The sequence below is a fragment of the Hipposideros armiger genome, unplaced genomic scaffold, assembly GCF_001890085.2.
Source record: "Hipposideros armiger isolate ML-2016 unplaced genomic scaffold, ASM189008v1 scaffold_162, whole genome shotgun sequence".
Classification (NCBI taxonomy): Eukaryota; Metazoa; Chordata; class Mammalia; order Chiroptera; family Hipposideridae; genus Hipposideros; species Hipposideros armiger.
Window position 1 is genome coordinate 1,704,560 of NW_017731512.1, and position 72,089 is coordinate 1,776,648.

The 72,089-nt window shown below is 39.4% G+C and overlaps 1 pseudogene; it reads left to right on the forward strand.

Moving 5' to 3' along the window:
• The first annotated feature begins 19,521 nt into the window (after window positions 1-19,521).
• LOC109387544 (dymeclin pseudogene) lies at window positions 19,522-21,552 on the forward strand (annotated as a pseudogene).
• Window positions 21,553-72,089: the final 50,537 nt, after the last annotated feature.

Here is a 72,089-nt window from a genome sequence, read left to right on the forward strand (position 1 = left end):
TCACACTTGCAGGTGATAAATAAACATTGGAAGGAATATCTTGGCTGTGGAGGTCCCCACACCTGAGGAGCAAGGGGTCCCAGTCATATACCATGCTCCTCAGCCCAGGGTTGCAGTGCTGGGGAGAGAGGCCCCCATAACTCTGAGCTGTGAAAACCAGAGGTAATTGTGGCTGAGTGAGACAAGGGCAGCTGTGGTACCTGGCTCTCCTCTTAAAGAGCCCACACATGGATTTATTCACTGGTGAACTCACTTGCTCCAGAGCTCCAGCACTGGGGCAGCAGATCAAGAGACACCAGGGACATAAGGGGAGGAACTGAAGTGTCTGGCTTCAGAGTAAAGACTGGAGGGGCAACTCTCTCCCAGAGAGAAGTTCTGTCAGAATCCATTGCTTCTTTGACGAGCCCTCCCTGCTCCCTACATGCAGACTCAGTGGCCACAATATCTGAGTATCCATCAACCTGCCTGACACCATTCACCTGCCCCTCCCTGGTGATTCCTGAGACATCACCTCACACAATTTGAAAGGTCACCCAAACTGCTGACGGTGGCTGAATACATGCTCCAGGGGTCCCCCGTGTCAGGGGTGCCCTCCCGGGCTAGCAGCCCGGCAGGGTCGGTGTGGCATGCCCGCCTCATAGTATGACAGAGAGTTGAGGTTGAAGAGCCCCTGGCCCCTGGGGACGGAGCTGCCGGGCCATGGCAAGCTGCCCAGCATGTCTTGAACACCGCGTATTCAGCCATGGAGTGGTGGGAGCTTGCCAAGCAATGCAAACAGTGTTTGGGTGACTTAGTCCCCACCTAGCTTTTGTGCATATGAGGTTACAGGGCTGACAACACAGGATTGAGCCCCACCAAGATGGCACAGCACGCCAGTGTCACCATAGTGCCTTCCTTATGACAACACTTGCAAAATGTGTTCCAGTCTAAGCCTGATGCCGGTAACCAGACTCATATTAACTGGCTCATGGTGGCTGCCCAGACTGTCTAGGTGAATGCAGGGGACTTGCCAGAACACGTGAGTAAATGGACTACTTATTTGGACTTAGTACAGGTCATCTGGGAAATGGGCATGCAGCAAATGATGTTTGCCTTATGCTACACTAGTCCTGATGAAGAAGTGTTTACGGCCCATATGAAGGACCTTATCCTCACCAATGGTCCACCAGGCACCTTTGGTACCATGGCCACCTTGTTAACCTCTTATATGGACCACCCAGTACATGAGGTTACAGGGACTTTGGCTCGACTAGGAGATGTCAAAGTCTGCTGGCAAGGCTGGCCCGCACAGGCACAGGCTATAGCCAGCAGAAAGGGTGTGACTTGTCCCTGCCCCCCAAAATGGGCTACAAAAACCATGCCCAAGAGCCAGGGTAAGGGTGGTCCCATGAAGCTAAGCCACCGGCAAATGTGGTTTGATTTGGTGGCCGCCGGGCTGGCAGAGGAGAAATTGGACGGCCAGCCCCTTGATGTCCTGCTGGCCCTCTGGTGGAAGCTACGGCCTAAAAAAAAGTTCACCACCCTACCCCAAAAGGAACAGAATGGGGTCACCTGGGAGCTGTGCATAAATGACTCTCCCAGACTAGGGGGTGGGCCAGGGCACCCAGTTAATGGGGGAGCCGGATGACCTGAGGCTGCACATTGAGCTCACCATATATAGGTCCTCCCAGAACATCCAGCAAGTGCTGGCCCTGTGGACACTGGGACAGATAGCACCCTCATATATGACAATCCAGACCATTTCCAGGGCTCAAAAGCCACCATCGGGGGATATGGAAGCTGGCACATCACGGTGCGCAGGGTCTCCATTACTCTGGACATCGATCGTCTTCCCCCTAAGGCCTGTGAGGTCTACGTCTCTCCTATTGCTGAATACATCCTGGGGTAGACATGCTCCTGAAGCTGACTATCATGACAACCATGGGGAAATTCCACTTATGGGCATGCGTGGTAAAGACAGTGGTAAAAGGATACCCCCAGCACGCACCCCTCCACCTGCCACAGGCCACCCAAGTGGTGAACATCAGAGAGTATCGCATGCGCGGGGGCATGCGGAGATCGGGCATACCATCCTAAAGCTAGAAGAGGCAGCCATTATGCAGTCTACCCATAGCTCCTTCAACTCCCCTGTCTGGCCAGTGAGGAAACCAGATGGTACTTGGAGGATGACAGTGGATTACCGGGAACTGAACAAAGTAACCCCCCATTGCATGCCACTGTACCAAACATCACGGAGTTGATGGATCGCCTCTCTCAAGAGTTAGGATGGTTCCACTACGTAGTGGAGTTGGCCAACAACTTCTTCTCCATCAATATCGACACGGCCAGCCAAGAACAGTTCGCATTCACCTGGAAAGGCAGACAATGGACCTTCCAGGTGTTGCCACAAGGCTACCTGCGCAGCCCAACCCTGTGCCATGGGCTGGTAGCACAGGACTTAGCCACCTGGACCAAGCCTCTGACCGTGCACTTGTTTCACTATGTAGATGATATTATGTTAACTTCTGATTCTCTTACAGATTTGGAAACTGCCACACGCAGTCATCGAGATGTCCTAAAGGGTTGGGGGTGGGCTGTCAACAAGGACAAGGTCCAGGGCCCTGGCTACTCTGTCAAGTTCTTGGGAGTTATTTGGTTGGGTAAGACAAAAGTAATCCCCGAGGCGGTTATAGATAAGATTCAAGCATACCCCCAACCAAAGACGGTAAGGCAGTTACAAACCTATCTGGGGCTCCTAAGGTTCTGGCGAAACTTCATACCACATTTGGCCATGCTCATGCAGCCCTTACACCGGTTGGTCCACAAAACAGAGCCCTGGGATTGGTCCCCAGAAGCCAAGCAGATGTTTGGGGCAACAAAACGCGCGGTAGCACAGGCCCAGACCCTGAGAGTCATTGACCCGGCCCTGCTGCTTCTCCTAACAGTCCAGGTAGAGGACTCAGGGTTCGGTTGGGGCCTGTGGCAGAAACAGGGTGCACAGAAAGCCCTCATTGGGTTTTGGTCCCAGCTCTGGAAGGGGGCCAAAGAACAGTGCTCCCTGGTGGAGAAACAATTATCTGCAGTGTATGCCACCCTGTTGGCCTGTGAAAGCATCACAGGTCCTCACCCTATCACAGTGCAAATGACATACCTAGTGGAAGGCTGGCTCCAGTCTTGGGCAACATGACCGTGGACCGACGTGGCACAAACACCAATGTTAACCAAGTGGGGAGCCTATCTAGAGCAACGGACCCAGTTCTCTAGTAGCCCGTTGACCCAGGAACTACCTGCTCTTTTGGGGCCCATCACTTTTTTTTCCAAACAAACAGAGGACCCGTGCAAATGGGTGCGATTCCCATCCTTTTGAGGAAGACAAGCCCCCAGTGCCAGCAGATGCTTGGTACAGATGGGTCTTGCCGAGGGCAGCCCCTCACCTGGGTGGCGGTAGCCCTACAACCCCTCACTGACACCTTTTGGTATGACACAGGCACTGGGCGCTCCAGCCAGTGAGCTGAGTTGCAGGCAGTCTGAATGGTCCTCACAAAGAAGCCTGGCCCAGTACATGTTTGCACTGATAGCTGGGCCATGTATCAAGGCCTAACACTATGGTTGCACTGGTGGGCAGCCCAAGACTGGTTAATTGGCCACCACCCACTATGGGAAAAAGACCTTTGGGAGGATGTTTGGAGGCAGGGCCTAGACACCGGTGCCACCGTGTATCATGCCTCAGGTCACCGGCCATTACAGGCACCCAGCAATGACACAGCTGACGCCCTCGTGTGGGTACACCCACTTGTGATACCCCCGGAGCTCGTTGCAGTGGCCGCTTGGCTCCATAAGAAGCTGTGCTATGTGGGTGCTCAAACCATGGGGCTGGTGGCAACCCGCTGGGGATTACCACTAATAAGGGCAGAGGCACAACAAATCATCTGCCAATGTCCTTGGTGTGCAGAGTACCGCCCCCAAAGACAGTGCTTGACTTCCTCCATGGGTCTGTGCCCTGAGGGGCACGGCCCCTGCAAGACTAACATGTGGACTGTATTGGGCCACTCCCTGTAGAACAGGTAGCCTGCTATGTCCTAATGGCGGTGGACATTGCCACTGGACTGGGCTTTGCTTACCCTGTAGCTCAAGCAGACCAACAACATATGTTCCTGGCCTTGGAGCACCTGTTGGCAGACTATGGCCGGCCCTTGCTCATCACTAATGACTGAGACACCCATTTCACAGGTTTATAGGTTCAGAACTGGGCGAAAGAAAAATGACACCCAGAGACAACTACACATTCCATATTGACCTCAAGCTGCCGGTATGGTCAAATGCTTTAATGAGTTGTTGAAGGACAAGTTAAGGGTTTTGGCCCCCCGCTGAAAACACTGGAAGAACCAGGTACCAGTAGCTGTTCATCTTCTAAATGAGCAGCCACAAAAAACTGGTAAGGCCCCCTTGGACAAGGTAACTGAGGGGCTCCCACGACTCTTACAGGTCATGGGAACTGGGAAAACTGAGGTGCAGCCCAAGCTGAAAGGGGGGACAATAATCTTACCTGCTCCACCCCTGGTCGGACACAGGAGTGGACGTAACCTTGGCAGGCTCACATCACCCAGGAGCCTTGGCTCGCCCTGCTCGAGCCCTGGGAACAAGGTTTGGAGAAGCGCCTAGAGGTGGCACTCTGGCTCGGATGCTGGTCCTTCATGGTACAAGTGACCTTACCAGCCAAGGCAAATGGGTCCCTCTTATGGGGGGCCCCCACACTGCACTATTGGCCCATACCTCTGTACACGCTGGACCTAACCCTTGTTCCTTCATCAACGACCCACAGAGCACAGGTGTGTTATCACTGACCAGGAGCCGCTCCCGTACCAGCTACGGTGCTGTCGCAGGACAAGCATGTAGCTTGTATTATGCCAGATGGCTGTGACTTGCCTATGATAGTTTCTCTATCTGCTCTGTCATTTCGCCCAGGTTAGCCATGGGAAAAAGCATGCTATCCTGGGCGCACACCTTTGTCCGGGTATATAACGTCAGACCTCCAGCACTGGGACCGAAACAGTCCAGAGGAAAACGCTCGCCATCGTGGGGAAGCCCTCTTATGGAAACAACACCACAACTCCCCTCCTCTCTTCTGCAAGGCTGTGGACAATGGCTGGGGATGGTTGGTAGGGATTCATGTATAATTGTCTCACCGCACCCCTTTGTGTGTTGAGCAATGACACCCTGTGGTTCTAAACCGCAATGTGGGTTGGTTCCTCCTCATATGGGCTCCTCATGCCTTTTTTACATTGGGCATCTCACTGCCGAAACCTCCCCTGCAACACCCCATCCCCACCCCACCCCCAGTGACAAGAGTACACAAAGCCCAAACAGGCAGCACCTGACTTTAATGTGTCCCATACCTCTGAATAAGCAGCCGTAAGCCAGGCACTAGTGGCAACCAGGCTTGGTTCACACTTGGCCTCTTAAGGCACCTCCAAACCCAGCACAAGTGATAGTTATCTGCAGATTTCTTTGTGGCTCATGCCAGGGTACAGGCTGAAACTGAACTTGGCCTGGGGTAGGACCTTTCCCAGAATGTCCTAGGGCTGGTACACCACATGACCAGCTTTGGAACAAGTTGGAGCATCAACAACCCATCTCCAAGAATGACACACTCAAGAGGAAGACTGGGCAGGCACTAGAGACCAGCTAATGTGAATCAGCTCTGTAGTGTTAGCCCCAGCACAACAGCTCCTCCACTGTAGTCATGGCAAGTCCTTACAACCTATTATCCCAAGGGTGAATTCCTTCCATTGACATGAAAACAACAACTAAGGCTCAACTACAACAGGAGGGCACACACAACCCACACAAGGGACATACCTGGAGCACTTGGCTCAGGTGACCAGGAAGACTGCACCACTGGGCCCCACAGCACACCTACTATGTAATACCACTCTACTAAGACTGGGAGATACAGCAGCTCTACTTAATACATAGAAACAAACACAGGGAGGCAGCCAAAATAAGGAGGCAAAGAAACATGTCCCAAGTAAAAGAACAGAATGAAGTTCCAGGGGAAAAAAAAAACCTAAACAAAATGGAGACAAGCAAACAATGGGTATAAGGATGCTCAGTGATCTCAGGGAGAACTTCAACAAAGACATAAGAAATATAAAAATGGAGACAGTAAACATAAACAAGAACCAGTCAGAAATAAAGAATACAGTAACTGAAGTGAAGAATACGTTAAAGGGAATCAACAGTAGATCAGATAAGCAGATGATCAAATCAGCAATTTAGAAGATAGGGCAGCAGAAAACAGCCAAGCAGAATGGCAAAAAGAAAAAAGAATTTAAAAAACTGAGGATAGTTTGAGGGATCCCTAGGACAACATCAAGTGTACCAACATTCGCACCACAGGAGTACCAGAAGGAGAAGAGAGAGAGCAAGGAATTGAAAACCTATTTGAAGAAATAATCATGGAATACTTCCCTAACCTAGAGAAGGAAATAAACATACAAGCCCAGCAAGTACAGCGAGTCCCAAACAAGATGAACCTAAAGAGGCACACATCAAGACACATCAGAGTTAAAATGCCAAAGATTAAAGATAAAGAGAGTTTCTTAAAAGCAGCAAGAGAAAAGCAGTTAGTTACCTACAAGGGAGTTCCCATAAGAATGTCAGCTGATTTCTCAATAGAAACTTTGCAAGCCAGGAGGGATTGACACAAAATATTCAAAGTAATAAAAAACAAGAACCTACAACTAGAATGACTCTACCCAGCAAAGCTACCATTTACAATTAAAAAACAGATAAAAAGCTTCACGAAAAGCTAAAGGAGTTCATCACCACTAAATCAGTATTACAAGAAACGTTAGAGAAACTTCTATAAGACAAAAAAAAAAAGAAGAAGAAGAAGAATATAATGGCAATAATTACATATCTATCAACAATTACTTCGAATATAAATGGATTAAATGTTCCAATCAAAACATAGGGTGGCTGAATGGATAAGAAAACAAGACCCTTATATATGCTGCCTATAACAAACACACTTCAGATCAAAACACACACAGGCTGAAAGTAAAGGGATCAGAGAAAGATATTTCAAGAAAATGGAAACAAATAAACAAAAAGTTGGGGTAGCAATATTTATACGAGACAAAATAGACTTTAAAACAAAGGCTATAACAATTGACAAAGAAGGACCCAGTAATCCCATTACTGGGTATTCATTTGAAGAAACCCAAAATGCTACTTCGAGAGGACATGTGCATCCAGATGTTCATTGCAGCCTTGTTTACAATAGTCAAGATATGGAGGCAGTCTTGGTGCCCGTTGGTGAATGAATGGATACATATATATATACAATGGAATATTCTTTGGCCATGAAGGGAATGGGCTCTTGCCATCCTGTGGTGGCATGTACGTACCTGTAGGGTATTGTGCTGAGTGGAGTATGTCAGACAGAGAGAGACAGATACAGTGTGATTTATATGTGGAACCTAAAGAACAAAATAAGCAAACAAAACAGAAACAAACTCATTGATACAGAGAACATTTTGATGGTTGCCACATGGGAGGGGGGTTGAGGGTGGCTGCAAAAAAGGAAGGGATTAAGTAGTACAAGTTGGTTGTTACAAGATACTTATGGGGATGTAGTGTATAGCATAAGGAATATAGTCAGTATTGTAATAACTATATACAGTGTCAGATGGGTACTAGGTCTATTGGGGTGGTAAATGGGAGGAGGTTCAGGGGCAGGGTGAAAAAGGTAAAGGCATTAGGAAGTACAAATTGGTAGTTACAAAATAATCACAGTCATATAAAGTAAAGCATAGGGAATACAATCAATAATATGGTAATAACTATGTATAGTGCCAGGTGGGTACTAAACTAGTCAGGGGGATCACTTCTTAAATTATACAAATGTCTAACCACTATGCTCACACCTGAAATTAATATAAAATAATATTGAATGTCAACTGTAATTTAAAAATTAAAAAGTGGGCGTAAAAGGTGAAAGGGAATAAGAGGTCCAAATTTCCTAGTATAAAACAAATAAGTTGCAGAGATGTAATGTACATCATACAGAATCTAGTCCATAATATTGTGATAGCGTGGTACAGTGTCAGATGGTTGCTGGACTTATGCTAGTGATCACTTCTTTAGGCATATAAATGTTGAATAACTATGGTGTACACCTGAAACTAATGTAGTATGGTATGTTAACTATATTCTAATAAAAATCTTTTTAAATATGTAAGTAAGTAAGTAAAGTATCTTCCCAATCTGTTCAGATCCTCTTCTTACATCATTTGTCATTATGATCCCAAAGGATAGGTCATTGGAAACACATTTGCCAAAAGAAAATAAGCCAAATGTCAAAAACTGAAACAGGAGCCAAGGAAATTGCAAGCTAGAAGAACTAATCCAAGACAAGAAAAATAGCAACAGGAAGTGAGGTGCGAGGGGATACAAAAGTCAGGTCAAGATTGGAGATGAAGACCAGTTGGTAGCAACTCTGGTAATACCAATCATGTGATCGGCATGTGTGGCTCAACATGTGGCACTGGAATAAAGTTTGACCCATTAAAGAGCTGAATGTGCCCATACACCATCTTTGCCCTCAGGCTTCCTATCACCATCCAAACAGCCATACGGACAACAGGAAAAGGCTGATGTTTTCCGAACTTCATCTTTGAAAGAGCCATCGTGGATGTCCAGGGCTCACCAAAGTTCAGCCAGAGGCTCCCAGGTATGCTTCGCCAGTCTGCACCTCTGAAGACAGCTCATCCCCTCTATCCCTGTGGAATCCTATGGCCAAGAGACTCCTGCTGGCAGTTTCTATTCTGGTGTCTCCACCCTGATGACTGGGAGTGGATGGGAGATTAGGCAGGAACCTGTTATCATTCATTTTCAGTAATCATTCAGTGAAGGAAAAGCAGGCATAAAACAGTTTGCTGGAGTGAAATATTTGAGAATGAAATCTTCTTATCTTCAGCAGAACTTTTATCTTTGATTCTCTCTCCCATTTTCTTGGAGATGGGTTTCAGTAGGAACCAGAAAATGCTCACTGCTAAAGTTCCATAATGCTTTCCTTTAGAAAGGGAAGTCAAGGACCATGAAACTGCTTTCACCTCAGTGCCATCCAGTGCTGAGGAAGAAAATGTAGTTTTCAAATAGGAAATTTATTTTTAAGTAAAAAACTATCTTATTTTTCTTTCATTTTAATAAATGACATCACAAAGATGAGAATAAATAAATAATAAATTTATGTGCATTAAATTAGTTAACAATTACATTACTCAAGTTTTGTTAAGCCAGTCATAAAAAGTGATCAAATTGTAAGAAGAAAATAGGGTTTAAAAATTAATTCACCTACCCACCTAGCACATTGTTTGGGTTGGTTTATTATATTGCTCATTGATTGACAGGAGTGGAAAAGACAAAGTCTCTAAATGCCAGTAGGCTACTTTCCCCTTTATAGCACAGGCATGCATAAAAATTGCAGATAAGAACACACACTGCCTAAGTTAGGAGTAATGTAGGAGATACAGACAAGGGAGAGATTGATAAGGTCTAATAAGCAAGGCAAAACTTCACAAAGGGCACAGGAACCAAATTATATCTTGAAGGAGAGGCTTAGGATAGTTTGGGAACAGCCAAAACACTACAGAGAAAGATTTCAATATCAAAGATGTCATCTCCCTGATTTAACTTTATCTAGTGGGGCAATTTCGTGAAAACTAACAAATAGTATTAAACATATTTGACATTGTAGCACCTACCACAGTTCTACAGATGTTAAAAATAAAAGGAAAAAGGCAAAGAAAGGGGAGAAAGCAGGGTAGCTGTATATAAAGCAGAAAAGCTCTAATATTAAGAGAATTTGTAGAAGAGAGTTTATTCAATTTAAAGTCCTAGAATATGAAAATTCTTAAAATAGGAACCAAATCAGAATATTACTCATGTATGTCTATTCTTAAATTTTCTATATCTATCTATCTATCTATCTATCTATCTATCTATCTATCTATCTATCTATATATATATATATATATATATAGGGGTTAAGTATATCTATAATGGGAAAAGGAGAAAATTTTCCTAAATGAAGCCTCTTACCCTGTGTATCATACCCCAGAGGAATATTACAAATGTTAGCGCTTGAAACTTTTTAAATGAACCAAAATTATCATTGGCAAATGAATTGTGGGGACAGCTCTGGTACTAGGTGGAAGAATGAAACCAGATGATATAGTGGTGGGTCTTTTCCTTGTCCAAAAATGATGAATCCGTAAAGTAAGTGAGTTGTTTTTAAGTGAACTTTAAAAAAAAAAAATGGAAGGCGAGAAGAATGCAAGTAATTGTTATGCTATTAGAATGCAGCTGAATTTGAAATGTACACAAGGGAGAATTATACTCCAATGAAGGGCAAGAAGCCATAATTTTTTTTTCTTTTTGTCTGGGAAAGAAAAGTGGAAATATCCAAAAGCAGTTCTGGTTTACATTCTGTCTACAAACGTTTCAGCTGGTATGGACACTGGAGGGATACAGATTTGGGGAAGATTCATAAAGAATGTAGGAAACAAAAGAAACTTTCAGGGATGTTTCTATTGTCAATAACTGCTGAGATAAGTGGATTTAACAGATAGTAAAAGTTCTAAAGCTTGTGCAAATGAATAAAGCACAGGAAATGTAAGTTAGCCTTTTTTGTATTTGAACGTGGTCTTTATGAGCATTTCTGGTTGAACTACATATTCTAAAGATAACATTCTAGCAACAGAAGCAGTCCTGAGACTGAATGGGACAAGTCTCAGTGGATATTGTAGCATTTAACCATCTTGAAAATGACCGTATGATCAAAGGTTTTTGTTGGGTTTGGTTGGTTTTCCACTACTTGCCTCTTTCTCAGAAAGATAGTATGAAGTATATGCAGCATGGTGACTTTTGAAATATAATTCATTGGGAAGCTGTATTCTACCACCTATGATAGTCAATTATTTTATTACACGACCCTGAGTCAGCTTCAGCTCTTACCACTTCGCTACTTGAGTATTTAACATCTAAGCTGGGACTCTGTTCTTGCTAGTGGAAGCAGCTTGCCCTCCCAGGTCCAAGGAGGCTGGCCATCTCTTTCTTAAAGCTCACATAATGCCTCACCTAGGACAGGTGTCCTAAGGGGGTGTCCATTTTCATCAAGACCCACCCCCACTACCCCTTGTTGCCATGAGACCCATAAGTAGGGTCATATCTCATGTCCAGAAAGGGAAGGACAAGGTTTGACCTAGGAGGAAACTGTTTATATACCACAAGATTACAAAATTTTACATATAAAATTTTCGTAAAATTTTATATGAAACCAAAGAAAACAGACAATAACCTTGGATCTGGCTAAATTTATTCATAAGGGCATACCAACCTGAGATTTTGGGTTTAAAGCTATAGCTTATGCAGCTTGAAGTGGTTCCGACAGTTTGCTTGGTTGTTGGCTAAGGCCGTCGTCTCCAGCAATCACAGTCACAAGGTCCATCAAGTCACAATCAAAGCTTGAGTCTCAGGCTTCTTCATGGACAAAGTCTAATGATTCTCCTGAATCGCTTCTGAACCATCACAGTTGTGCATAGCACCATGGGTGACCTCTGCTCTTTATTACCCAAGATGACAATTTTGACATTGTAGCAGCACCTGACAATAGAATCTCAAAGCATATTGAAGATCTTGACTCCATTTCTTGTTTACTTTTTCCTTAATTGACTTTCATATCAAGTAAAGTTAAATGACACTTCCTGAAAGCCAGACAAGTTTTTGACAGAGAAGTGTTACCTACCTATGCAATAAGCCCACATAATACATTAAAAAAAAAAAGGTATAGCAACCTCTTGTAGCTTTGAAAATTCTATGATCTGTTCTGAGATACTTGGCAATTTCTACTATTCTCATTGCATTGTATTTAGAATGACATTCACTCTTTCACAGAAACAACCTTTTGTTTTACTGCTACATTATGATATAATCTCTTTTTGAAGATGTTTTGTGTGACAATTAAGGATCCAGATTTAACACTCAACCATGTGTGGAGGCAACAATGGCATAATTGTACTGACATGATAACCATAAAAAATGATGACAGCTATGAATAGCATGGCTCTTGCCTGTACAATAACTAAGTCATAAGTTTTTCCTATGTCTGGCAGACAACACTGCACTCCAGCTGCAGATATATATTTAGAAGAGAAAAAATATTTAGAGAAAAAATATTAACATATATACGTATTAAACCAGGTAAAATCATATTATACCACCATTTTGTAACTACCTTTCTATCTTAATAGTCATCTTTATTTCAATATACATAGAGCTATATATTCTTTCTAAAAGAGCATTTTATAAAATAGATACATCATACTTACTTAACTTAAATTTATGCACTTATGAGGGATTTTTTACATTGTTTGTTTCAATTACAAATAATGTTAACATGAACATCCTTGTACAAGTACTGTAGAATAACTTTCTAGAATTGAAATTACTGGTTGCAAGGGCATACACAGTTTTAATATAAATTAGTACTGCCCATTTTCCCACCAAAGATGCTGTATTAATTTACTCACCATCCTACAGTCTGTGAGACTGTATGTTTCTCATATGCTTACCCACACCAGTACTGTTAATTTTTAAAATGTTTGCCAATTTTATGGGCAAAAAATACCACTTCATTTTTTTTAATTTACATATTTTAAAAGTCTTTTTGACCATTTGTATTTCACCTGAATTGCCTATTCATATCTTTCACCCATTTTTCTATTACATTGACAACCTCTTTCTTTATTAAGAATGGCATCTTTATATTCCTTTACATATTAAACCTTAGTTTTATATGTTGCTAATATGCAAATTTGAATCTCTGTCAATTGTTTTCCAACATTGATTTTGGTATCATTTGCCATATTAAAGTTTTCAAATTTTATGTAATTAAGTCTGTCAATGTTTTTTTCTAAGGTTTCAGCTTTCTGGCTTTCATAAGTTTTCCTTATTCCAAAATTACAAAAATATTTATTTCCTAATAAATTCTATAAGACTAAAATATTTAGTGCTTTTTAGGTAGTGTCTTACAGGTTTTTTGTGGTATTACATGGTCTAATTTTCATTTATTTCTAATAGATATTTATTTTAATTTTTATTTAACTCTTTAGTATAAAAGGCTTTAAGAGATTATTTTTAAATTCCCAAATGGAAAGGTTGTTTCATTTATCTTTTTTATTAGTTTTATTTTCCTTCATGGGTCCAGAAATGCAGTATGTATTATTTTCACTTTATGGATATCACTGAGACTTTTGTGTGACTAACACACGGTCAAATCTGTTCTCTGATAATCTTACATTCTGCTTGTCCTGAAGGCGTGATTTTTCCAAATACTTTTAAAATTTGTATTAAAAGATTTACAAAGGATCACATATTCTTCCTATGTTCCCATTTTAATAATTAACAGCTGAAAGTCACATCAGCTATTTAAAGTCACATATTATAAGAAATCAGGTGAATGTGACAAAAATATTTTATCACTTTTTATAAAATCATGTATATTATCAAATTTTATCAAATCATGTATAACCCCTCTTTTCCTCTGCCTCAGCAGTTTTCATAAAATCATGTGATCTCATGCAACAAAGTCAGTTCAGTCAGAAGACTAGGATTTGAGCCCTGGTTGGCCAGAAACAATTGCAGGGTTCTTGGCAAGTTATTTAATCCCTTTGAGCCTTGGTTTTATCACCTGAAAATGGGGAAAATACCTACCTAGAATGTCTGTGGTGATAATCAATGAGAAATTACATCACTATATTACTGAATGTATGCCATATTAAATAATAATCAGTGACTGGTTAATAGTAACTGGTTAATGATCAAGAGAGCCCACTGGACCAGTAATCAAAATTCTTTCTNTCCCTTAATACATTATTTTACCAATTAATGCACAAAATGAGGAAAAAATCATGGGTGGCATATTATACCATTCTTTAAGAATAATTTTTACGTGGGCAAGGAGTCATCAAAATTATCAATCTTTACCTGGATATTGCTTTGTATGTGGTATTTGATTCCTTGATGTGTCACTAGGTCTGTTCTGAGGGACCAACACAACTTAAATTATGAATTTCTTAAAACTATTTCCATGCAAAATAAACTAGTTCCTTGTACAACTGTCTAATCTTGAATTCTTTTTCAGTAGTCTGCGTAAACTCTACTGGCTCCAAACAAGCCCATTAAATTCAGGAACCATGTCTCACAAATTTTCTATTTTTTAACTAAGCAGAATACTTACTTAGTATGTAGTAGAAGTCAATGGAATTGAGCAGCAATATAGCAGCATTTAACTTACATGAGTTTCAAGCATATGGTCTCTGGATAAAGAGAAGGAATGAAAAGGACAATGATGAGGATAGAATTAGCAATTATATAGGGTAGGGAATTCTTCCACCCATTCTATTACATATCTCTACTGAGAGAGAGACAGGTGGGGAGAGAGAGAGAGAGAGAGAGAGAGAGAGAGAGAGAGAGAGAGAGAGAGAGAGAGATTTCTAAGTGAGTGTGAAATAGAAGGTGTGAAACGCTTTTACCGCAGTTCTTAATTTCTGGCAACCTCTCAAAGTATGAGCATGTCACTGAGCTGAGTAATTTCGGCCTTGAAGTATTCATATTTTTCATACAAGATGACCCCAGAGAAAAACTAAATATGTCATCTGCTCAATCAAGAAAACAATTTTCTATTTCAACACCAGAGGTAAAATTGGCTGAACGAAACTTCATAGGGATGTGAGCTTGTCTCCAAAGTGGCATTTTCCTAAGGGCTTTTGACTCTTCACAACCTAGCTTTTCCAGTTAGCTTTGGAATCTAGGCCAGAGGGCTGCTTTTTTGCTGATGTGTCCATCTTAACCCATCTCCTGCTGTGTTCCATATTTCAGGGAACTACAGTTCCCAAGGTCTCTTGCTCTCTGCCTTCCAGGGACGTTTGGCCGATGGGAGGAAATGGCAGAAGACTGGCGAGCTGGAGCAGAGAAGGCCCGGTATTTCTCCCTTTCTCTCTGCTTTTGGTGGTGTTAATGACAAAAGCCATGTCTCCTCTGTGGTCTCAGCTCCTACTAGACAGTCCCTGTGAGGGTTCTAGATCCACAGAGCCCCAAATTTTAGGATCTGAAAACACTACTTCTGCCACTGTCCCTCTGATACGACAGAGGGAGCAGAGTGCTGCTGTCACTGTTCTCTGGATCTCCTCTCCTTCCGTTTGGCTGCTGAGATCTTTCTTCACCTGTGTAACCAATTCCTTTCATGAATTCCCTCTGCTGAAAATCCTAGTGATTATATTGTTTCCTAGCTGCATTCTGACTGATCCAGAAGCTCAGCAACACACAAAACGAGACTAGCTCATTATGATTATTTTTAAGTAAGAAAAAGAAGATGCTGAACAGAGGAGTGAAGGGAAAAAATATGTACAATTACATAGCAGAGGCAGTAACTCTATCTTTTCATTTCTGAATATCTTATAAACAATTATTAAGACCCTCATCTGGGACTAAAAAGCCCCATATGGAACCCAGGTTCTCTTCCACGTCTGAATGCCCAAATATGGAGAAATGTTATTTTTTAAAACTGTTCATTTAATGCTACATGATTAATTTGAGTTGGATTTAAAGAGTACTACAGGCCTAACCTCCATTAAAAAAATGTAAATTTTTATTATTAAAGTCATTCTGCTTCTCAATGACTCAGTTTCCCCAACTCTGTAAGCTAGGAAAGTTAGGCTAAATCAATGGTTCTTAAAATTTGGGGGGATACCAACTCATTTGAGAATCTGATGAAAGCTATGGATTCTTTTCCCAGAAAATTAGACTTAGTCAGAAAATTTTTCATACCACTTCAGGGATTCTCAGAATCTTTGAAGTTCATCCACAGCCCTTCAAATCGCCCATGAACTGATGTTTTGAGACTGTGGACTAGATTCACGTATCTCCAAATGTCTATTTAATTGTTAAATTGTGTGAATTTCCCTATGGTAGGTCAGGAAAATAAGATAGAAGGGAAATGATGTGAGAAGACTGCCATGGTTATCTTTGATATTTCCCAATAGACTGCTCTGACAAAGATTTTCCCAGTCCTAGGACACACACACTTTCCCAAGTGCCTAGGATGAGATCAGCTTCTTGGAGTTATCAACTTGCTGGCAGGCACACAGAATGTGAGGGCCTCACTGGGACTGACAATGGAGCAAGGCTGCCTGCCACTCACTGCCTCTCAAGTCTGTGAAAAGGCAAGGAGAAGCCCCTAGGGGAAGCGCAGAATGCTAATGTTTCTAAATTTCAGGACAGAAAAGGGAAACTTTAATGAAGCTCAGGTTTGATTCAGCTGTTCCTACATCATTCACTTGGAAGGCTCTTTCTTTGTCCCCCCACTCCTCCACTGTCCTCACAGCCATCCATAGACTTCTGGTCCCCATCTGTTTCTGAATTGCCTTCTGCATTGACAGATAACGCCAAAATCTAATGGCAACACTACTCTCATGAAAAGCAGGCGTAGTTCTGATCAAAAAGAAAATGCTAACAATTTTAGGGGGTGTTATTCAGATAACAGAAAGAAAGATAGAGCATCAGTTTTATATTTACTTTAAACATAAAAACTATAGGCTTAATCCTTTGTTTTGACACCATAAAACGATGTGATTTCAAAAGCTCTATTTTTAAGAATAAGTTGTACAGAATGGTTGACAGTAACTAAGCTGGGCTTCAGAAAACCTGAGCTTTAAGTTTCAGTTCTACCAGTAGTTGTGTGTGTGACTTTAGATAATTTAATCTCAAAATTGGCATAAATAATCTCTCAACTATATTCCAGCTCTAAAAATCCCACGATTCAGCCAACACTTCTCAAAATATACTTTGGATAACATTGGCCCTCAATATGTTCCTTCAAAATAAAAAGTGTAAGTATGTAAATAACTTTGGGAGACCCTGTAAATCTCTTCCCATCTCTCTGTCCTACTACTTAGAGGCTCCCTATTGATGTGAACATAATAAAGGCTAAGAGAAACTGTATAAGGAAGCGAGGGAGGGGGAAACATGCTTAGCTTTGTCTAATTCACCATTTCCTAAATGTATCTGGCCTCAGAAGTCTTTCATTAAATTATACTTCTTGACAGTCCATAGAACACACTTTGAGAAATATTGTTCCCTGTTGGTGTTTGTAAATTATTCTTAAGCAAATGGAGTTCTTAAAAATTGGAAGGAGGTAGTGGTTTCTAGATAATATGTAAATAAATAGGAAAATATCTAGCATTTCATGAGCCTAAGTCAGTGCTAATCAAGTGAAAGAGCCTTAAATAGATCCCTTGATGAAGTATTAAACTGTTAATTGGGGTCACACTCTTTTCAAGCTGGAAGGATTGGCTGGGAGGAAGGAAGTATTTCCAAGAGATAAACCTGCCACCTTCCACTTTGCAGTTAGCAGTGATCCAAGCTCTGAAGTGTGACCGATCCCCTGCATAAATACCTTCAGACCACATAAGGCCGGATACAAGTGGGTCAGACTTTCTTTTCTTTTTTTTTTAACATTTTTATTAAAAGATTATGTAGGGTACCAGATGGGCACTGGGTTTATCAGGAAGATTTCCACTTCATAGACTGTGTAGATGCCTGACCACTGCACTATACACCTGAAGCTGAAGTAGAATAATATTGAATGTCAACTATAATTATATATCTATGATATATATAAATGTATATCATATATATTGTATATAAATATTATATATATATATGTATGTGGTCTGGCAATTAAGCTTGTGAATTTGTTGCAACAATGTTGCTAACCTTTTTTTATATCAGAGGGCTTATTCATTGTGAATTTGTACCAACTGGACAAACATTTAACGAATTTTTATGTTTGGAAGTGCTGAAAAGGCTGAGTAAAAAAGTTAGACGACCTGAACTTTCCGCCAGCAATTCATGGCTCTTGCATCACAACAATGCACCAGCTCACACGGCACTCTCTGTGAGGGAGTTTTTAGCCAGTAAACAAATAACTGTACTGGAACACCCTCCCTCTTCACCTTATCTGGTCCCCAATGACTTCTTTTTTTACCCGAAGATAAACGAAATATCGAAAGGAAGACATTTTTATTACATTCAGGACATCATGGGTAATACAATGACAGCTTTGATGGCCATTCCAGAATAAGAGTTCCAAAATTGCTTTGAAGGGTATACTACGTGCTGACATCAGTGCATAGCTTCCAAAGGGGAGTACTTCAATGGTGACCATAGTGATATTCAGCAATGAAGTATGTAGCACTTTTTCTAGGATGAGTTCATGAACTTAATTGTCACACTATGCTCGTATACTGGGGGTGCCAAAATATATATATACCAGTGGATAATTTGGTCAACTTTGCTCAAATAATCGTTTGCCATAATCAGAAGTGTCTGGACGCTGATGGTAACCATTATGAGCACCTCTTGTAATTACAGAAGTCAAACATGACTTGTATTCATCTTTTGTTATCAGTATATATCTATATTTCTCAGTATATATTGAGTATTACAATTTTAATAGTTTTTTCCTTTCTTAAAATGCATATACATTTTTTGGCACCCTCTAGAGTTATTACAAATTATTGACTATATTCCTTATTCTATACCCTACATCCCCATGACTACTTTGTAACAACCAAATTGTACTTCTTAATCCCATCCCCTTCTTCACCCATCTCCAACCCCCTCCTGTCTGGCAACCATCAAAATGTTCTCTGTATCTGTCAGTTTGTTTCTGTTTTGTTTGTTTGTTCATTTTGTTCTTTAGTTTCCACATACACGCAAAATCACATTGTACATGTCTTTCTCTGTCTGACATACTCCACTCAGCACAATACACTCTAGGTCCATTTATGCCACCACAGACTACAAGAACCCATTCCCTTCCATGACCAAGCAATACTCCATTGTATATATGTGCTACCTCCCCTTCATCCATTCATCCATCAAGAAACACCCAGGCTGTCATCCATCAAAAAACACCCAGGCTGCCTCTGCATCTTGGCAATTGTAAACAATGTTGTGATGAACATATGGATAAGCACATCTCTTTGAAGTAGCATTTTGGGTTTCTTTAGCTAAATACCCAGAGGTGTGATTACTGGGTCCTTCTTTGTCACTTATTATAGCCTTTGTTTTAACATCAATTTTGTCTGGTATAAGTATTGCTACTCCAGCTTGGTTTTTTTTTTTTCTCCATTTTCATGAAATATCTTTTTTCAATCCCTTTACTTTCAGTCTGTGTGAGTCTTTTGAGCTGAAGTGAGTCTCTTATAGACAGCATATGTAAGGGTCTGTTTTCTTCATGGAGGCCTGAGCCCGTGTGCACCACCCCAGCTGCAGCAGCCACCACAGTTTCTCCTGTTCCCCCTCTGCCGCCCACTGGTCTGTGGTGAGCTCCAAGCGGACCTCCCGGCAGGCTGAGATGGGATGTCGCATGGAAATGAAGATTTAAGGACAAGTATTCTACCAGGTTAGAAGATGGGATCAAACAACAGCAGAATCGTGATCTACCTAAAAATGATAACTTAAAAAAGTTATCAGGCACAGAATCTGTCTCTGAGAATGACCCATTCTGGAATCAGTTTCTCTCGTTTTCTTTTCCTGCACCAATCAGCAGCACTGAGTTGAAGCTCTTGGAGGAGGCAACTATTTCAGTCTGCAGGTCTTTAGTTGAAAACAACCCTCGAACAGGAAACCTTGGTGCATTAATTAAGGTCTTCCTTTCTAGAGCCAAAGAAGTAAAACTTTCAGCAGAGTGTCAGAACCATGTCTTCATTTGGCAGACACACAATGCTTTGTTTACTATTTGCTATGTGCTGAAAGTGTTCATTTGTGGGGTGTCTAAGAAGGAATTACAACTTAATTTTACTTATGAAGAAAAATCTTCTGGCAGTTACAGTTGTGACTCAGAAGATCTTTTGGAAGACTTATTCTGCTGTTTATGCAGTTAATCACTAATATTCCACTCTTAGATATTATATATGAAACATCAGTAGCAGCTATATGAACAATGGTTGTTCTCCTTTCCTGCCAACTCTTCCACAAGGAAGTTTTGCAATACAGCATCAGTCACAAGTATTTGATGTGAGGTCGATGTCTTACATATGCCAGCCAACTTGTGAAACCTTATTATATAATTTTATCAGACAAAAAAAAGCCATCTCCTCCAGGAACCCATGTTTTTCCTCAGCATTGGATAGGGGAGGACTACTCTATGGACCTGCATCAGGTGTAACAACCAGACTCTGGATTATCTTTACACTGGATGGTGAGGGCAGCAAAGCTCTAGAACTATCTTCCCCTCTCGCCAACCAGAGTCTCCTGCTTCTGCTGGTGCTGGTCAACCTGACAGATGCTACAGACACACCAAACCCCTACCAAAAGGCCATTATGTCCTTTAAGAATACACAAGATAAGAGTCCTTGCCCCTCATTAATTCCACATGCTTTCCAGACTAATTTTAACCGTTTATACATGGCTCTATGTGAACAGCAGACATCTCCTCTTGTATGCATTGCTCCATCAGAATAGTAATATTAGAACATACGTGTTGGCTTGCACAGATATGGAAAATCTTGTCTTACCAATTTTAGAGATTCTATATTATGTTGAAGAGATAAATTCACATCATGTGTATATGGCCTTTATAATATTGTTGATTCTTACAGAAGAAGATGGCTCCAATAGATCTACTCTCAAAGTGATATTAAAAAAATATTACTTGGTGTTCACTGAAATTTCATTGGGGAGTCTTATTGGTCATAATAAGAACCATTCAATACAATATGACAAGGACAAGAGACATGTACCTTCACACAAATTGTTTGGCAACTCTAGCAAATATGTCAGCACAGTTTCATTCTCTCCATCAGTATGCTGTCAAGAAGATCATCGGTTTGTTTTCCTTGATATCCAAAAACCACAACAAAGTTATGAAACAAGCCACATAGTCCTTGAGAGATTCGCTAAGTTCCAATGACGTTCCTCTATCAGATTACCCACAAGACCTAAATGTCATTGAAGAAGTGATTCAGATGATGTTAAAGATCATCAATTCCTGCCTGACAAATTCTCTTCACCACAATGCAAACTTGGTGTATGCACTGCTTTACAAATGAGAACTCTTTGAACAATTTCAAACTCATCCTTCATTTCAGGATATAATGCAAAATATTGATATGGCGATCACCTTCTTTAGCTCAAAGTTGCTACAAGCTGGAGCTGAGCTGTCAGTGTAACGGGTCCTAGAAATCATCAAGCAAGGAATTGTTGCACTGCACAAAGACAGGCTGAAGAAATTTCCAGAACTAAAATTCAAATATATGGAAGAGGAGTAGCCCGAGTTTTTTTATCCCCTATGTCTGGCCTCTGGTCTACAACTCAGCTGTAGGCCTGTATTGGAACGCACAGAATATCCAAATGTTCACAATGGATTCCAACAGAAGGCAGGTGCCATCTCTCACCCTGACCCCCTCCAGCCAAGCAGCCCTCCTAATTCCTTTTTTCTGAGGAACAAAAGTAGACAGATTGCCCAGTGTATCTTCTATTAAAGAGGATCATACAGGTGTGTTTCCCTTGCACACTTGGATTTAGAGAAGTGATGCTGGTTGGCAATAGATCACTCAGCTTAGATTACAGCACAAAAAGTGGGAGGAATACACATCAATAATATAAATCCTGCTATTCCAAAAAAAGGGGGCAGGGGATCTTGCTTTCTTATCCACTTAGCTATCCTATCTTTTGATCGGAACAGTTAATCCATTTACATTGAAAATAATTGTTGATAGATATGTAGTTATCGCCATTTTATTACTCATATTTTTTATCTTTTTTTTCTGTCTTAAAGAAGTCCCTCTAAGATTCCTTGCAATGCTGGTTTAAACTCCTTTAGCTTTTTCTTGTTTGGAAAACTCTTTATCTGTCCTTCGATTCTAAATGATAGCTTTGCTGGGTAGAATAATCTCACTTGTAGGTCTTTGCTTCTCATCACTTGGAAAATTTCGTGCCACTCCCTTCTGGCCTGCAAAATTTCTGTTGAGAAATCAGCTGATAGTCTTATTGGAGCTCCCTTGTAGGTAACTAACTGCTTTTTTCTTGCAGATTTTAATATTCTTTCTTTGTGCTCAAACTTTGGCATTTTAATTATGATGTGTCAGTGGTGTGAGCCTCTTTGGGTTCTTGTTTGGGACTCTCTGTACTTCCTGGGATTGTATGTCTATTTCCTTCTCTAGATTAGGAAAGTTTTTTGTCCTTATTTCTTCAAATAGGTTTTCAATTCCTTGCTCCCTCTATTCTCCTTCTGGTGCCCTTATGATGCAAATGTTGGTACACTTGATGTCCCAGAAACCCCAGAAACTTTCTTCATTTTTCTGGATTTTTTTTTCTTTTTGCTGCTTTGTTTGACTGTTTTCTACGAACTTATCTTTTAAATCATTGATATGATCTTGAAAGTTGGGTGGGGCTGGTTCTCAAGGAATCGGGGGAAAATGAACAGTGTTAGGCAGGTTGATAGAGACTCAGATATGGTGGCTGTCTGCATCTGCATGCCTGCAGCGGGGAGGGCTCAACAAAGGAACCATGGCTTCCACCAGCTCCTCTATCTGGGAGAAAGCTGCCCCTCCAGCCTTCACCCTGAAGCCAGACAACTCAGTTCCTTCCCATAGGTCCCTGCCACCTTTCCAGCTGCTGGCCCAGCACCAGAACTCAGAGTGAGTGACTCTGTCAGTAAGTAGGTCCATCCACTGGCCCTTTAAGAGAAGAGCCTGGGAATGCCCTCCAATTCACTCAGCCACAGTCTTCACTGATTTTCACAGCCAGAAGTTATGGGGACTTCTCTACCTGGCACTAAAACCCTGGACCAGCCTGTTCCATGTCACCACTTCTCCTACCAGTCTCCAGGTGGCTTCTTCTCTATGTCCTTAATTGCAAAGCTTCAGTTCACCTAGACTTCATGCAATTCTCACATTATTCTGTAGTTCAGTTGTAATTCTGATATGATTGTGAGAGGAGGTAATCACAGCATTTACTTACTCCACCATCTTGACTGGATCTCTCTGGGTCAGACTTTCTTAACTTGGTAAACGCTTTAGTTTAGCGGGTATTTTAGAGTTTCCTAGGGCTACTGTAACAAAATTCCACAGACTGGGTAGATTAAAACAACAGAAATTTATTGTCTTATAATTCTGGATGGTAGAAGTCTGAAATCAAGGTGTTCACAGGGCCATGCTCCCTCTCACACCTGTGCGGGAGACTTCAGTGCCTCTCCCTAGTTTCCAGTGGTTTAACAACAATCCTTAGGGTTTCTTGGCTTATAGTTCTATCACTCCAATCCTCCATTTTCACATGGTGTTTTCCCTGTGTGTATGTCATCAGATAGCTGTCTTCTTATAAACATTAGTCATATTGAATTAAGGACCCATCTTACTCCAGTGTAACCTCATCTTAACTAATTACATTTACAGCAACAACTGTATTTCCAAATGGGTTCACATCCTAAAATACTGAGAGTTAGGACTAACTATCTTCTGGGAGACACAATTCAACCTGTAACATCAAGACTCCAGAACTTGCTCATAAAGGTCTTAGATCACATGGAAAATTTTCCATGATCTCTAGTGTTTTATTTGTTGTATTTATTGTCTGCTCAGTCTCAATGAGGATCCCAAGACAACAGGAAACTCCAAAAGGCTTTCTAAGCCTGTGATTTTATGCTTAGTCACAGAATGTAGATTTCTAGCCTACAATAGCCAATATTACTGAAATGAACCAGATGAGGATATGTATCATTACCACAGGTAAATGAAGAACTGTCATTGCCCTTTTGTTCTGAATGCCCTTTTCCTATTTTTATCAGTTTTCTATTTCTACATAACAGATTAATACAAATTTAGTGGCTTGAAACAACACAAATTTATTATCACACATTTGCTGTAGGTCTGGAATCTAGGAATGATGTAGCTATACTTTTACTCAGGGCCTCACTAGGCTGAAATCAAGGTGTCAGCCAGCGCTAGATCTTCTTCTAAGCTTATTAGTTGTGGGCAGAATTCATTTTCTTGTAGTTGTAGGATGAAGGTACCCAATTCTCTGAAAACTCTTAGCCAGGGACCATTCCCAGTTCCTAGAGGCCACTCCCACACCAAATGGCCACCATAGGCAGTTCACAGCATAGATGTTTACTTTATTCCAAATCATCCAGAGCACATCTCTCTAACTTCTTATTCTTAGCCAGTCAAAGAAAATCTTGTGCTTTTAAAGAGCTCACATCATTAGGTCAGGACCATTCAGGGTAATCTTCCTTTCACTGTATAACATGACATAATCATGCAAGTGATATCTCAACATAGTCATAGGTTCCAATAATAAATAAACAAAATGCAGCATTAAAAAATGGAGACTACAGAAACTTTGGAAATTTTAAAAATAAAAAATTTTATGAACAATTATATACTAATATTTTGACAAAAATATTAAATTTCTAGAAAATTTTAAAATGTCAAAATAGATGCAAGAAAAAAATAAAAAACTGGAATAGGCCAAAGAGCATTAAATAACCTGAAAGACTAGTCAAAGATGTTCCTTCCACCACAAAAAAAAAGAGAAAGAAAATACAAGCCCAAATAGTTTTGTATGTAAGTTATACCAAACTTTCAGTGAATTGTTAAATTCTATATTAATACAAGTTGTTGTAGAAAAGAGTAAAAGCATGCAAGCCTATCCAATCAGACCATTTTTTATCCAAAACTAGATAAGGGCAGTGCAAGAAAACAAATACATAGCCTCATCATTTAAAATATAACTACAGCCAAAAGAAGTAACTAAAACAATATAGGGGGATAAAATGCTGCCCTAGAAATTTTAAAGACCCCAGGAAATCTTTTATTTACTGATTTTGGGGGTTTTTGTTTCCAGCTGTATTAAGATATAGTTGACATATGTCATTGTGTAAGTTTTAACATACAGCACGATGATTTGATACATCTATGTATTGTGAAATGACTATCACAATAAGGTTAGTTAACATACCCTACACCTGACGTATTTATCCTTTTGTGCATGGGTGGTGAGAACATTTAAGATTTACTCTCTTAGCAATTTTCAAGCATACAATACAGTATTATTAATGATAGTCAGCATACTGTACCAATAACAGATTCCCAGAACTTACTTATCTTATAAATGAAAGTTTGTACCTATTGACCAACATCTCCCCATTTTCCCAGCCCCAGCCCAGACAAACACCAATCTACTCTGAGTTCAACTTTTTTGGATTTCACACATAAGCAAGATCATATATTATTTCTCTTCCTCCATCTGACTTATTTAATTTAGCATCATGTCCTCAACATCCATTCATGTTGCTGCAAATAGCAGGAATTCCTTCTTCCTCATGGTTGATTAATATTCCATTGGGTATAATATATACTACATTTCCTTTATCTATTCATTTTTTGATGGACACTTAGGTTGTTTCCATGTCTTGGCTATTGTGAAAAATGCTGCAATAAACATGGGACTGCAAATAACTTTTTTTTTTTTGCAAATATCTTTTTGATATCCTGTTTTCATTTCCTTTAGATACATACCCAGAAGTGGGATTTATGGATAATATAGTAGTTGATTTTTAATTTTTTTTAAGAAACTCCAACTGTTTTCCATAGTAGCTGTTCCAATTTACATTCCCACCAATAGTGCACAAGGGTTCCCTTTTCTCCACGTTCTTCCCAACACTTGTTTGTTGATTTATTGATGATAGACAGGTGACATCTCATTGTGGCTCTAATTTCCGTTTTCCTAATGATTGGTGATGGAAAGCACCTTTTCATATGTCTATTGGCCATTTTGATGTCCTCTTTGAAGAAGTTGTCTACTTAGTTCTTAGACTCATTTTTTAATCAGATTATTTATCTTTTTCTATTGAACTATAGTTTTTTTAATATGCTTTGTATATTAACCCCTTATTAGATATATGGTTTGCAAACATTTTTTCTCCATGCCATAGGTTGCCTTTTCATTTTTTTCATTTTTCATTTTGCTATGCACAAGCAATCTAGATTGATGTGGTCTCGTGTTGTTGTTTTTTTATTTTATTTTTACTATTGTTGTTTGTGATTCTGGTGTCATATCCAAAAAATTATTCCCAAGACCAAATTCAAGTAGCTTCTTCCCTATTTTCCTCTAGGAGTTTTACAGTATCAGGTCTTATGTTTAAGCCTTTAATTCATTTCAAGTTAATTTTTCTGAGTGATGTAAGATAGGGGCCCAATTTCATTTTTCTGCATGTGATTATCCAGCCTTTCCAACATCATTTCTTGAAGAAATAATTTTGCCCCATTGAGTGTCCTTGGCTCCCTTGTCAAATACTAGTTGATATAAATATAAGGACTTGTTTCTGTGTTCTCTATTCTATTCCATTGGTTTATGTTTCTGTTTTTATGCCAGTGCCAAATTGTTTGGATTACTATGGCTTCGTAGTATAGTTTGAAATCAGCCATTGGCTGCTGGTTGTATCCTCCACTGTGGATGAGGTTTTGGCTAGGATCCCTGGTCAGGTGGGCCTCCAGATGTACCCTGCAGTTGGATGGGGCTGGATGCTATGCTCTATGTTAGAATGGAGTCACTGTCCAGGTTCCCTGGTCAGGTATGCCCTCAGGCTATGCACTACAATTGGCCACTATCACTGGCTGGACTCCATCTCTGGGGGAAGGCCAGAGGGTGTGCTCAGCAATCAGGCTGTGGTATAGGCTGGGCTCTGTAGCCAGGCAGTACTGTAGGTTTTGTTCAAAGGCTGCCTTAGCACTGTTCAATTTCTCTGGACAGGCAGGGCCAGAGTTGATGCTCCACAGTTGTGCAGAGTTACTGACATGGTTGTCTGCCTGAGTGGGGCTACAGGATGGGCTCCATTGCCCGAGTCTCTGGCTAATCTTCCTGGTCAAGCAGGACTGGAAACTATTCTCAGCAGTTGGGTTTCACTGCTGACTTGTTTCCCTGTCCAGGCGGGACCACCAGCTTGGCTCTGCAAATGGGCAGAGCCACTGACTGGCCTCTCTGCTGGGCACCACTGCCAGTAAGAATGTGGTCCACCAAGGCCTGTGGCCTGATAGCTATATGCCCCTCCCCCTTCTTTATCTCTGCCTGATCCCAGGGATCCAGCCCCACCTATTCCCCCAGGGATCCCTGTGAAACAAGACCAAAGTAGGCTTCCCAGGAAGTGTGCAGTGGAATCTGGATGCCCACCTGGGGCACTCTTTTACTCCTGGAGAAACGATAGGCTCAGGGGACCTTCTAGGTATGGAGCTGTACTATCCTGGACAGGGGCAGTGCAGTCAAAATGAAAATATTCTGATTACCCTTCTAATTCAGTCCTTGTTCTGGAATTTTCACAAAAGTGTCTTGTCTATAGATCATTGTTAGGTGGTCTTTCTGTGAGGGAGACAGAAGTTGGGAACTACCTATTGTACTATTTTGATGATATTCTATGTTTTCTTAATTTAAGGAGAATGTCAGCAAATTGATGAAAATATCAATAACCATTCATATCTGTAGACAAATTAAACAACTATATTACTTTGATTTGATGGGCATGGTAATGACCTTATGTAAGAAATATCTCCCCAACAACTGTGAAATTCTAGATAAGCGCAGCAACTAACTTATGGCATACTTATTACATAGTAGGATACCATACAGCTAACATATATGAATGAAAAGTTTGGTTTATTACACTCATTCCACTTATCCCAATACCATCCATTTCCATGGGGTAAAATCCAAGAAAATGAAACAGTAAAGGGCATTGAGAGGTTAGGCTTTGTTCCCAGAAAGACTGGAGCTGCAGCGAGGTCAGCAGTCCTGTGCTACATCCCTGGAGTGATAACCCTGGTGACTATGTTGTTGACTGACCCTGCTTACATTCCAGAAATATTAAACCACTGAAACACATTCATCACCTTCTACCAAAATGGTTTCTGGAGCCAGGGAGTGCTTAAATGCCATGACTGATTTTTTTTTATCCTAGTCTGAATAATTCTAGTTTTTAAAGAGGAGAGAAAGCAGTTTTCTAAGAAGTCATTCCATAAGAAAGAAGCATTATATGTTCTTTTCCTGTATCCAGAAAAAAGTGGAGCATGTACTTAGATGAAATATCAGACCACATCCTGAGTCACGTGGAATGGTACGAAGTAATGCCTGATCCCTGGCACCAAATGGTAAATTCTTTGGAAAAGAGCTTATTCATTTGTCTTTTTTCAGAGGTAATTGCTTTCAAAATTTAATGAAGCTAATTCTTCATGAAAGAAGGCCAAAAACAAATCTATCTTGCCAGGCAGACAAAGATGAATTACTCAAACCACCCCCCTCTACACACACACACACACACACACACACACACACACACGAATGACCAGGAATTCTATAACAGAGCATGCTCCTGGCACAACCCACAAGCCACACAGTACAGAGGAGTCCGGAAGGCACCAAGGTTTGGCGCTGCCAAACCACATCTTAGGATTTTCTAGTTTACTCTCCTGTTTCTTTCTGCCTTTCAGGTAGAAGCCAAGGGAAGAGTGATCAGTTGAATGATGTTTCTAACAAGGAGCACCACTGTCAGGACAAATCAACTGTACTCCTCACCTGGGTAGAAAAAAACTTTTTTTCCCTAAAGTTTATAGGGAGTTTTTGCTCCCTTGTGAAAAGATGAGACAAGAATTAAGAAATCCTGATAAAAAGAATCAATGGCAATCTTAAGACCATTTAATATTGATTTCATTCTCATTTCCTCAAATTTGTTTTAGCAAAGCTTAATGCAATTTTTACATAAATTGTAAATTTCATAGAATTGTATGGCAGAAAGTAGTCCAAATCAGAATGTTTTATAAATAAGGAAGCTGCAGAAAGGCTCATAAAAAGTTTCCTGTTTGGAGGGGCGAGCAGAGCCAGTACTTAAACCCACGTGTTCTGACCACCAATCCAGAATTTTTTCACTCTACTATGTTATTTTTCTAAGAGTGATGCATATACATATTTTTGAACATACATTTTAAGGAAATCTCTTTAAAGTCATCTTGTTTTAATTCACAATGAAGTAATTTTGTAAAACAATTAGAACACATCTTGTCTCCCTATAAAACCATCAATGGGGGCCGGCCGAGTGGCGCGATGGTTAAGAACTGGCTTGGGACGCCAGAGGGCCCCGGTTCGGATCCCACATATGAGGGCCAATGACACTGCCCTCCACAGCTAAGATGCTGAACAACAGCTCAACCTGGAGCTGGGCTGCCTTGAGTTGCCGGCGACAGCGTAGGCTGCAGCCCCTGTGGCAGTGGGTTGCCATGGGCTACCGTGTGTAGCCAGCAGCCAGCGTGAGCGGCCAGCAGCCACAGTGAGCGGCCGAACCGGCGACTGGTCTGCCTCGCCCGGGAAGAGCGCAATGATGGTGCCAACTTGGGCCAGTGAAGCAACGTCCTCCACAACTAGACTGAAGACCAAAATGACAGCAACTTGTCTGTTCCCCCTCCCCCAATTCCCCAGTGCTGTTCCCATCCCCCCAATTCCCCAATAAAAATCTTTAAAAAAAATAAAATAAAACCATCAATGGTATTTATAGTTTTACTTAAATAAACACAACAAAAATAAATGATAATTAACTAATCAGAATTTGCTGTAAAGCTAATTTATTTATTTAGATAAAAATCACCTTAATGTTTATCAACATTTAGAAACATAAGAAAGATGAAAATTCATTTTCTCAAATGGTGAATGTAATATGTTACAGAGAAAGTAGAAAGGATTAGTACCTATAAAAGTGAATTATCTCTGTCCAGAGTCCCTCTAAGTTAAACATCATTTCACATCTTCATTTGTCATGCTGCTGTCACAATCTACTACAATGCCACTGTAAATGCTTTTTTAGCTACTCCATTCATTAAGCATTGCCATTATTTCGTTTATTCATTTGCAATAGATTTTAAAAGGAAAGGAGCAATAAATTGCCTGCATCTATAAATGAAGTATTGGCCTTCTAGTACCTTCCACTTCAAATTTGTCTGTTAGCACACTTATCAAACTTAATTTTAGTGCCAAGATAATAACCAGATAAAACTAAAAGCAATGGCCTACAGCTAGAAAGGAGAGCAGCAGAAACTTTTTCTTTGACTTAGAGGCATGAGTTCTGATTAAAACAAATGATAAAAAGAAAAAAAAAGTCTTCAAATTTGGCTATAAATTTCCCTGTATGCTTGCACTAGCTAACTTATATCATCAACTAGAGTCTGAATTAAAGGAAAATTCCTGTACTGACTAGACAGCTGTTCAACAATGAAAGCTGTTGGAAATTGTTTCCTATCTCATATTCCGTCTAAGATCTTCCTATAAAACAGAGCCATAACAAGTTCATCGCAGACATGCTTCACAATGGCTTAAAGGGATGCCCTATTTTCTTCTAAAGAAATGTTTTGACATGTCTGTTTGTATGCATGCATTAAAAACTCTCTGCTCCTTTTTACTTCCTCTCACAAAGAGCTCAAAGAATTATAGAGGCCCCTTGAGACCATCAGTACTCCAACTATGCCACCTGACAGTGGAGAAAACTGAGATAAAGAGAACCTTACACCTGGTCCATTGTTCGTTCCCCAGCATTTTATTGCCTTTTCCCATTCTTATTACCAACCACAATAATTTATGGTCATCCATTAGTAACATATTATAATAAAAATAGCTCAAGTTTCACTACCCTACAAAAAAATATATATACTTAAGCAGCTCCAACTCTTACCCAAATGGTCCACTATTAAAATATTTAACAATAAAATTTCAAGTCAAGAAAATATTTAGATGTCTCCTTATAGCTAATTGTGAATGCATGTACATTAATTCATTTGTTTATTTATTTAACCACCACATTATGAGTACCTATTTATTTAACCACCATGTTACCAATACCAGACACTGTTCTAGAAGTTAATAACCTTATTACTATGAACAAGAGAGTAGATCACTAAGATGTTAGGCAAATTGATATAGGAATTTGTATCATTTCAACTAATGACAAGGACCACATAGAAATAAATGAGCAATGTAACAGGAAGTGATTGTTTCATGGCTGTGGAAGATGGAGTAAGCTTAGATTGAGATCATGACATGTGAGCCCAGACCCAAATAACAAAATGCAGGCAGGACAAGATTTCAGCAGAGGCAGCAGGTGAGGCAAGGTTTGACCTGTGCAACAGCACACATGCCTTTCTCTTCAAGTAATTCTTCTCCAAATGGCTGAATACAAGGCAAACTCTACTCCTCCAGGCCTGCTTCTGGGCAAAATTGGGGTAGGTGAAATTTGTCCTGGGAGTCTGAAAACCTTCCACCCATCCTTTCTTTCTTCTCTATCCTTTATTGATTCCTAAGATTGTATCCCCAAATTACTTATCACCATCTTTCTATTTCTACCACCCAGGGAGCCCTGAATGTAAGTTACACTATGATGCAGTACCTTTCAAACTATTCTACCGAAAGCCCCACTGCTGGAAGACATGAACCCATGCACATGGGGCCCTGTATGTGTCTCATCTGTGTTGTGTGCTACAAGACAAATATGAAAAATGGAAGTTATAGGTCAGGTTCTCCAGAAACATACAGTCTAAATCAATGCACAAATAACTGTCAGAGATTCCTCAAGAGGATGTGCATTAACCATGTGGTAGAGGCTAACCTCATATTTAAGTCACCCTAATCGGGGTTTCTAAAAAGGAAACATCACCCTGGGTAGATAATGGCTAATTAACCTAGACACATTATTTTGCCCATGTATTTTTCAGTTCTGTCTTCCTTCCTCAAAGATGAGAATTGCATTTAATAATTCTGTATAACTTTTAGCCCCTCTTAGTGTTTTCAACATTGTGGAGGCTCTTATTTATGATTAACTGAATAATTTTGAATAAAACTCTAACTTGCCATTAGAACAGGTTATCCAAGAACTTCATCAGTTTCACATGAGAGCCATACTTAACCTTAAATAATGAGGAACAAATAAGAACAGCATCAGGGTATAATATATTCATACTAGCATTTGCTTAAAAAGTACTCTGTTGTAATTATTAATCTTTACAGAAATTCTTAAGTAGTCATTATCACTCCATTTTTACAGAGAGGAACTAAAGCTTAGAGAAATCCTATGACTGCCCAAGATAAAGGCAGACTTGGGCCTTCTTGTTTTGAGTTTGTTCTTTTCACGGTATTGAACCATGACATATTGCAACTTATCTTTCTAGGTACAATACCAGGGTTGCCAAAAAAATGTATACAAGCAGACACTTTGGTCAACGTTGCTCAAGCAGTAGTTCGCCATAATCAGAAGTATCGGGACACTGATGGTAACAACTTTGAGCACCTCTTGGTAATTGCAGAAGTCAAAGGTGACTTGTATTCATCTTTTGTTATCGATATATATTATTATAATTTTAATAGTTTTTTCCTTTCTTAAAATATGTATACATTTTTTGGCACCCTATATATATGCTGAGTTAGATGATCATAAAAAGCAGTTGTTAAGAGTAGATAGGGGAAAATGCATTATAAGATGTAACCAAGAAAAATTAGGAAGAAACCTCACAGTCAGAGAGTCCGAGCCATAAAGACTAGCCGACAGCACACACAGCTTATAACACAGCCTGAAGAGGCAGATTTTATAGTTTTCCAAACTTACTTCAAAGTATCATTAAAATTCTCAACTGGACAAATTGAAAAGTTACCAAACATCATTATAGAGAGTGGTGTGACCTCCCACAAGACATTTAACAGACTCCAAAGAGTTTCATTACAGAATGAGGGAGGTGGAAGGATGGACCAATCACTAATTCAATTTTAGCTCCATAATTGTATGATTAATCAACTTAGCACAAATGAATGCAAGAATGTTCCCTTTGAAAAGGAAGGAGGTAAATAGGGGGGAACTGTGTCTTTTAAATGCATTAAATGTACTAGAAGTAGATAAAAGGATAGGCCATAAGTACAAGACTTACGGATGCTGGAACTACACATGATCTACTTTTCCTTCACTTTCTTCTTATTCTTCCTTTTCATAATTTTGTTTATTTTATATACTTTAATAATATGTATTTATTATTTTCATAACACAAAATATCTTTTAAAAAATAAAGCTTTGTCGATGAGTATGTGTGGTAATAATGACAAGACCCCCCCCCCCCCCCGAGATTGCCTTTTCTTTGTACCTCCGACAGCCCAGCGTTTCAGAGGGGCCCATTTTTACCAGGAAGACCGTTTGCCTCAAGTCCAGCTTACACTCTGGCATTTAAGATAAGCTCACTGCTTGCAGCATTTATAAACTATATGAGGTACTTCTGCTAAAATAACTATATTGAAAATCGCAATAAGCAATAAACATGGCGGTAAACTACACGAAGAGCATTAAGTTGAACTATCAAAAGCGGTTGGTTGGAAAGGGAGTTAAGGACAAGAAGCTGACTATGTAGCCTGTTCCCCCTGGAAGAAGTCAAGGGCTATGGATCTTAACTGCCCACATGCAAACCACGCACTCCAAGCAGAGCATTCAAACTTGTTTAAAAGTGCCTGGTCAGGAACTGAACTTTGAAAGAGCCTTTGATGAAACTTGGCTTGGCTTTCTCAGGTCTAAGAGAGTGGCATCTGGGGCTGTTTACACAGATTGGAATAAGGAACTATTTACATTTCAAATACCTATTTGCCTTTGAAAGAATCAACTTCAGATGGTTTGCAGGTTTTATTTGGAGACCCAGTAAAAAGAGCACTACCATCCTCCAGTTTTAATGTCACTGGCAATGGTGTTTCCATAGGTATCTAGTGTCAGAAGGTCACCCAAGGGTCAAATATCATACAAGGAGCAGTTGCTTACAACCAAGAATTGTCCCTCTCAAAATGCCAATGGCCTAAGTAAAACATACCAGTTAAAACAAGACAAATACTTATTATTCCACTTATATGAGATACCTAGAGTAGTTAAATTCATAGAGACAGAAACTAGCATGGTGGTTGTCAGCGGGTGGGAATAGAGAAAAATAGGAAGGTTTTATTTAATGGGTACAGAGTTTCACTTTTGTAAGGTGAAAAGAGTTCTGGAGATGAACAATGGTGATGGTTGCCCAATAATGTATTCAAGATGTGTATTTAATACCACTGAGTTGTACACTTAGAAATGCTTGAGATGGTAAATGTATGTTATGTGTATTTTATCACAATTAAAATAATTTTTAAAAATGCAATGGTGCCTCTAATTGAGATACACTGCATCCCAGCCCAATCCTGAATCTGCCCAATTGAACATCAGAGTCAAAGTACAGACTCCATTCTCTTAATCAAGTAACACTAACCTGGGGTAGAGTTTAATCAGTTATCGGTCATACAAGGCCCAGTGCCAAATAAGCTAAAGTCCCATGAAACATAAATAATAATGAACTAGTACAATTCAAATCCTTGTGAGATACATGAAGAGACTTCACTTCTTATGGTCTAAGAACTCAGAGAACACCTCATTTGTTTCCAAATGTGTTGTGTATATAAACAATCTTTTTAAAGTATACAATAATATATAGATAAGGTAACATACTGCTTTTTCAGTACAGATCCTCCATTCTGTTTCTTCAAGTTAAGACATTCTACCACAAGCAGAATTGTAAGGGCTTTATCAGGCCTGTTTCTCAGAACACAATAGTTACTATACATTAAGGAGGGAAAAAATGCATTAATTTTGCATGATAGCATGCATTATCTACTGTGGTGTTTCGACGCTTACAAATTAGTAAAAAAAAATATATGACATGCCTATGACAAATGGGAAGGGACTCTAACAAGCAATTTTCTAAAGATATACAAAGGAGCATACAAGTGTATGGAAAAGTGTTCCATTTCATTAGTAATCCAAAAAGTGCTGATTAAATAATTAAGATATGTAGGCTTATTGGCAAGATTAGAAATTTTGTGACTCGGCTTGTGGCCTTTCTCTTGCCTTCCTCAAGATGAAAACAGAGGAAAATAAACTCCTTGACTAAGAAAAATTCTTGCTATAACCATCATCTCACAGATTGCCTTCGTAGATGCAAAGAAAGAGACAGAAAACAGAATTAGATTCTTTCCTATTCTTGCACTCCCTAAGGTGCATGATTTGGAAACAGAAATAAAAAGAATACTATCCCGCACAGAAAGAGAAACAGCTTGCAAATTATAAGACAAAAAAACACAATTTCATCTTCTTTAGCTTAGACTATCAAGTGCCTGAGAATTAAAGCTTGACCTTGGGAGATATGTGAGTACTTCTGGGTTTCACAGGAGTAATGGTAACAAACTAGGCCTCCAGCTCACTCACTGTCCCTCACAACGAACACCAAGCTAGAGAGGGAGGCCCTCACCCACTCTGGACCCACTGAGAGACTTGTGCTCCAAACCTTCCCAGAAAGTAAGGGCTTAACTTCTTTTACTTGCCCTTCATACTTTGGAGGGAAAAAAATGCCTGAGTCCTTTAATAAAGAAAATTGAAAACATCTAAACAATTAGCTTGGTGGTTTAGGAGAGACTGAGACACAGGATGTACACAACAGGTCTCCCTGAAACCTGTGGGGTAGGGATAAGGGGTCATGAGCCTGCCAAGAGGATCATGTCTGAAAGGTCCAGCCAGATGCCAACAGTAGGAAGGTCTACCTATATTGCAAATTTCCTTTTGGCAAGAACTAGATCTTCTCTATCTTTTTATCTTGTTCAGCATTTGACCCAATGCCTTATCTATAAGCAATGCTCAATTCTTCCTTGGGCACACACTGGTGGTTACTATCAAATGGCATTTCCCTTTAAATAACACAAAACGTGACTCTTGTTTTCCTCCAGATGTTTCCCTTATAACTAGGAGGAGTTTAGTAAATCATTTTATTAACTAAAATATCTCAGTGATGGGTTACAAATGGCCTTGGGGACAGAAGTGGGAAAGTCCCCTGAGACAAAAACATCTCATCCCCATTTCTTCTGCATTGAATTTCATGGGGCCCAGTTTCATCCAGGACACCTTACATCACTTGTGGATTGTAAGGCTGTGTTTCATTAGGAAACGGCTGGGGATTTATGTCAATCTGGATTCTGGTCAGATCCTAGAAGCCAAGTGCTGACAGTGGGTGAGACACTTTATGCCCAGCTCTCCTGAAATGAAAGAAAACAGCTGTGTTTGTAGAGTGCAGGTGGACATCATTAACATGATGGCCAAATATTCACTGGATAAAAAGTACTTTCTCGCCCTTCATAGGAGGCAAGAAGATGAGTCTGTCAGGGAATGCTCTTTAAATTAGGGCCTAGAAATTTAGAGTAATTGCAAAATACTATTGCCTCCCTAGAGTCCACAAGACATTTTAACAATGACACATCTAGTGGCTTCAATGCCATTTGGTTTTGAGAAATAAGTGGAATCCCCTGATGTAATATTTTCCTCTATTTAAAATGTTAGCCATGTGTCAAGATCACTGTCTTAGCACCAGATGTCTAGAACTACCTTCAAGATGGATCATATCTCAGGCCAGGAGGGCATCTTTCAACTACTCGAGAGAGAAAAACAGATGCACATTCCAATGCTGCACATCAGAGTAACTCAAGGCATGCTAAGAATCTTCCATGACATCTGAAACAACCACTCCACTGTCGCCTAATAAATGTTTCCCTTCTGGTCCCCTAGGCGATGCATCCTTCCCCTTCAAGAGCCGTAAGGGCAGAGAGAAAGGAATGGGGAATATTCCCAAATCTATGGTCAGGACTGCTCTGCAGGATTTTACACCCCACTGACCCTGTCACCTATCCATTCTAATTCATAGAAATGTCTCAAAAAACATGCCTTTTGTCCCTGCCTGGATTACTGGAATAGCCCTCAGAGAACCCCACATCCACTCCAAATCAACTCACATGCCACATTTGCCTGTATTTTAAAAAAAAAAGTTCATTTTGACACTCCCAAGTCAATAATAAGTCATTTCTAACTGATTAATTAAATATTGGGTTGTCGGAAAAGTCATGACGCATTTTTGCAATGAAAAACATAGGAAAAATACATCATGACTTTTCTGACAACCCAATACACAACAATAACATTGTTTGTAAAGTCCAAATGCATCATCAAAGCATCCAGTCTTGCCCCATGCTTCCTAAATGCCTGACCACAAAATAATAGGGTTGGATCATTAGATAGAACTCACCTCAGCGCAGACACAGACACAGTTTGGCCTGGGAAGCCTGGATTTGGATTGGGTCTCTTTAGGTACTGATGTGCTATAGTGGCCTCAGCAAATGCGAGGGTTTTCAGTAAGCCTGGCCTTAAGTACAAATAAGGGGTAAATGGGGAGCAGCATGAGTAGGACTGTGAGCAACCTGGGCAACAACATAGGGCTTCAGACTTAAATCAAAGAGTGAGTGATATATGGGGACAGACTGAGACAAATGATAGGTGAGCCCTCACAGGCAGCTTCGGGACAAGCTAAAGATCTTAATCTTGAACTGGCTCATCTAAGGGAACCTGCAGTGGGAAGAGGGAGTATGCCATAGATGTGCCAACAGAAGCCAGTGAGCCAGGAGTGTACCCCATGTGTTCAGTTACAGGTAGAATAGGTTCTTTCCCAGTCCTTTAGCCTCTTGTGTTTCCCAGACAGCTCTGCAAGACAGCTGAGTTCTATATGTGCTACTGAGCACTCCCAAGATTCTAGATTTAACTCTGTAGTGTTGGGACTGGGTGAGAAGCATGAGACTGGTGCATAGAATTTCATTTTGCATTTCCAAGGAGGGATCTATAGCATGACCAACTTCATATTTTTTCAATACGTCTACAGTTAGTCACCCACTAGCAAGGGCTGTCCAGTAGGTTCCAAATCTAAGTGCACATGAGAAAGAAGACTTCCTCAGGAGCAGATTTTACAGGCCTAAGTAATTCCACACAAAGAGATAGTGGTAACAGCCACTAGAGCACAGGACCAAAATGGTTATGCACAAGAAAGGATGGTAAGGCTGCCACCACTGCAAATTTCTAAACTTTGAAAGAAGGTAGCATTGTCTCAAGTACCACCTTCTAAGAATAGAAACAGAATGGATTTTCCCCCCAACCAAAACTGGTGGGAAATTCTTCCCAGTTGATTTTAAGTTCATTCATTGAGTTTTTGGACAACTGGCATTGATTGGCATCCTCGAGAAACTAAAACCCAGTTTGATAGATTGACTATTATTGTTTTGTTTTGCTTTGTTTGTCTGCATTCCTTGCATCAGATACTACTGAGTTCCTTCCATGACATTTGACAACACTATATACTGGGTTCTGAGAATATATAAAATATAATTTTACTTAGGTTACTTGCTAAAGTTGTTGGGTGTGGGACCTGTGCTCTGAGGTCCTATTGACTCATTCAATTCTTTTTAAAAGGAGTTTGCCAGAGAGTTGGTGTCAGAGATTCTAAAGCCCTGGGCCAGTTGTACTCATTCATGTGAATGACACATGAGGTCTAGATGTCTACACAAGGGCCAAGAACTTCTAAGACTGAGTAGAATGAGAAGTGGTAAGGAGTGTGATTTATTTATACTTTTAATTCACAAGCAAGAGAATCTGATTTTGGACCTTAATTTTCTTTGACATGGGTCTTTAATTTCTCTCAGGGAGTTCTAAAGTGCAAGCATTTAAATTTGGATTTTGAACATCTCTGTATTGTTGTGGAAAAAACAAAATTAATACCTGCTTTAGAGGCAAAGGATTTATGCTTGGTATTATTATTGGATTTATTTAATAGTCCCGTTTAATTTCACTGAAACTTCAACAGATAATGATGGACCACATGACTGGATATAAGTTGGAATGGGAATTACAAGAGGAAATGATTTTCGCCATTGGACACAGAGTTATCTTTGTGTTTATTTAATTAATATATGTTTTGGGGGGTTTTTTAAAAGATTTTTATTGGGGAATTGGGGGGATGGGAACAGCACTGGGGAATTGGGGGAAGGGGAACAGACAAGTTGCTGTTGTTTTGTTCTTCAGTCTAGTTGTGGAGGATGTTGCTTCACTGGCCCAAGTTGGCACCATCATTGCGCTCTTCCCGGGCGAGGCAGATCAGTCGCCGGCTTCTGGACAGCCGCTCACGCTGGCTGCTGGCTACATACGGTAGCCCATGGCAACCCACTGCCACAGGGCTGCAGCCTACGCCGTCGCCAGTGACTCACGGCAGCCCAGCTCCAGGTTGAGCTGTTTTTCAGCATCTTAGCTGTAGAGGGCAGTGTCACTGGCCCTCATATGTGGGATACGAACCAAGCCAGTTCTTAACCATTGCGCCACTCGGCCGGCCCTAATTAGTATATGTTTTAATACACCTGCACCTTCTGGGTCAAAATTTATATTGCCCACCAGTGGTCCTAGAATGAGACCTAAAGGAGCAGTAGTTGGTATTGAGGGGTGGCTATGTGAAGGTAGGACAGACTGCCCTGAAAAATAGTAGATTTTCTCACTCAAAGGGGATAACTATGCCCCAATTGACCTTGAGCTTAATGGTTAAGCCCAGTGATCAAGAGAGCACAAAGCAGCAGAAAATTAGGGCAACATTTCCTCTACACTCCTTTTGTTTCCTTTCAAGTGGAGGGAGCACCACTGGAGTCACACTTCTGACCTCTTGCTGCTACTTCTCTCTTTCAAAGCAGGTGAGATACAGCACATTATGTGATTAGCAGATTCGGGGAGCATGCCCAGCTCAGTTCATTCCCCCTTTTAGAAATTAGCTGCCTGTGGACACCATCCATTATGCTACACCTCCAGGGGAATCACACTAAACTAGAATCTCAGATTTAGCCTTTAATGGAAATGAAGATATCTTGGTTTCTCATCAGCTACTTCTTTGCTTTATTTTTGTTTGTTCAACACTGGGAGAAGGAATAAGTACTGCTATTTATTGAGACTCCCATTACTCCTCTAACTACCTGCCTGCTAGAGCCGTGCCCATTGTTGATTGATTCTAAGCCTTTTATTAGGTAGTTCTGCCTTCCTCAAAGGTATTTCCCTTACACTTGCCAATTCTTCAAGACTTAACAACTCCACACATCCCTTCCTGAACATTCATACCCCATCTAATTTCCACTTTAGCATTTATATTAATGGAGAGCTCTTTTGTGTGGCTTTGTTTTATTTTCCCAAGATTTCCAGTTCCTGAGCAACTGAAATCTTGTTTACATTTATTTGTAATTCTTCCATCTTTGTGGCACCCAACATAATGTATGCATGCTGAAAGTACTTGATAAATTACTTTTAATAAATGAGCATGCTCTCTACATTTCTTTGACATCTAAAAATGCTGAAAGGTTGAGATATTGGAAGGGAAATCCAAGATGGCAGTGTAAACACTGTGCTTGCCTCATCCCATAAACACATCAAAATTACAGAACAATCAACCTGGAGAACCATATCAACTTGAGCTGAACAGAAGCTTTATAACTAAGGATATAAGGAAGAAGCCATGTCGAGACTAATAGGAGGGGCAGAGATGTAAAATAAACTGGTCCCACACCCACATGTGGCAATTGAAAACTGGAAAACATGTCTTGGCCACAGAGGTTCCCTATGGAGGAGTGAGGGACCCCAGCCCCACACTAGACTCCCCAACCTAGAGTTCTGATGCTGGGAAGAGAAGCCCCCATAACTTTCGGCTGTGAAAAACAGTGAGGATTCTGACCATCCGAGTGGGACAAAAGGCTGTGGAAAACCTAGACATCCTCGTAAAGAGCCCAAGAAGGCACTCACTTGTGCTCCAATGGAGGGACAGTGATTCAGGGGGTGTCAGAGACATACAGCAGAGGCTGAGTTGTGTAACTTCAGGATGAGGACTGCAGGGACAGTTGCCATTTTCCCTGTGGTGGGTGCTCCTTTCATGCAGTGAGCAGGTGGGTGCCATCTTCCCTGTGTTGAGTCCCTCCCCTATATGGCCAAACCTGATCTGAATTGGCCTGGTGAGCTCCACTCACTCCACCCCAGTGACTCACTGAAACCCTGCCATACCCAACTCCATACTACAGCAGGCTTTATCAGCAGCTGAACCTTATGGAGAATTGGTAGGTAGCAGCAGGCCTCAGAATGTCCTGGCATTTTGGAGAGCTACCCCAGGCCTGGTACGAATGTTAGCCATCTGCAGCTCACAGCGTGGCCTCTCCCACATGCCTCCAAGTACAGCACAGGCAGAGAAAAATCACGGATCACTTTGTATGTAGTTCCCAGCCAGTCACAGGCAGGGGCTGACCTGGGCTTGCACCAGAGACCCTCCCAAGAGGCCCCAGAACCAATATACTTGGAGGTTGGCTTCAGATCACAGCAGAGTACCACCCAATTAGCCACTCAAATGGCGCACACAAAGGGCGATCTCGACAGGCACCAGAACCCACTTGGAGCAAATCCTGCTCTGTGTGATAAGCCCCTGCACAGTAGCTCATAAGCTGTGGATGTGACAACACCCCACAGCCAATCAGCCTGAGGGTCAATCCCACCAACTGATGTTCCAATAGTGATCAAGACTCAACTATAACAAGACAACATACACAACACCCCACACACACAAGGGACACTCCTGGAGCACTCAGCTCAGGTGACCAGGGAGACTGTGCCACTGACCCCAACAGAACACCTACTACATAAGGCCACCCAGCCAAGACTGGGAGACATAGCGGATCTACCTAATACATAGAATAGACACAGAGAAGCAGCCAAAATGAGGAAACAAAGAAATACATCCCAAATGAAAGAACAGGAGGAAACTCCAGAAAAAGAACTAAATGAAATGGAGGCAAGCAACCTACCAGAGACAAAGTTCAAAACAATGGTTATAAGGATGCTCAAAGAACTTAGTGAGAACTTCAACAGAGAAATAGTAAGCATAAAAAAGAACATAGAAACCATAAAAAGAAACAGTCAGAAGTGAAGACTACAATAACTGAAATGAAGAATGCACTAGAAGGAATCACCAGCAGACTTGATGAAGCACAGGATTGAATCAGTGTATTGGAAGAGATGGTAGCAGAAAACATCCAATCAGAATAGCAAAAAGAAAAAAATAATTTAAAAAATGAGGATAGTTTAAGGGGTCTCTGGGACAACACCAAGCATAACAACATTTGCATCATAGGGGTACCAGAAGGAGAAGAGAGAAAACAAGGGATTGAGAAACTATTTGAAGAAATAATGACTGAAAACTTACCTAACTTGGTGAAGGAAATAGACATACAAGTCCCAGAAGTGCAGAGTCCCAAACAAGATGAACCTAAATAGGCCCACACCAAGATACATTATAATTAAGATGACTAAGGTTAAAGAAAAAGAGGGAATCCTAAAAGCAGCAAGAGAAAGGCAGTTAGTTACCTACAAGGACACTCCCATTAGACTATCAGCTGATTTCTCAACAGAATCTTCGCAAGTCAGGAGAGATTGGCACAAAATATTCAATGTGATACAAAGCAAGGACCTACCACCAAGATTACTCTACCAAGCAAGGCTATCATTTAAAATTGAAGGATGGATAAAGAGCTTCACAAGAAAAAACTAAAGGAGTTCATCACCATCAAACCAGTATTACAAGGAATGTTAGAAGGACTTCTTTAAGTTGGAAAAAAAATAAAAACTATGAATATAAAATGGCAATAACTACATGTCTATCAATAATTACTTTCAATGCAAATGGAATGACTGCTTCAATCAAAAGACATAGGAGGGCTGAATGGATAAGAAAACAAGACCCTTACATATGCTGCTTACAAGAGACTCATTTCAGATTGAAAGACACACACAGACAGAAAGTAAAGGGATGGAAAAAATTATTTCGTGAAAGTATTAAAAAAAAAAAAAGCTGGAGTAGAAGTACTTATACCAGACAAAATAGACTTTAAAACAAAGGCTATAACAAGAGACAAAGAAGGACCCAGTAATCCCACTTCTGGGTATTTATCCAAAGAAACCAAAAACGCTACTTTGAGGGGACATGTGCATCCATATATTCATTGCAGCATTGTTTACAATGGCCAAGATGTGGAAGCAGCTTGGGTGCCCACTGATGGAAGAATGGATAAAGAGGAAGTGATACATATATGTAATGGAATATTGTTTTGCCAGGGAAGGGAATGGGTTCTTACCATCTGCAGCAGCATGAATGGACCTGGAGAGTACTGTGCTGAGTGGAGTATGTCAGACAGAGAAAGACAGATGCAATGTGATTTCACTGATATGTGGAAACTTAAGAACAAAATAAACAAACTCATAGATGCAGAGAAAATTTTAGTAGTTGCCAGATAGGAGAAGGGCCGAAGGTATGAGTGTAAAGGGGAGGGGATTAAGAAGTACAAATTGGTAGTTACAAAATAGTCATAGGAAAGTAAAGTAAAGCATAAGGAATATAGTCAATAATATGGTAATAACTATGTATAGTGCCAGGTGGGTACTAGGGTATATGGGGGATCACTTCTTAAATCATACAAATGTCTAACCACTTTGCTGTATACCTGAAATTAATATAAAATAATATTGAATGTCAAAAAATAAATAAAACTCAAAAGAATTTATAAACACTACAAAAAAATAAGAATGCTGAATGGTTTCCTTTCTATTTAATACAATGATAATAATTTCAGAAATCTGAATGTTTGGACTACAAAAGGCAAAATTTCTTAGGAGTGTATTCCTTTTTGCAATATGTATAAATTTTCTGTGGTAAGTGAAAGGAATTACACCATATTTCCCCATGTATAAGACGCTCCCTTGTATAAGACACACCTTAATTTTGGGGCCTGAAATTTGAAAAAAAAATGTATTACATAAAGTTATTGAACCCAAGTTTTATTCATCATAAAATTCATACAACTCCTCATCACTTTCAAAACTCCCAACCATTAGCTTGTCCTCATCTGTGTCTGATGACGAATCACTGTCTCCATATACTGCCTCCTCCTCAGCGGGAAATGCAAGTAAAAAAATCTACAACCACTGTATAAGATGCATCCAGTTTTTAGACCCCAAATTTTTTGAAAAAGGGTGAGTTTTATACATGGGGAAATATGGTATATTTCTATAAACTGAACTTCAGAAAAAATTTGGCATTGATTATGTTTTTGTCTATTGAACACTACTATTATATATACCTAGCCTCATTCTAGGTAAAGGGAATACAAAAAAGAAAATTAGATCCTGGCTTTCAGGGACATCACCCTCCAGATGAGTGAAATCTCAAAGTGTGGCCCAAAGATTGTCTCATCAGAATCTCCAGCCATTAAATTTTCCAAGTCCCAGGTCTCAGGACCTACTGCATCAGAATCTCTGGGGGCGGTCCCAGTAAACTCATATTAAATGGGTTCCCGGGTATTGTGAGGCACACTGAGAACCATGGCTGAAGAGCAAGACGGAGACAAAGTAAGTGTTGAGATCGAGTTATGAAACCAACACTGAAGAAGCACAAGGAAGAGCAGCTGATGTAGGCTACTTTTGAGGAGAAGCAGAGAATCTTCTGGAGGGAAGAGATTTCTGAGTCGAGGTTGATAATGGATGGAGAGTTAACCAAATGACAAAAGGAATGTAGTTCCAGCAAGCAATGGAGTTGTTGTTTTTTCTTATTATTTTAATCTGCAATGGTTCGTACTCAAAATAAATTTACCCAACAGGATGTTTTTGGGTTTGGGGTTATTAACACCTGCTATCTGGATAACAAATCATTCCATTTGATTCTCAAACAACCCTCCAAGACAAGCAGAGCTAATATTTTTTAACCTATTTTATAGATAAAGAAACTGAAGTGAATAGCTTGTCTAATGTCATATGCCTGGGAAATGCCAAAGCCAGGACCAGTAGAACTGGTGTTCTAATCCTAAAATCTGTGACTTTTATTTCACCAGGACATGCTATTGCTTGAAGAATTTATACTAATTTTAAAATACATGATGCTACCCAATCTCCCCTTTTTAATTAAGGATTTGAAAAGAATTTATGCATGCTAGATGACCTTTGATGTCTACCCAAACACTAACATTCCACCGATCTGTGGAAATTTTTTAACCTTATTAAAATAAGAGTTAAGATCACCACTAATAGACTCATTCATGAGACACTGTCCTTAATTTCCAAGTATGTGTTTATTTTCAGGAAAAAGCCATGGTCATATTGGGAAACACCAGCTGGAAAAAACTTCAAAAATTAATGTTCTGATTCAAGTAAGAGGGCAAAGATAAAAGAAAAAGGCCACCATGACTGAACACTGTGACATGACATGATGTCATATGAATATTAGTCAAATACCAGTAAATTTTTAAAAGGAAAATGTTTAGCTACTTGTAAAATTAGTTTTGGTTTTGGAATCATTTGTTGGAATTAGGACGCAGATTTTATTATTCTGACCTATTTCAATCTGACAAATGAACAGTGTAGAAGATATACCCAGGTCTGTCTTTCAAAGAGCACTGGTATCTGCTTGAGGTGTGAATATTTTTAGTTTTTAATTTGTGTTAATTTTTAATTTTCAATTAATTTAATTTATTGCAATAAACTGATCTTTAAGATTGGAGGATGGGAAGAAAAAATCAAGATAAGGCATATCATTTAATACGTTTTTAACTTTGTCAAAAAAGTTTGACTCAATTGATTCAATCAATAAGAAATTTATTATCTCACATAGTAAGAAGTCAAAATACAAAATAGTTCCAGGACTAATTGATTAAGCAGCTCACTGACACCATTAAGGGGTAGGTTCTTTCCTCTTTTTTGCTCAGCTGTCTTCAGCAAACTCACCTCATCCACATGCAAATGGAAACCACAATTTCCAGATATTGTATTTTTATTACCATGGCCAGACACAGACAAGAAACTGTTTCTTTTCATTTTATCAATATGGGTTAAACTTTCCCCAGAAGCACTCCAGAAGGCTTTCCCTCTCATTTCACTGGCCAGAATTATGTCAGATCACCATGCCTACACCAATCACTGGCAAGAGGAAAGGGGCCTCTGTGATTGCCCCAGACCAGGGGTCGGCAAACTTTAGAGACAGAAGAACCAATCCTGTCCCTCACAACAATTTAAAAATTATTCGAGAGCCATAAATACATTTTTACAAATAAGAAAAATTTAAAGTAATATTATAACAAGTAATACTATTAATTATGTCTTTATTAAAATAAGAAATATTTACACATGTACGTACCTGAAGAGCCGCATGTGGCTCGCGAGCTGCAGTTTGCCAACCCTTGCTCTGGTCTAGACCAATGGTTCTCACATCAGACTACTACTACACACCCCCTCAGCATGCTCTCTTACACTCCTCCCCCAATCCTCTGCTCTCATGGGGAATCTACAATTGTTTGGAAGCATTTTTAGCTGTCACAGTGGGGTGAGATGTTTTGAATTTTAAACAATGAAGATCAGGGATGTTAAATGTCCTGCAATGCATGAAATACTTCCACAAAACAAAGAATTAACCTACCAAAAATACCTAAAGTATGTTCCTTCCAACTTTAAAAATCACCAACATTGGCCCCTGGGGTTGGTTGGACACAGGGCCTGCCTCCCCTGAGGCACACAGTCCTGTGGAGGGTTAGTCTTGGAAGGAAACCAGGGTTCTGCTGGGTAGTCAGCACCATCAGTACCTACTGTGGAGTGCACGCTAGTGAGAACATTGAAAGAGTGAGAATTCTCAAAGTGAATTCAAGCTATTCTTTCTTCCTGAGGTTTTAGAGTCATACATCATGTCTCACTCAGTTTTTACATAATTTTATAACAATGAGCACTTCAAACTTGCTACATGATGAAAGTCAATGTTCTAATGGAGTGAAAGGTTGGCAATAATGACCATCACACTTGGCCCATACTATTTTGACAAGACTGATAATTGCCAGTGCCCTGCTTAGCTCTGAAATAGCAAGTTATGCTCATCCTTCAGCTGCTACAAGGAAAGTACGCATACATATTTTATTTATCCCCAAGTGCCAACTTTTTTCCATTAAAAACAACAAAGCACCCTGAGGGTTGGCTATGGAATTTGGAGTACCTCTGCTGACTGACAAGAGGGGCTGCACAGAGGTAGTGGGGTGGGGACTACACCTGGCTAGTAGAACCAGCACATCTTGTTCTGATTTATGGCGTGGAGGACACAGGTCCTAAACCCTGCCAGTTCTCTTTGTTTTCCTCTTCTGCATCTGCGCTGCCTCTTGGATTGAGTCCTGGACTACATTGATGAAAAATTCCAGTTTATGAAACTAAAACATATTGTCTTTAAATATCTGAAGGCTGGTCATCTGGAAGAGAGATAAGACACTTCTGTATGACTCCAATGAATCAGACCAATATAACTTAGTGAAAGCTATAAGAAGATCATTTTCTAACAGCTGGAGATTTCTAAAGATGGAATGGTAAGTCTTAAGTAAGCATGAAGATGTAGGTTTGGCAATGTCTGTAAGAGAAAGTTAAAGAATTTTGGATTAGATGATCTTTAAGGTGCCAGGTGCCTTCTAGCCCAGTGATTAAGTGACCGTAGTAAAAAAACTTACTTTGGGAACCAGTTCCCACTCCCCACTGTCTGGTCCCACATTTCACAGCGAATTTCATCAGATCTCTTCAGTCTAAATCCAAAAGAGTGCTAATTTATATCACTTTAAAAAACTAGTACATTGTAGTAGAACTGAAAAGTTTTGCAATATAAAGAGAAAGGGAGTGGTTAGAATGTCTCCCTTATATTTAACTGGTGTTCAAGCAACTTTTACTACTACATAATAAATATGTAACCATATAATATATTAAGAAATTGTTTCACAAATCAAGTTCAAATTTGTTCAAAATCCTACCTAATAAAAACTTTGGGAACCCATCCAAAAATCTTCTGAGTCACATGCAGCTCCAAAGCATGTGATTTTACATCTTTATTATCTTTTACAACACTCAGTAATTTTTGGGTCCTCTGTCAGTTATTAAAAGCATCACCTCATACATTTGAAACACTCCCTTGGAAAGCTAGATAGTTCACATTTCAATATATCTGACTGTGCTACACATAGATATATAGATATATATGCTATTTATTTAAAAGTGATTAGGTGACTTTTCAGTGCTCCAGTTAGAAAAATATAACAAAATGTATGCTCATCTGGAATAGTTTTACTAACACTTACAAATTTATTTATTCCTTTCCTATTTAAGAGACAAAGATTTTAAATAATCTTTTCTTTTCTAAGTACTCACATAATTCCAAAAGAGAAAACTAATGTGTATTCAGGAGAGTGAATAAGATTCATAACTTATCAAGGCCAAGCATTTTGTATTTAATAAAACTGAGAAATATTTAGACACAAAATACTTGATCAACACCCTCAAATATAAAAAATATACCTGAAAGTTTCACCTATTTCTAAAATAGATTTGTCAAAAAGCTTTATCAACTTTAATAAAAATCCATTACATGATGCCTCAAAAATATTCTTACTGAATTCATGATATGAGGTGCCTAGAGTAATCATGTTCATAGAGACAGAAAATAGAATGGCGATTGTCAGGGGCTGGGAGAATGGGGGGAAGGGGAGTTGTTTAATGTATAGAGTTTCAGTTTTGCAAGATGAAAAGAGTTCTGGAGATTGGTTGCACAACTTGCAATACTTTGAACATCAAAATGAATTATGAAAGTCATGAATTATAGCACATTGGATAAGAATAAGCCATGAGTTTATACTGATATCAAAACAAATAACAAATTGATAAGCGAAAATGTTCTTTAAAGTATAAAGCCAACTAATTAATGTAGAGGGAATGTTAGAGCCAGAAAATTACTCTTTTTCAATCATTATACTAATAATTGGTTCAAGCAAGAACCATCACTGGATGATAACATTACTGAATACAATTTTGTGTGGAACAGATTATTTGCATAATCTTAACATATCTCCCCACACACAACATATTAATTATAAGGGGGCAAATGATACATTTATAGTGAGAAATGTGGAAGACACCACCTTAACCTAGTAATTAAAGTTACCATCAATAAGAGGACAAGCTGACCTTAGGTACCTCTTGCTATAATTCAGTGAGAAGGACACAGCATCGCTTACGTAGTAGGACCCCTTCAAAAGATGCATGAATTGAATAAAAATGCAGAACACTCAGACAAATCCAAATTGAAGGACAGTCTACAAAACAACTGGCCTGTCCTCTCCCAAAATATCAGTCATAAACATCCCACCACCTCTCCCCCCCCAAAAAAAAAACACACTGAGAAAATATTCCAGATTAAAGGAGATAAAGGGGACATGGCATGTTATAAATGAAAATATTGGCACAATTGGCAAATTTTGAATAAGGACTATATTTAGATAATTTTGTATTGATTTTATGTTTCTTCAATTTGACCATTATACTTATTATGGTAGCAACTATTGTTGACATTTGAGTAGGGAAAATACAGAATGAGGGCTGGGCTTTAGGAAGATTGATAAAGTTTCAAATTGTTTTCATTTACTTCAATATACAAATTCTACTTTGAATAATTGTTGAGATCTGACAATTTTCCCCTCAGCTTTACTGAAGTATGACTAAAAATAAAAATTGCATGTATTTAAGAATTTAAGTTAATATTTGATATATGTATACATTGTGAAATTACCACAATCAATATAATTAACATCCATAACCTCACACAGTTACCATTGTGTGTGTGCATGTGTGAATGTGTGTGTGAGAGTGTGTGTGTGTGTGTGTGTGTGTGTGTGTGTGTGTGTGTGCACGTGTGTGTGGTGAGAACACTTGAGGTCTACTCTCTTATCAAATTTCAAGTCACACATTATGTTTTGAAAGGTATTTTTTAAATTAGGGTATTTATCAGAAAAAAATAGTAGAAAATTAATAAACACCTGTCTCTCTTTTTTCTTTCTTTCTTCTTTTTTTTTTTTTGTCAGTCAGTCTATACTGTACCATTAGTTCTCAAATGGTGTTTATGGTTATGTAAGAGAATTCCTTATTTTTAGGAGACAAAGAAAACAAGCAAACATAAAACATGTATGTGCATATATATTAAGAAGAGAGAGAAAGAAAATGGGGCAAAATGTTAACAGTTGGTGAATCTGGGTGAAGGGTATGCATGAATTCATTCTTCTATTTTTTGCAAGGTTTGAAATTTTTTCAAAATAAAAGTTTGACTTCAAAATGAAATAAATTTTTAGGTAGACTTTCTAAGAACATTTTAAAAACATGATCACAACTTTTTAAAATTTTTTAATTTATTTTTTACATTTCAAAAAGTTTACCTTGGGATTTCTAGTCAAGATGGTGGAGTAGGTAAATGCTGTATTCATCTCCTCTCAGGATCACATCAATTACAACTAAACTACAGAACCATCATCATACAGAATCACCTGACGTCTACCTGAACATAAATTCTATAACTAAGGACATACAGAAGAAGCCACATTGAGACTGGTAGAAGGGGCGGAGACATGAAACCAGTTTGTCCCATACCTGCATGTGACCATTAAAACTCGGGAAGGATATCTCAACTGCAATGGTCCCTCCTGAGGAGTGAGGAGTCCTAGCCCCACACCAGAGTTCTCAGACCAGGGTTCCAGTGCTGGGCAGAGCAATTCCCATAACTTCTGGCTATGAAAACCAGTAGACATTGTGGCTGAATGAGATAGAGGACAGCTGGATTCCCAGACTCTCCTCTTAAAGAGCCCACACACGGATTTACTTGTTGACAGATTCACCTGCTCTGAGCTCCAGCACTGGAACAGCAGCTGTATGTCCCAGCAAGAGAGACATATAGGGAGGAACTGAATTGTCTAGCTTCAGGGTGAGGGCTGGAGGGGCAGCTTTCTCCTGGGGGAAGAAGCTGGTGAAAGTCATTGCTTCTTTGTTGAGCCCTCCCCATCCCTGCATGCAGACACAGGCAGACTCTATATCTGAGTCTCCATCAAACTGGCTATCACCTTTCATCTGCCCTATCTTAGCTATCCTCTAAGACCCCAACCCACCCAACTTGCAGGCCCACCCAAGCCACTTCCAGTGGCTTTTCCATATAAGGCTTTTCCTGCCTTGGCTCATGCTGAAGACTTTCCTAAAATCTCTCAAAGTTTCCCAAAACCCAAATAAGCAGCATCTGGCTTTGACATGTCCCATACCTTTTGCTGAACAGCCCCGAGCTCAGCACTAGTGACAGCCTGCCTCACAGATTAGATCACAGATTAGACTTTCGAGGCAACTTCATGCCCAGTGTGGGTGGCAGTCATCTGTGGATTGCTTTTTGGCTCATACTAGGTGGCCCTGGGCAGGGCTTCGACTAAACTTGGCCTGCTGTGGGTCTCCTCGTAGGAGACCTCAGGGCTGGCACACCTGGTGGCCAGCTTCAGACCAAGCCGGAGCATCACCCAGCTGCCTCCAAGGATGACAGACCCAAAGGTCACACTGGGCAGGCACCAGAGCCCCACCTATAGCAAATCCTGCTCTGCAGGGTCAGCCCTTGCACCACAGCTCCTCCACTGTAGTCACAGCCAGTCCTCACAACCAATCAGCCTGAGGCTCAATCCCTCCCATTGACAAGGAAATAGCAACCAAGGCTCATATACAACAGGAGGGCACACACAATGGACACACCTGGAGCACCCAGCTCTGGTGACCAGAGAGACAGCACTACTGGGTCCCACGGGACACCTACTACACAAGGCTACTCTACTAAGACTGTGAGGCATACGAGCCCTACCTAATACATAGAAACAAACACAGGGAGGCAGCCAATTGGGAAGATAAAAAAAAATTCCCCAAATAAAAGAACAGAACAAAGCTCCAAAAAAAGAACTAAACAAAATGGAGACCAGAAATCTACCAGACGCAGAGTACCAAATACTGATTATAAAGATACTCAATGATCTCAGAGAAAATTGCAACAAAAAGTTAGGAAACATAAAAATGGATATAGAAATTATAAACAAGAACCAGTCAGAAATAAAGAATACAATAATTGAAATGAAGAATACATTAGAGGAAATCAACAGATTAGATGAAGCAGAGAATTGAATCAGTGATTTAGAAGATAAAGTAGCAGAAAACACCCAATCAGAACAGCAAAAAGAAAAAATAATACAGAAAAAAATGACGATAGTTTAACTAGGGCATCTGGGACAATATCAAGCATACAGACAGAATCATAGGGGTACCAGAAGAAGAAGAGAGAGAGCAAGGAATTGAAAACCTATTTGAAGAAATAATGATGAAAAACTTCCCTAACCTGGCAAAGGAAATAGATATACAAGCCTACAAAGTGCAGAGAGTTCCAAACAAGATGAACCCTAACAGGCCCACACCAAGACACATCATAATTAAAATACCAAAGCTTAAAGACAAAGAGAGAATCTTAAAAGCAGCAAGAGAAAGCAATTAGTTACCTATAAGGAAGCTCCCAGCTGATTTCTCACCAGGAACTTTGCAGACCAGAAGGGATTGGCACAAAATACTCAATGTGATGAAAAGCAAAATTACACCACCCAGCAAAGCTATCATTTAGAATTGAAGGACAGATAAAAAGCTTCCTGGACAAGAAAAAGCTAAAGGAGTTCATAACCACCAAATCAGTATTACTAAGACTTTTAAGGAGATTTGTTTAAGAAGAAAAGAAAAAAAGAGAGGTTTTTGTTAATTCTCTACTACTTTCTTGTTTTTTCCTGTTAAATATCCTGATTTTTTTAAATTTCAGAACATAATGTATTAATAGTCATGAAACTTGCTAAAGAGAGTAGGTTCAAATGTTCTCACCACAAAACAAATGGCAACTTATTATTGCACTTATATATGGAATCTAGGAAACAAAATAGAAACAAACTCATAGATACAGAGAACAAATTGATGATCACCAGACAGGAGGGGGTGTTGGGGGACTGGGTGAAAAAGTGAAAGTGATTAAGAAGTACAAATTGCCAATTATAAATATAGTCATGGGGATGTAAAGTACAGCATAGAGAATATAGTCAATGATGTTGTAATAACTACATATAATGTCAGATGAGTACTAGACTTATTAGGGTGATCATTTAGTAAGGTATATAAATGTTTAATCCTTATGTTGTACACTTGAAACTAATATAATATTGTATGTCAACTGTAATTGGAAAATAAATGAATTTTTTAATGTTAACTATATGAGATGATGGATATGTTAATTATCTCAATTGTGATAGTCATTTCACAACGTATACATATATCCAAAATATCATCTTAAATATATACAATTATATCCCTTAAGTACATGTACTTGTGCACCTTAAATACATATAATTTTCACTTGTTACTCATACTTCAGTAAAGCTGGAGGAATTTTTCAGGACAGAAGTCAGATCTCTACAATTATTCAAAGTAGAATTTGCGCATTGAAGTAAATGAAAATAATATGAAACTTTATCAACCTTCCTAAAGCCCAGCCCTCATTCTGTACTTCCCCTACTTAAATATCAGCAACAGTTCCTACCAAAATTAATTCAAATTTCTAGCCTTGGATATGAGATTCAACACAATTTCATATCAGCCTACCTTTCTAGGCTTATCCTGAAAAGCACCTGCTTGGATCAAATTATCATAGAAGGTATACTTAGGTGCCATATTCCAACCTCAACTCCCCAAACCAGTAATTTTGCAGCCCTAAATGATAATTCTTCTCTTGGTTGTGTAGGTAGCCTTGCAACTCCAGCGAGAGATAAAGGTAATTATAGAGATGATGGAAAAATTAATCAATCACATAGTATTAAATTTGGGAGGGAGGCGGGAGGTTGGCTTAAGTGCTGGTGTTCATAAGTTTTGTGACCATTACTTTGTTTATATTTTGTTTTCTTAAATATTTTTAAACATTAACCACGATCTGATGTTGTAAGTATACAAAGTTTATAAGCACAATTTATTATATTTATTGAGATACTTATAAACCTACTACAAATTTATAAGAGATTGATATATCTTACACTTTGAAGTAGTGTGTTATATAAAAGCACACATGTACTATAATATACAAGTAAAAGGGATTTTTTTTCATATTAAATGCCTAAAAATTTTTCTAAATAATTATATAGTATTTAACAATACTTAACAATAGAGATTTATCTTGTTATATTTACTTTCTTCTATAAGTCACAGCCCAGATTTTCAGTACTAATAGTTACACTACAAACGCTAAATGAAAATGTCAACTCTCAAAATGATTGAGAACTGCATCTAATCAATCCTAAAAAGCTAGCAGGGATCATTTCCTAGAATTGTGTCAAACCCATTTTATGGGAGGCAGAGATTTGTATGAAGACATTTGCCAAGTGTAGCACTCAATCAGGACTCACAATTTTTATTTTTGAACTGAGCTTAATTCTTTGATGCTATAGTTTGGCAACCATTGACTAAGTTAGGACTTTCTAACTTCTGAATCAGATTCCAAAATGGCCAAATTTAAACAATCAGAAAGAAGCCCATCATTCTCAGATCAAATAGCTTGGAAAAGTAACATTTGAGGATTTAAGTATAAATTAGAACCGTGCCAACTCTAAGATTCTGTTAAGTGTATGAAAAATATAGGGATTCCATTTTCCCTTTAGGAGGAAGAGAACTTAGTTAAAACACTGGATTATCTCATCTTGCACATTTGAATTTGAACTAATCCTCTAGAATCTGGGTTTCTCATCAAGCTGCTGTGACATGTGCCATTTAGAAAGAGATATTTCATTTGGGAATAGGACTGATAGATTCCCTTTCTATATAACACGGATGAAAATATTTGTTCCAAAACTGGAAGACATTCTTTAATTTTAGCTTCTTTTACTATAGAGCTCTTCATAACTGAAATGTGTGTAGCCATTCTACCCTTTTTCCACATAAAAAGTAGACAAATTTTACAAATTTGATGGTTAATAAAATTAGAATTCATGTGCTCCAGGCAAAAAAAAAAATTTATTTTACTTGTATGGAGCACTAGTTTTATTTCCAAAGTTCCAGTTATTTGGAATAATTTATATTACTTCCCACTCTGATATCATTTGCAAGCTCTGGAGATTAAGGATGCCAAATATAAAGTGGACAAAGAATTTTTCCTAAAATTTGAAAAACATATATTCAGTACAATAAAAAAGACATAGCTAAGGGCCGGCCGAGTGGCTCAGTTGGTTAAGAGCTCGCTCAAGAGTTTGAGCTCTGAGCAACAGCGGTTCGATGCCAGCCTGAGCTGAGCAGCTGCTAAGCTGCCAATAGGTAGCAGGATGGAAAGACATAGCTAGAAAGCAATGAGATTAATTCAAAAGATATATAGTATAGTATATGAGAGATTTTAGTTATCTTTCAGAGAATGTGACTACATTATTTCATTTAAAAAGCATGTATATAATTTTTCATTTAGTTATTCTGATATAACTGTTTTTCCTCATTTAGAAAGTGCATCATGGGCAGTACCCTAAGCTGAGATATGGAAAATCCTCTTCATAAAAAATATAAATAAATTAATATAGAATTTGGAGCATGTACACTTATGTTTGCCTTGACAGTAGTGTATACACCTTTATTATCTCCTTATATATGGACATATTATTTGTCTCTCAGAACAATGTTTTTTAACACAATTACATGGAATTGTAGATGTCTAAAGGGGGACTTTAAAAGGTAAGTATTCTATTTGTAGTATTACAAATGTTAACCTTATTACATTGGTTGAATAACTCTTCTACATTCTGTTGTAATATTAAGGAGCCTATATGGCTTAACATAGGGCCATCTCTACAGGGGTGAGCTCACCAACATCTTCAATCATCTGCCACATTTCACAATTTATACAAGTCAAAATGAACACCTGGGGCGGGGGGTGGGGGCGCGGACAGTGGCCGGTTAGCTCAGTTGGTTAGAACACAGTGCTCATAACACCAAAGTTGCCGGCTCAATCCCCACATGGGCCACTGAGCTGTGTTCTCCACAACTAGATTGAAACAACTACTTGACCTCAAGCCGACGGGTCCTGGAAAAACACACTGTTCCCCCAATAAAAATTAAAAAAAAGAAGAAGAAGAACACCTAAGACAAATTTGAAGGGGAAAAGGAATCATGAGAAGAGCGTAGTTGGAGAGAGAAAGGAGAGTCCCACTCATTTTTTTGGAGAATGTTTCATGGACTCTTTTATGCCAACACCTGGAAGAAGCCACTGCTTCAGTGAATCTCTTCCCAGCCACTCCTTCTTGCCACAGCACTTTGATGTTACTCATTAATGCATTTTATGAAGCACTTTGTCCTAAATAATATTCCTACAGGTGCCATCTATAAAGAAAACAAACACTTGTCTAAGCCTCTCTCTGTCATGCCACCTCATTTAGGATGTCACTCCTTGGCTGGCCAAACACTATTATTATCTAAACATTCCTGGTTCCACCTGGAATATATAACCTTTCTCATTCATACCTGATTCCAACTTCTGCCCCTATCCTGAATGTAAGGTACAACCATAGATTTCTTATCTCTTCTTTATAATCCCAGTTACTTTATAATTCCAGCCTTAATAGAAAGACTCACTGTTTCCCTGTCACATTCACATTACCTTGAAAATCCAGAATTCCACCCAGTCTGCTAAAGCAGATACTTGTTAACTGGTGATAGGTGGAAGGAAGAAAGGACAACAGAGTCAATGGATGAGGCAAGTTCACTGAGCCAGGATATTTAGAGATGAAAACACCAAATGACAATACTAGATTCGAAACCAAAATCTGAGAAATACACATAAGCCTAAAGCAGAGATCTCCAGAGCACCCTAAGGTTGCCTGTGAAGGGCAAAGGCAGCCAGTTCACATCAGTTCTGCATTCCATATGTTGTCATTCATGCAGATCATGCAGGTGTCTTTACTTAGCTAGAATTCACCATAAAGACACTGTTTTGTATTCTGTTATTATCCATTCTCCTCACATTTCTTGCTCATGAAAGTCAACTTTCTATGATTGTTATTTCAACAAGTAAAGCTCTTACCTCCCAGATTCTTTGTTGTAAACTATACTACTAACTTCTTTTTCTTCAGGAAATCACCCCAAAACAACCAGGAAATGAAAAACAGAAAGTTAAGCTCCACTTTTAATAAAATTCAGAGACTTTTATAATTCCAAATTAGAATACATGAGGATAGGTGGCCAAATGCATTTGAAGGTCAAACAGAGGTATGGAGGAGACCCAGAGAGGAAGTATTTAGCTAAAGATCTCAAACAAATCTGTCAGAGCAAGTCTCCAGGGCAACCTAAGAGGTGTGTAGGCTGTATCAAAAAAAAACAAGGAAGGTAGGTGTAAACCAGGAATCACTCATGCATACAATATTTTTAGGAAGTAAGGCAGAGTAGAGTACATTATGGATAGTGCTGTGGCTGACAATCTCAGGTGGCTGGAAAGAAATAAAGGCTAAAAGAATTTACCCATACAACACAGGTGTCATAAGGTCACAAGAATTTTACTTATAATGGAAATTTTCTACAAGCTTCAAAAATTCCCTAACCTCTCTTTCACATAAACTTCCTGTAATATATGGTGCAAAAAGAACTCTACTCATTTAAGGATGAGTGAAGAAAATATAAAAAGGAATCACTGTATCAACTTCACCACAATACCACCAAAAAGTGTGTGTGGGGGGGGGAGCAAAGGGGTGGGACAGGGAGGGGGAGAGATGGAAAGCAAATGGCAAAGAATAGTCACAAGAAATTTTCATGGAACAAATAAAAGCAAATTAAAACTTAACAAATTAATTATTTCTGTAAAACAGAAGCTCAAAGCAAAGATGCAAGAGTTCAAGCAAGACAATCTTTATCAAAATCTCAATGACTTTTTTGTAGAAATTGAAATATCCATTCTAAAAAATCATATGGATGCTCAAGGGGCCCTTAATAGCCAAAACAATCTTGAAAGAAACAGAGCAAACTTGGAGGTCTCACACTTCCTGATTTCAAAACTTACTACAAAGCTATGGTACTAGCATAAATCCAGACAGACAGACCAATTGAAAAGGACAGAAAGCCCAGAAATAAACCCTCACATATTTAATCAAGTGATTTTCAACAAATGTGCCACGAAAATTCAATGAGGAAAGGAGTCTTTTCAACAGATGGTGGTGGGAAACTGGGTATCCACATGCAAAAGAATAAAGTTGGACTCTTACCTTACACCATATACAAAAATTAACTCAAAATGGATCAAATATTTAAATGGTAGAACTAAAATTCTTAGAAGAAAAAATAAGGGGATAATCTTCATGACATTGGATTTGGCAATAATTTCTTGGATATGACACTAAAAGCACAGGCAATAGAAGCAAAAATTGATAATATGGACTAAATCAAAATTAAAATTTTTGTGCATCAAATAATACTATCAACAGTGTGAAAAGGCAATACCCAGAATGGGAGAAAATATTTGCAAGTGATGTAGCTGATAAGGAATTGACATCCAGGATATATGAAGAACTTCTACAACTCAATAACAACAAAAAGTCAATACTTGAATAGACATTTCTCCAAAAAAGATACATAAATGGCCAATAAGCACATGAAAAGGTGCACAAAATCACTAATCATTAGGGAAATGCAAATCAAAACCACAATGTGATTTCACTTTACACACATTTGGATGGCTAGTATCAAAATAACAACTGTTGACAAGGAAATAAAGAAATTGGAACCCCTCAGCATTGCTAGTGGAAATCTAAAATGGCAAAGCCACAGTGGAAAATGATATGGCAATGTCTCAAAAAATTAAACATAGGATTCTCATATCATCCATCATCTCCACTTCTGGGTCAATACCAAAAGAATAGAAAGCAGAGACTCAAAAAAATATTTTTACATCCATGTTCATAGCAGCATTATTCACAAAGGCCAAAATGTGGAAGCAATTCAAGTGTCCATCAACAGATAAATGGATAAAACAAATGTGGTATATGCATTCAAGGAAATATTATTCAGCCTTTAAAATGAAGGAAATTCTGATTATGCTACAACATGGACAAACCTTGGAGACATTATGATATGTGAAATAAGCAAGTCACAAAAGGACAAATGCTACTGATTCCACTTATATGAGGCATATAGAGTGTAGTCAAATTCATAGAGACAGAAGGAGTAATAGTCAGCAGGAGCTGAGGAGAAAAAAGAATGGGGAGTTGTTTAATGGGCACAGAGTTTCAGTTTAGAAAGATGAAAAAAGTTCTGGAAATGGATGGTGATGATGGTCACACAACAATATAAATGTACTTAATGCCACTGAACTGTATGCTTTAAAAATGATTAAAATGGTAAATTTTTCGTTAGACATATTTTATCCAAATAAAAAAGTGACTAGCTATAAATGATAAGTTCAATAGATCGGGATCCAAAAATAGTGAAGGAGATAAACACTGTGCCTCCATCTATCCGTGAACACATGAAAATTACAACTAAATTATGGAAATGTCAACCTGGAGAACCACCTGAGGTCTAGCTGAACAGAAGTTTTATAACTAAAAATATAAAGAAGCAGCCACATTGAAACTAGTAGGCGGGGCAGAGAAGTAGAACAGGCCCCAAACCACCGTGTGGTGGCTGAGAAATATAATGGCAGTAGAGGCTCCCCCCAAAGAAGTGAGGGACTGCAGCCTCACACCAGACTCCCCAGCCCAGTACTGATGCCAGGAAGAGAAGGCCCCACAACATCTGGCTGTGTAAACAGTGGGGATTCCGACCATCCAGGTGGGATTGAAGACTGTGGGGAAACCCAGAGGTTTTCTTAAATAGCCCGCGCACAGACTCACTCACTCGCAGACACTCACCCTGGGATCCGACGGATGGACAGTGACACAGAGGGTGTCAGAGGCACACAGGGGGCAGACTGAGGTATGTGGCTTTGGAGAGAGGAAGGGAGAACAGTTGGCATTCTCCCTGTGAAGAATCCTCCTTCACTGCAGCTGGCAGGCAGACGCCATCTTCCCTGTGTTGAGCCCGCCCCCACAGGCTAAATCTGAATCTGATTGGCCTGGTGAGCTCTGCTGCTCCATCCTGCTGAGCCACTGGGACCCCACCCCAACCAACTTCCCCAATGCTGCCGGAGGCACTTTCCCCATGAGCAGCCAGCCCTACCCACCAGCCAGACATCCTGTTTTATATCTCTTTTTGAGAGAACAACCAACTGTCTAGAATCTCTTGGTCTGAGATTTCAGAAGGGATATAGTGGCCCACATTTGCCCAATCAGCTGTGAAGGTAAAGACATATTATATGAACTTGACTGCTCCCACTATAATCACATGGGAGGTGGGAGCAGGGACAAGGCATGGAAGATTAACAAAGAAGGGGAAATACTGTGAGCTGGGCAAGTAACTGCATGGATGTTCACTACAAGACCATGTACCCATTTAGCTTTTCCCACTTTTCAAATTTCTATTTTTCTCTCCCCACTCCTTGCTCCTATTGCCACCCACTTTCTTCCAGGTTCTTATACACTCCAAGCTCACTGACCCAGTCATACATGCCTAAAGTAAAATGATCTGTACTGGTGATTAATTTACCTGTCCCAAATCTTTTAATCAAGGGTTCCATCCCACTCTGCAAATTGAAGCAACACACTGGCTAATACAGCACTCTTCAGTTAATACATAAAAGGTCAGACAATTAAGTTTACGACCTCATCCTAGAAAATGTGCTACATACCTCATTGCTGAATATTACTATAGTCACCTTCAAAGTACTTCCTTTGGGAAGCTATGACACCATTGCCTAGTCCATTCTTCCAAGCCATTTTGGAACTCTTATTCTGGGATGGCCATCAGAGCGGTCGTTGTATTGCCCTTGATGTCCTGAATATCATCAAAATGTCTTCCTTTCAGTATTTGCTTTATCTTCAGGTAAAGAAAGAAGTCTTTGGAGGCCAGATCAGATTAGTAGAGAGGGTGTTCCAATACAGTTATTTGTTTACTGGCTAAAAATTCCCTCACAGACAGTGCTGTGTGAGCTGGTGCATTGTCATGATGCAAGAGCCATGAATTGTTGGAGAAAAGTTCAAGTCCTCTAACTTTTTCATGCAGCCTTTTTAGCACTTCCAAATAATAAACTTGGTTAACTGTTTGTCCACTTGGTACAAATTCATAATGAATAATCCCTGTGATATCAAAAAAAGGTTAGCAACATCGTTGAAAACAAGTTCACGAACCTAACTGTAAGATCTTGTAGCCCTCCTGGGATGACCCTGTTTGCCTTTTCAGAAGACTTTCTGGATATAATACTTTATTTCTCTATGCCATTAGCAAGTATTTTAAGGCAGACACTTTCTTACACCCTCAAATCATGGCATGCTGAAAAAGTGACATTGGCAAGTAAGTTTGGATAATTTGTGTTTCATGAATAATTCATTAGGATAATTGTAGGGCCAAAAATTTATAAATTTAACCCTCCTTCAGGCACAACTGATCTCACAGATTAATTGCACACACAAAAAAATGAAATACGTCTGTACTGTACTAAGTCACAAACATGACTGGCTATAGGTTATGGTAGAGGGAAAAGATACAGAAGCAATGAGTCATGATACTTAAGTTAACTGTCAGATATTTGAAAATTTGTGTGCAATAAATCTGTGAGATCAGTTGTGCCCAACGGAGGGTAAATTATATATACATACCTATACTTTTTACTGAAAATATCAATCACAGCACTATATAAATTCCATTATTTTAATAAGAGAAGAAGACTTTAAAGTATTAAAACACACTTATTAAATTAACTACAAAAATGGTTTCTATAGAAAAAGAAACTCAAACAATACAAATCTCAAGGAGGATAGAGTTTGACCAAATCAAAGTCAGATGATGAAAGTTGAATACCAAAGAAAGAAAGAATTGTACACAGATGGTTGAAGAGCAGAATGGAATCAGCAAAACAAAATTCTGGAATACAAAGACCAAATTTTTACTGCTCACAATTTATCAGGAAAACTAACTGAATGGGAAGATGTCTTTCCTGAACTGCAAAACAGCCAACTAGGGTACCAAAATGACTCAGTGGTTAAGAATGTGGGCACTGGAGTCATAGTGTTGAGTTCAAATCTCACTTCTGCCTTTTAAGAAACTATATAACATGAGGAAATTACTCAATAACCTTATGCTCATCTTTAAACTAGGGATAATATTAGTACTTACCCCTTTTGGTTGCTGGGTGGGTTAACAGGTAATACATGTAAAAAACCTGCTTTATATTTAGTTAAGTATTAAATAATATTTCCATAAATATTGGGTCTTCGGAAAAGTCACGATGCATGTTTGCGACAGAAGGCACGAGTTCATTTTTGGAAGTGCTAGAGTCATTCACATCTATGTTACTGCTATGTCATTTGACAGCTGACAGTTCTAGCTTCATTCTAAGAAAAATTGAGCGATTTGGTTGAGTTTTGGAGATTTTACAAGTTGAAGATGGAAGACCAAACTGTGCATTTTTGCCATATTTTACTGTTTTACTTCCATAAAGGGAAGAACATGTGTCAAGCTTGTGAAAAGCTGCATGAAGCTTACAGTGACAATGCTCTACAAGAACGTCACTACCATGATGTTTCACAAAATTCCATGCTGGTGATTTTGATCTCAACGACGCTCCTCGGTCAGGGAGGCCCACTGAGGTTGATGACGACAAAATAAAGGCATTGATGGAGTCAAGCCCATGTTACACGACACGAGAGATTGCAGGAACATTGAACATTTATCATTCAACCATTCACGACCACCTGAAGAAGCTAGGATATGTAAACAAGCTCGATATTTGGGTTCCACATGAACTCAAAGAAGTTTATTTGATGGTGCATATAAACATCTGCAATATGCTCATTAAACATGAGGAAAACAATTCTTTTTGGAAGTGACTGATAACTGGTGATGAGAAGTGGGTTGTTTACAACAATGTGGTGTGCAAACAGTCTTGGTCCCGATGTGATGATTCACCTCAAATCACATCGAAAGCAGACATTCATCAGAGGAAGGTTATGCTCTCAGTGTGGTGGGATTTTAAAGGTATCGTGTTTTTTAAGCTCTTACCAAGGAACCAAACAATCAATTCGAATATGTACTGTCGGCCATTAGACAGTTTGAATGAATCCATCATCCAGAAACATCCAGAGCTTGTTAATTGTAAAGGAGTTGTGTTCCATTGCAACAACAGGAGACCACACACAAGTTTGATCACCCGTCAAAAATTATTGGAGCTTGGATGGGATGTGTTGCCACACTCACCATACTCGTCTGACCTTGTGCTGTCAGACTTTCACTTGTTTCACTCTCTTCAAAACTCCTTGTGTGGTATAACGTTCAATTCAGATGAGGCTGTAAATCAGTATCTTGTTCAGTTTCCCGCAAATAAAGACAGGTCCTTCTATGAACGAGGAATTATGAAGCTCACTGAAAGATGGCAAAAGGTTATCAAACAAAACGGGCAATATATCACTGATTGATTTTTGTTATTTATATAAACAAATGACCTTTGGAAAACATAGACAAACTACATCATGACTTTTCCAAAGACCCAATAGTAGCTGCATCATTCGAAAATAATATTAATGAGTCAAATACAGGGAATGACCTCCCGGGCCACATTATTCCTGGTCGGTACTAAGGTGATTTTATCATCAAACTCCAGTTTTTACTGTGGATTGCTCTCCCCAAACAAGAGTAACTTCCATGTACTCATATGTGATCACACCAGAACCTAGGGAATTGTGGATAACAGCTGCAAGATTTAACCTAGGCCCATATGATTCCGTGGAAGTCAGGAGAATGCTAACAGGTAGTAGGCAGTGCAGTGTTAGGAGCACACCTGTTGAAACCAGACTGCTAGGATTTGAGTCCAGGCTCTCCACCTATTATGTGATACATACTTAACCTCATTTTGTCAGCATCTTCATCTGTAATATTGCACCTATTGTATAAGGCATTTAGAGGGATTACCAAGCACTGATAACAGGCAAAGGACTTAGAACAATGCACACTAGTAGGCAAGCAATCAATGTTAGCTGCTACCACAAATGACGCATGCTGTCCACAGAGAGCTGGCTGGATGTTATGAAAGAGCCACAGACAATGCCATCCAATGATTTTTCTTTTACACAGAAACACATGGGGTCAATAATCTATGATCATTATAATTGTCATCCACATCTTGGTGTTCCTTTACCAGGAGATAAACTTCACTGAGGAAGAGAAAATGGAACACCTGCTCAATGTCCCTTTTTTTTTTTTAGAATTGAGATGGCTTGCTTCTTTCATATCTAAAAAGGACCCTTCACTGTACTGGATGAAGAAGAGGGTAATGATTCGATGTTCCCTAGCCCACCATTTCTTTCCCAAAAAGGCAATAAAAGGACACACACACACACACACTTCTGAAGCACTCATCTTGTCATACCTTCAGGGCTTGGTTGTGGGGTGCAAGAGATTCTTTCTATGTCTGCCCCTTTAACCAATAAGCCACACACCTCGGGGTCCCAGAGTCCTTGAAAGAATTCCACTTTCAACACAGGGCTGAAACCATACAATTCATATCTAATATTGTTTAGCACTGCCTTGGGTAGAAAATAGAGAACTTATAGAAATCTTTTTTGACTTGTCTCTGTCTCTTGGCATCCTAAAACTTTTATCTCATTGCAGAGTAAGACCTGGAGAACAAAAAGGAAACATCTCTATTTGGGGCAGTGTCAAAACTACTTGGACATGGGAAACCTGCGTTTTATTCCCCCCTCCACTACCACCACCACTCCAAATTTAACTCTGTGATTTGAGGAAAGTCAGTTACGCTCTGACAACTAGTTTTTGGTTTCCTTACTTGAAAACAGTTGGGTGATGGAGTCAATTCTGAGTTGATAATAAATATAGACAAATCACTTACTTCATCTTCTCATCCCAGTAATTGATAGATTTGAAAGAGCTTTGTCAAGGGAAAAGCTTAGGGGGCAGCTCCCTGTAGCATTTTGCTGGGGAAGAAATCCCTACCATCCCCTCTTTCTACATGTCTTATTCTGTGTATCTGAGAGGACTCCGTTACCCTTCAAGGTGGCAAAGGGCTCTCATGGAGGGGAAGGCTGGGCCTTGTGACTCAAACATTCAAATTCCTGCTTTCAATGTCTCCTCTATAAAAGCTACAACTTCCACACTGGCCTCACAGGAAGGTATGGTTCTTACCTAACAGTTTTAACTCTTCCTTAAATTCCCTTCAGTGCAACTGGAAAAAGCCAAAATATTTAGAAATCACTAATATCTAAACGATAACAGGAGGAGAATAAGTGGGCAACTAGATAATTTGTTTTATGTGATATATCAATAATTCACTCCTCTTCAGCTCCCCGTCCCCTTTCCCAGCCTCCCCCACAGCAGCCATCTTAAACTGCTCCTATATGGGAGCAACCTCAAGAATGTCTAAATACCCCAAAATCCAGACCCAAGAGGGCACCACTCAGAGAAGGCAAGACTTTCCTCTCCCACCTCCTGAGTTCCATTTTCCTATCTAAAGACCCACAATTTCCCCCAGATTATGGGCCCCAGGAATGACCATCCCCTTCATGGAGATGCAACCCCCATTTTAGGACCTTCCTCATTAGCCAAATTATATCACAAACAGGCATTCACTTTAGGGAAGGGAAGAAAAAAGCAGCGGGCCTCACGGAGGGGCAGTCCCTTGTTAATAGTAAAAAAAAACATAATAATGCACTTTCTTATTGGAGAATTTCTAGGCAGTTTTCCTAAGTGAGAGGGGTTTCCTGGATTCTCATAAAACATTTGTATTCAAATAAACTAGTTCATAATAAAAAAGAACATGTGGGAGACTGGTGCTGTACAGAGACAGCTTCTAAAAAGCTCACCAGGCAACCAAACCACTGACAAGTACATTTTGCTACCTTTTCAGTTATATTTGTTCTTTTCCAGCTGTAATTATAAAAGAAGCATTAGGAGGAAAGAACGTACTTCAAGCACAAAGCAAAAGTAGGAAGAAAAAAGATAGTAATAAATACACATTAGAGGATTTATGGAGAGTCTTTGATTCCATGAAGAGATTAAAATTCCACAAATTCTAGGTCAAACTTTACTTGCCATAACTTATTCCCTAACCAAAACTGGCTAGAAGAACCACAGCAGAATATAGCAATAGGATTTCTTTCTAAATTATACTAGGGCCAGTGATCTCTTGGGTTTTGAAAATCAGAATTTACTTTTATAAAATCAAAAAGCAGCTCCCACTCTGGATATGCTTTTTTACTCTAAAAATAACAAATTAACATGCATAAATTACATGCCAGATATAAGAATGCATACTAAAGAGTATATGGTAATAGGAGTAAGCAGAATATTTTAATAACCTTATTATCTATTTGCACAGGAAGAAGAAAAATCTCTCCAATCTCATTTCATTTTTAGTACACAACAGGAATTTTGAAATTAAGCAACAATTTACACGAAGTTTTCTTTGCGCTAATCCTCTTCTGCCCCCTAGTGGCAGTATATTTTTATGCGATTTTCTCCCCCAGCTTTATGAAGTATTGACAAATAAAAAATTGCATATATTTAAGTACAATGTGGTGACCCGATATATGTAGACATTGTGAAATAATTACCATAATAAACTTAATATATCCATAGTTACCTTTTTTTTCTTGATGTGCTGAGAACACTTAAGATCTACACTTTTAGCAAATTTCAAGTATACAATAATATTAACTGTGGTCGCCACGCTGTATCTTCAATCCCAATAACTTATTTACCTTATAACTGAAAGTTTGTACCCTTTGACCAACATTGCCCCATTTTCCCCACCCCCAACCCATGGAAGCCCCCATCTACTCTCTGGTTCTATGAGTTTGACTTTTTTGCCACTAGGAATATTCAGTTGTTATATATCCCCCATAGAGTAACTCTATTACATTTTATGCTTATTATAATCTTTAAAATCAACTTAATAAACACATTTGACTGATAAAACCTCATGGCCATTTTAGAATGTAAAATTGTGTATTTACTTTTATGACAATTTTACCCAAAATACTTTCTCTGGAAAACTCCTAGAGAGAAATATTCTGAGAAAAAGAACATTAATGTGCTGATCTAAAGATTTGGAAAGCACAGAATAGAATCCTTGATACACCCATGCACACACACACAGACACACACACTTTCTCTTTCTCCGGTCTTTCTTCTTCATCTCAATAAATGCTTCTCCCCTATTTCCTAGTTGCTAAGGCTAGACTTTTTTACTCCTCTTTTCCTCACTTCCTACATCTAATCTATTCCAAAATCTCCCTGGTTAATTTCTCCATAATACCTCAAGTCTGCATTTTAAACACATACAAAGGGAAATGAGAATTCAAAGGAGGCTGAAACAATACATCTGACTGATGGGAGAAAAACCAAGCAAGTGTGTAGACACAGAAGGCAAAAGAAAAAGAAGATTCAGGAAGGAGAGTGGTCAACAGTGTCAAATGCTACTAGATGTCAAGAAAAGAAGGAAGGAAACTGTCCTGCAGATGCAGAGACAAAGAAGAGAGATGATCACTTTATTTAGAGTGTCTTTTACACAGTAAGTCTAGGCTTCAGTGGTTTAAAGAATAGATGAGAAGTGAGGAAATGTAGATAATAAATATAGAAAATTCTATCAAAAAAATTGGCTATAAAGGGAGAAGGGACAGTCACAGCTGACAGGGCCACAGAGTTTTTAACATGTGAAAACCTTAAGATTTTAAAATATTCTCCTACTAATGAGTCATATTACTATGCTTTCATATCGCTTATTTTATAATTAATTTAATACTCTAAAAGCATATTCAGTAATTCATAGCTATGAGATTTATTATTAAATGTTAGGCACAGCTGGAGGAATGAGTCTCAGGAGACCAAAATTGGTCTATTAGAATTTATTTGATGTGTTTGAGCTGCAGGAGGTCAGGCTAGAAAAGACCATAGCCTCCCCGAGCAAAAAGGGGTGTGGAGTTTTATAGGAGGGGGTAAATGGGACTTTCCCCCTTCAGTGCTTTAGGGGCTTTTCTGTTGCATTGTCTTTCGCAACAAAGGGTTTTGGGGCATGACCAAGTCCTCTGGTTCCACATCTGGTCCTCAGGCCACAGTCTGGGCCTCCCCCAGGCTATCGCCTGGACTGCCCAGGCCACTGATCATAAGCCCCTAGGAGACAAACACAAGCCAGCAGGTACAAAGTACAAAGCAAGACAAAATGGCTTTTAAGATAAGAAGGTTTCTGCTCCTGGCCTAAATATAGTCTAACATTTTCCCCATGTATAAGACACACCCTTTTTCAAAAACTTTGGGGTCTAAAAACTGGGTGCGTCTTATACAGTGGTTGTAGAGGTTTTTTACTTGCATTTCTCGCGCTTGTTTTTGCGCTCATGCAACCAATTGTGCGTCTTATACATGGGGAAATATGGTATGCAATGAAGCCTCCATAAAAACTCAAAAGCAAGGTTACAAAAGCTTCTGGGTTGATGAACACACAGAGATGCAGGGAAAGGCGTTTACCTAGAGAGAGTACATGGAAGCTCCTCGACCTTTCCCCACATCTTGCCCTATGCATCTCTTCCATCTGGCTGTTACTGAGTTACATCCTTTTATAATAAACCAGTAATCTGATGAGTAAACAGGTTTCCTGAGTTATGTAATCCACTCTAGCAAATTGACCTAAGCCAAGGAGGAGTTGTGGGAACTTCTAATTTATAGCCAGTTAGCCAGAAGTAACAGGTAACTGCCTGGGCTTGCGACTGGCACCTGAAGGGGTTGGGAGTGGAGAGGGCAGTCTTGTAGGATTGAACCCTTAATCTGTGGGATCTGATGCCATCTCCAGGTAGACAGTGTCAGAACTGAGTTGAAGTTAGGACACCCAGCTGGTGTCTGAGAATTGCTTACTGGGAGGAAACCCCACACACATATTGGAATTGGTGACCACAACATACATTTTATCTAAATTAATTCACTGAGGTTCTAAAGGGAACCAGGCAATGGGCCTAAAAAATAAGTATTCCCTTCATTCCCAAAATTAATTTTTTTAGAATCTACCATATTGAGCATCTACTATATGTCAAACCCTGTATATATACTGAAAATTAAAACTAAAGCATAACCCCTACCCTTCAGGAACCTGCTTCTCAGTGCTTCTGATAAGTGGAGTAGAGAAAAGATGAAGGAAAGGAGGCGATATTAGAAGTGAGCACAGGACTCTCAGAAGCTAATGAGAAAAATGACACAAATCTAGTTTAAATTTCCCTCAAACAGAGAAAATATCCTTTCCAATGTGCTTCTTTAAAATGAAAAAGGACACTTTGGTTGTTTCCACCAAAGTGTCCATCGATAGATGATTGGTACATATACACAATGGAATAATATTCTGCCATAAGAAAAGATGAAATAGTGCTATTTGTGACAACATGGATGGATCCTGAGATTATTATGCTAAGCAAAATAAGACAGAAAAAGTTGAGAACTGTATGACTTCACTGATGTGTGGGATATAAAACTGAAAGCAACAAAGGAAGAAAGACAAACAAATACAGAAACAAAAACTCATAGACACAGACAATAATTTAGCAATTTACCAGAGGGTAAGCGGAGAGGGGAATGGTAGATGAGGGTAAATGGGGTCAAATACATGGTGATGGAAGGAGAACTGACTCTGGTTGGTGAGCACATAATGTGATATATAGATGATGTATTACAGAACTGTACACTTGAAACCTGTGTAATTTTACTAAACATTATCACCCCAACAATTTTTTTTTTAAATGAAAAAGAAAATTAAAACCTTCAAACCACAAGCTTTTACTTGCCAATTTACCAAATTATCTTACAAGCCTAAATAACTTCTCCTGTTCTATTAATTTCTGTTAACCAGTTACTAAGAAAACAAAATGCATAGTAACTTGCAGAGGAAAACAAAACGCTGAAACAGAAAAATCAAACCTTTTAAGAAAAAAAAGGGAATTTTTCTGTTTTCATTTTTTTGGAATGTCATAACCTTTAGTGTATAACTTTGTTATTATTGTTATTAGTTACCGTATTTGCCGGCGTATAAGACGATTTTTTGGCCCTGAAAAATATGCCTCCAAGTGGGGGGTCGTCTTATACGCCAGGTACACTTCAGATAGACTGCCCATAGTGCTTGCCCCGTGCCATAGTGGCCTCCCGATGCCCGCCCACTTCATTCCACATACCGTTCAGGCATCAGCAGCGCTGCTGGGTGTATGCTCGGCTGTTATGCGATTTTGCTGTTATGCGATTTTACCACACTCGCAAAATCGCACACAGCCGACCATATAACAAACTCTGTATTTTGAGTGGAAATGTTAGGGGGTCGTCTTATACGCCCAGTCGTCTTATACGCCGGCAAATACGGTATAAATATACAGTTCAAAGTCTACACTGGATACTTTAGTCAGATAGCATTTATCATAAATATGGAGATATAGACAAATAGCTATATAGATGATAGATGATAGATAGATGATAGATAGATGATGATAGATAGATAGATAGATAGATATAGATAGATAGATAGATGATAGATAGATAGATGATAGTCTATGGTGTAGGATAGAAAATGCTGTTAATTAGGTTTACAATGTGGTAAGTGAATCAAGACATACAGCAATAAAAGCAATTAGTTCACAGTGCAAGGGAATATAATAAAATACTAAATTGTGTCTTGCAGACCCTAAGTCAGGAATGGTAAATTCCCAGGTCAAGTGCCACCACAAGGCCCTGCCTCACCCATGCAGACACTCACAGCCAGTTCCAGCTTCTTTCCCAATGGGTCTCTTTGTTCCCGTTGCCTCAGAATCCCCGGCAGAGTCGCTCCAGGCAGTCATTATCAAATGGTTACAGCTGGTGTGTAAGAGAAACTCTATTTGCCATCACTGTTATAATAGGGTTTACTAAAAAAAAAAAAGTTAGCCTAGAATGGATGGCAATCTAGTCCTCCCACCTGTGCGTGAAGGCATGGAGGCAGGAATGCTGACAGTAAAGGGTAAATATTGGGGGCCTTAGCCATTAGCGCTGGGCTCACAGGACAGGAAGCAAGAATTGGGGAAAGCCATCAACATGCTAGTATTCAAACTCCAGGTAAGGCCGTGGGTTTATTCATTCCACAATGTTTATTGAGTGCCTCCTACCCATCAAGCAGAAGTCCCAATTTTGCTCTTAAGTTGTGGAAGGGGAAAAAAAAGTTGTAAAACTTGTGAAAGACACTTCACCTCCCAGGTCTTAGGAAAATTAGGTAGCTGTATTAGTTTCTTAAGACTGCCATAACAAAATACCACGAACTGGTTGGTTTAAAACAACAGAAATTTATTGTCTCACAATTTTGAAGTCTACAGGTCTGAAATCAAAGTGTCAACAAGGCCATGCTCACCTCTGAAACCTATAGAAGAATGCTTCCTTGCCTCTTTCTAGCTTCTAGGGGTTTGCTGGTGATCTTTGGCGTTCCTTGGCTTGTAGCTACCTAACTCCAATCTCTGCCTTTGTTGTCACATGGCATTCTCCCTTGTATCTTTGTCTTCACATGGCCATCTTCTTATAATCTTATAAGGACACCAGTTTTACTGGAATGGTAGCTCACCCTACTCTAGTATGACTTCATCTTAACTAAGTATATCTGTAACAACCCTATTTCCAAATACATTGGCACATTCTGAAGTACTGAGGGTTAGGATTTCAACATATCTTTTGGGAGAGCACAATTCAATCTGTAATAGGAGCTAAACTAGAAAATCTTCTAACCCCTACCACTCAATGAAAAAAAAAAAAACGGTAATGGATAAGACACCGATTTAAAAAGTGTTAGCCCCTACTGATCAGCAGCCTCCGCCGTGTAATGAATCTGCATCATGAGCTTGCAGGTGGCAGCCTTTCCGATATTTGAAGAAAAATTAGAAGCCATGTTGTTGTTTTCCCCAGCTGCGCACCCCCACATCCTTCCATTTTCATCTTAACACCGATATGGCCTCTGTGCCCCATAGGCACTCCCGTTGGTCTACCTTCTTAAATTGTGACATTA